A 61,523-nucleotide genomic window follows, 5' to 3' on the forward strand; every position below is an offset into this window, starting at 1 on the left:
AACATGTGTCAGTGTTCCCTCAGAACCCACTCCTGTCAGATCATTCTTTGATCACTTTTACATTCTTCTATGTTTAGAACACAGTCTACACTACAGTAGATGACTTTCAGATAATGCTGTAGCTAAGTTCAAGGAAGTGATCCCTGTGCTAATCCCAGGACCACCGTGTGTTTCTCCAGGGATCAATCATTATAATCTTAGCCCTGCCGAGGTCGACTCTGTTGCTGAAGGTGCAGCAGCCTCACTGAGAATCACGCTTGATTCTTGATTCTGTTCCCTGAAAGAGAAAATAGTAAATCAGAGGAGGTGTGCCCCCTGGTATAATTCACACATTAGGACCCTCTTGTAAAATAGATAGCTACCATTTAGCCTGGAAAGATTGTCTGGTGGTTTACAAAAAGGCCCTTCGCAAGGCTGTAACAATTCATTTGTCTTCTTTAATTGAGGAAAATAACCCCAGATTTATTTTCAACACTGTGGCCAAATTAACCAAGAATCACAGTGTTTTAGATCCACTTATCCCTTCTTCCCTTAGTGGTGAAGACTTCATGAGCTTCTTCACTGATAAAGTTCTAGATATCAGAGAAAAAGCTAACCAGGCCATCCCAACAACTGAACCATAACCAGATGTGCTGACTCTGGGAACATACAGGTTCTCCAACGAGCCCTTAAACTCCTTCAGTCCTATATATTTTTCTGAGGCGTCTTCGCTAATTCAGAAATCCAAGACCACCACGTGTCTTTTAGACCACCCCAACACACCTGTTGAAGGCTGTTTTACCATTGATAGGCAGTCCTATCCTGGACCAGATCAATGGTTCTTTAGTGACAGGTTATGTACCCCGGTCCTACAAGGTGGCAGTGATTAAGCCGTTGCTTAAAAAACATCACGAGATCCTGATGTATTAGCAAATTATAGGCCAATATCCAACCTTCCTTTTATCTCTAAAGTTCTTGAGAAGGTGGTGGTGACTCAGTTACTGGAGCACCTGCAGAGGAACAGCCTGTTTGAGATGTTTCAGTCAGGCTTTAGAGCTCATCACAGCACAGAAACAGCACTTCTTAAAGTTACTAATGATCTTCTCATAGCTTCAGATCATGGACTGGTCTCTATGCTGGTTCTGCTGGATCTCAGTGCTGCTTCTGATACACTTGATCACAGCATCCTGTTACATAGACTGGAACATGTAATTGGGATTAAAGGGACAGCACTAGACTGGTTTAGATCATATTTATCTGATAGATACCAGTTTACTCATGTCCAAGTTAGTGAAGCTCCAGACCTGTCTTAAAGACATAAAGTCCTGGATGTCTTCAAATTTCTTTCTCCTTAACTCAGGGAAAACTGAGGTCATGGTGTTTGGTCCTGAACCTCTCAGGGATAGATTAGATCAGATTCAGATCCTTTAATGTCCCACACGGGGAAATTTACAGTGCAACAACAGCAAGAGCACGCATAGAAAATAAGATAAAATCAAATCAAATAGAACAGGATTTGGGATATACAAAGAGGATGTATATTTACAATAATCCAGATAAATGGATACTCGGCCTCTGTATACCTGTACATAGTACAGAGGGTGAATACAATATACATATCAGAATATATAATATTCAGATTGTGCTAGCGGTTGTTATGTTTATTGTGCAGTCTGACAGCAGCCGGCAGGAAAGATCTGCGATACCTCTCCTTCACACAGCGAGGGTGGAGCAGCCGCTCACTGAATGAGCTGCCCAGTGCTGCCAGGGTGTCCTGTAGGGGGTGGGTCACATGATCACATGAGTGATCACATGATCACTCTAGATCAGGGGTGGCAAATCCAGTCCTCGAGGGCCGTATCCAAGCCAGACTTTCTGTCCTACAGGTAAATGCTTTCACCAAGGTAAATGAAACCCCAGGTGAAAGTGTTTACCTGTAGGACAGAAAGTCTGGCTTGGATAAGGCCCTCGATGCCCATCCCTGATCTAGTCTCTGTGAGGAATCTTGGAGTAACTTTTGACCAAAATCGGTCCTTCAACTCACACATTAAAATATTCTCTAGAAGTGCCTTTTTTACCTGAGAAACATCACAAAGATCAGGAAACTACTGACGCGACATGATGCTGAAAAGTTAGTCCATGCATTTGTTACTTCCAGGCTGGACTATTGAAATTCTTTATTATCAGGGTGTCCAAACAACTCTTTAAGAAGCCTCCAGCTGATCCAAAATGCTGCAGCCAGAGTTCTGACAGGTACTGACAAAAGAGATTTCATAACTCCTGTACTGGCGTCTCTTCATTGGCTGCCCATTAAATTTAGAATAATTTTTAAAACCCTTCTTTTGACCTACAAGGTCCTCAGAGGCCTACCTCCATCCTACCTGGAGGAGCTTGTGATACCTTATCAGCCCAATAGACTGCTCAAAATACTGGTCTACTTGTGGTTCCCAGAGTTTCTAGGAGTAGAATGGGGGGCCGAGCATTTAGTTACCAGGCCCCCCTGCTATGGAAACAGCTCCCTGTCCAGGTACGGGAGGCTGACTCCATCGCTACTTTTAAGATTAGGCTTAAAACCTACCTCTTTGAAAAAGCTTATTGTTACTAATTCTGTAGTTCCAGTTACTATTATAGACAGACAAATTATCATACTTACGGGGTCGTCTAATCATTAGGTTAACATCTTAGCTATGCTGTTATAGGCCAAGGCTGCCAGGGTCCAGAAACATGATCACCTGACAGGCCTCTTTCCTCCTCCTCATCAAGCAGACTAGTTATGCTGATTCTTGTGTAGTTTTTCTGCTTCCCCCCCCCCTTCTGTATTCATCTACAGGTATCGCTGCCTTCGGAGCTGCATGATGACCTCCAGCCCCGCTGACCCGCTGTATAAATAGTGTATTTTTGTGTCAGGCACCAGATGAGAACCCAAATGCGACACACGAGATTGGCTGAAACACCGCTTTATTGTCGGAAACAGACAACAGACAGGATTCACCGGGGAGCAAGCAGAACAGAATAGTCAGGGACAGGCAAGGTCGATATCGGGCAGAAGGCAGACAGAGTTTACCGGGGAGCAGGCTAAACAGAATGGTCAGGAACAGGCAAGGTCGGAACCGGGCAGGTAGGCAAACAGGAATACGCTGGAAAGTCATCGGGAACGAATAACGATCTGGCAGAGAGCAGGTGTGCCTCCGGAGTTTAAGATGAGCGTTCATTAGAGTCCTGATGCACAACAGGTGTGCAGGGAGAAGCGGCTCACGGGCATGATTGGCCGCAGCTGTGACATTTTTGTCTGTGTTTCTGTGCTCTGTGCCCGTCCTCTCCCCTCCTCTCCTCTCCTCTCCTCTCCTCTCCTCTCCTCTCCCCTCCTCTCCTCTCCTCCCTCTCCTCTCCTCTCCTCTCCTTCTCTCTCTCCCTCTCCTCTCCTCTCCTCTCCTCTCCTCTCCTCTCCTCTCCTCTCCTCTCCTCTCCTCTCCTCTCCTCTCTCTCTACCCAGCCGGCCATCAGCAGGATGGTCCCCCTACATGAGCCTGGTCCTGCTCAAGGTTTCTTCCTGGTAAAGGGGAGTTTTTCCTTGCCACTGTTGCTTGTCTGGGGTTAGGCCCTGGGATTCTGGAAAGCGCCTTGAAACAATTTGGATTGTAAAAGATGCTATATAAATAAATAAAGATTGATTGATTAATTGATTGATTGATTGATTGATTGATTGATTGATTGATTGATTGATTGATCCCAATAGACCGCTCCTCTCTCAGAATGCTCGTTTACTTGTGGTCCCCAGATTCTCTAGGGGTAGAATGGGGGGCCGAGCATTTAGCTACCAGGCCCCCCTGCTGTGCAACCAGCTCCCTGTCCAGGTACGGGAGGCTGACTTCATTTCTACTTTTAAGATTAGACTGAAAACCTTCCTCAGGCCTCTGTCACCCCACTGGGTCATGGCTGCCTCTCCTCTCCTCTCCTCTCCTCGTGTGAGACGTGTGTGAGCGGAGGAGCAAAAACTGTGCAAAAGCGCTTTTTTCTATCCTTTCTTGTGTGTGAGTGAATGCTGAACAATATACTTTAATTTATTGTGGTGTTTTTTGGGTTTTTATTTAGTTTAACGAGTGCTTGTGCGAGTGTGTGGGGCGGCCAACCGCGTGCTGCCGTCATGGCAGCCAACGGCAGTTTGACCGGGTTGAGCAGGAAGCACTGAGTCAAAGTGGGAGCTGGCTCCATGCTTAGTGTGGAGGAGGTGGCGCTGGCTGTGGGCCAAAAAATTGGCCACAGCTCGGTTAAATCCGCCGCCCGAATGAACAGGGTGGTCGTATTGTTCCTGGAGAAGGTGGAACAAGTTAACAAGTTGGTGGAGACGGGGATCACGGTGGGCGGACAGTTTGTCCAAGTGACTCCGCTGACACAACCGGCGGCACGGATTACTCTGTCCAATGTGCCGCTGTTTATTAGCGATGAGTTTCTTGTGAAGGAGCTGTCCCGGCATGGGAAAGTGGTTTCTCCTATTAGAAAGATGCTGTTGGGCTGTAAGTCTCCGCTGCTGAGACTCGTAGTGTCTCACCGGAGACAGGTTCATATGATCCTCAATAACAGGGCGGAGGAGTTTAATTATCGATTCATCATCCCGGTAGATGATTTCGATTACATCCTTTTTGCCACCTCCTCCACCCTAAAGTGTTTCAGCTGCGGTCCCGGATGCGGCGGAGCCCACCGCTCCCACGCCTGTAGCGCCTCCGGCCCCGCGGCCCGTTCTGGCGGCGAGGCATCAGTGGTCCGGTGCGAAGGGAGGCCCCGCTGTCCTGGACGGAGTGGTGGTGGAGTCGCACGCAGAGGAGAAACAGAGCAAGTGCATGAGTGAGACTGAGGTGAGTGGAGGGAGTGAGATGGTGGTGGAAATGAATGGCGAGAGTGGAGAAGCCGGGGGAAAGGTGGATTTAACAGGTGGTGTGTGATTTGAGTGGTGTGATGATTGATGTAGTGTGTGATTCGAATGAACTGGGGAAAAATGGTGAGGTAATGGGCGAAACAGTTAAACTGGGTGAGGCAGGAGAGACTGGGGACATGATCCAAACAGGTGAGCTGGGTAGAGTGAGTCAGGCGATAGGTAAATTTGGGGTGCCAGGGTTAGCGTCTGGCGAGCTGGGTGTGGGAGTGAGTGAGCACAGGGGAGCGAGGTGAGGGGGCAGTGAGCACAGGGGAGCAAGGTGAGGGGGCAGTGGGCACACGTGAGGGAGCAGTGAGGGCAGGTGAGGGCACTAGTGGGGCGTCCGAGTGGTGGCTTGTTCCTGCAAAGCAGCGGAACAAGCGGAAAAGCGCTATGAAGGACAAGGGAGACAGTAAAACTGGAAGGCTGGAGGATGCAGCCGCAGGCACAGACGCCAGCGACTGTGAGTCCATGTCGGACTGCAGCGAACTGTTCGCCACAATGCCAGACGGGCAGGAAATTGACTTGTACCCTCCAAACTTGTTTAAAAAGTTCCTTACGCAGACCAAGGCCATGAAAGGCCTTGATCTGGGAATATTTTTCCCTGACAGGCTCCGTTTCATCCGGTCAGCAAGCTTTTTAATTAGGAATAAGGCAACGTCAGACCTCACCGATCCTGAAATATATAGGTTGAAGAAGCACATGGGCAAGGCGAGGAAACAGCTGAATTGAAAAAACGTTTACCATGTTTCCTTGTATTTATTTTTTAACTGTCTCTGATTTTTTTTTCTCGCCATGAAAACATTAAAAATTGGAACGTTGAATGTCAACGGAGCCAGAGATGCAAAAAAATGGGCACTTGTGTTCAACACAGCAAGAAGAAAACGCGTTGATGTCATGTTCCTCTAGGAGACCCACAGCGACAGAGGCATCGAAGCGGACTGGGAGAAGGAGTGGGAAGGGCAGGCATTGCTGAGCCACAACACCACCCTCAGTGGTGGAGTGGGCCTCCTTTTTTCAAGGGGCTTCACTCCATCATTCCTGGAGGTGGAGTATGTGCTGAGGGGACGGTGTTTGCTGCTGAAGGCGCACCTCCAGAACCACTCCTTGGTTTTTATTAATATTTATGCTCCCACCATTGGTACAGAGAGGAAGAGCTTTTTAGAAAAAGTCAGCACTGCTTTAAATGGTTGTGGAGATGAAGAGTTTTTATTCCTGGGTGGGGATTTTAATTGCACAGAGTCTGTTTTAGACCACGACCATGCAGAGCCTCATCCAGCCTCGCAACATTGTCTGAGACAGCTGGCCTATTCTCATGGCCTGGTGGATGTGTAGAGGAGGATGCACGCAGACTGCAGGCAATACACTTGGTCCCATCTAGGTGATGGTAGGTTCTCCTCGGCCAGACTTGACCGTTTTTATTGTTTTAGGCATCACTTCAGTGTTTTTAGGCAGTGTAACATCATGCCAGTTGGTTTTACCAATCACTCGCTGGTTTTAGGGGAAGTCACTATAAAGAACATTATGCCCAGGAGTGCATACTGGCATTTTATCTCCAGCCTAGCCCAGGACAATAGTTTTAGAGAGGTTTTATGTCATTTCTGGTCAGGTTTTAGAAAGAAAAAATTCGATTTTACATGCTTAGGACAGTGGCGGGACCGTGGTAAATTAGAGATACAGCTCCTGTGCCAGCAGTATACTCTCAATGCCACGCAGGACACACGCTGGTCGATAAAAGACCTAGTGACCGAGACAGTGGAGCTAGAGGCAATTGGCAGCTCCACAGCAGATCGAGGTTGTATTCAAATCCTCCAATCCAAAAAAATGGCCTTTGCCAGCCTGCTGGACATTTAGGTACAGGGTGCACTGGTCAGGTCCCAGATTCAGGACCTCACTGAGATGGATGCTCCCTCTGGCTTCTTTTTTGGGCTGGAGAAAAAGCACAGACAGAACCTAATAATCCATTCACTGTTTTTGAGCAAAGGGCAGGAACTCGTGGCCGGGCCAGATAAGGAAACAGGCAGTGGAGTTCTTTTCCTCCTTATACAAGAGTGAGTACTGCAGGGATGACGGCCTGTTCAATGAGTTCTGCGGGGACCTTCCTCGGGTCAAGACAAACTCGTGGCTGGACAGGCCATTGCAACTCGACAAGCTCCACGCCGCCCTCCTCAGCATGAAAGGAAGGAAAGCTCCAGGTGTCAATGGGCTCACGGTAGAGTTCTTCAAAGCCTTCTGGGATATTGTGGCCCATGACATACTGTTTAATTGTTGGCAAAAATGGCAATTTATATCTCTAGGAAAAACAAAATTTCAAAAACTGGAGAGAGTGAGGCCGCCTCTGTGTGGTGCTGCAATGTCCAGTGTAGGCTGAGGTTGGAGTTTGGTTTTTATAAAATGTTAAACGACCTCGGCCAATTCCGCGATATATGGTGTCACGGAGTCACTGGCGTCACTGTTACGGAGGATCATTTGCACTTTGCACACCCCCTAGTGGGATAAATTGTACTGTTGTTTTCTTAATATTTATTTATTTATCTATTTATTATTGTGGTTGTTCCGTTCCGTTTTCTCCCGCTTATCCGGATCCGGGTCGTGGGGGCAGCAGCTTCAGGAGGGATGCCCAGACAGCCCTCTCCCCGGCCACTTCCATCAGCTCCTCCGGGGGACCCCCAGCCGCTCCCAAACCAGACGAGAGATGTAATCTCTCCATCTAGTCCTGGGCCGGCCGCCTCCCGGTGGGACATGTCCGGAACACCTCTAAAGGGAGGCGTCCGGAAGGCATCCTAGCTAGATGCCCGAGCCTCCCCAACTGACTCCTCTCGATGTGGAGAAGCAGCGGTTCTACTCCGAGCTCCTCCCAGATGTCCGAGCTTCTCACCCTATCTCTAAGGCTGAGCCCGGCCACCCTGCGGAGGAAACTCATTTCAGCCGCTTGTATCCGCGATCTCGTTCTTTCGGTCATCACCCAACGTTGATGGCCATAGGTGAGGACTGGGACATACATCGACTGGTAGATCGAGAGCTTTGCCTTCCGGCTCAGCTCCTTCTTCACCACGACGGATCGGTTGAGCGCCCGCATTACTGCTTACGCCGCTCCGATCCGCCTGTCGATCTCACGTTCCATCCTATTGTGGTTGTTATTATTACTATTATAATAATTATTAATAATATTATTTATTATTACTACTACTATTTTTTTGTTGTTGTTGTTCTGTGTTTTTTTAAACAGGGCGTTTTGTGTCCCTGTGTAAATTTGTGATTAAAGTATTTTTGTAAAAATAAAAAAAAATCTCTCCGAGTAGATCATTGATGATGTTGTTTCATGTATAGTTTTCTGCTTCTCTATGCGATTGGATGCAATGTTACATATTAAAATGCATTTGCTTATTTACTTTGTCCATGCATAAAATGTGACAGACGTGTTCTTTCATCTCCCTCTTTGCCACATTCAAGCAACTGTAGTTGCTTAACTGCAACCATATATCATAAAACAGCTCCAAACAGTTTCATCACCTTTTCTGTGTTTTTGTGCACATTTAGTCAATATTATGACCAAAACGTTCTTCTCTTCACGTCTGCATTTTGTGCATTATTCTGAATGGAAAGTTACGATCGTGAACAGATAATCTATGTTGGTCTAGTACTTTTTAATTTCTACGGAAGCCTGATGCTGCCAACCCAGACACAAGTTAGAAACATCTTGCTGTACCGTATAGTCATTATATTTATTGTGCGGGGTGGTACTAATATAATGGTACACCTTATCATTACCTAGGAGGGGTAAGTTTAGTGTAGAGCTCCAGGTTCATCTCAACTCGACGGTTCCTGAGGCAAAGGTGACAGAACTGGTCGCTACCCGCTCCTGTGCTCGATTTGGACGCTAAAGCCTGAAGGTAAAAGTGAGCTACTTGTGATTAATGTTAGTGTATCTGAAATAAGTCGATTTGGTAGGCACGAACAAACAAGCTTGTTTGGACTTTAAACTTTGCCATGCTCGGGTGGAGGGAAACGCATGGAAAGCTAGCATAGTTAGCAAACATTAGCAACCCTGAAGTTTCAATAAGGAAATCACCTCAGTGCTTTTGGTTTCTGTTAAGGACGTTCCCTTGTCACGTTTTTGAGTAATAACGCATTTAATCTTCCACAATGTTCAATTCGTCAATAATACGAGCTAACCAGCGTGGTCGCGATTAATGTCACGTGACATCCATATACATTGACGCCAGTATTTAGCATATACCGTCATGAACCGGTTCCATCTTGTAAAAGTATGGCAGGTTGTACAGATGCTCAGAGAAGAGGAGCAGCCTGTTTTAAACCCTTGTCAGACCTGCAGCCAGCCTTTAAAATTCACCTAGGCCATCTGGAGTCAAGTAATAATCCAGGTTATGTTCCTTTACAGGTAATAATCCAGGTTATGAACATTTAAAGGTACTAATCCAGGTTCTGTTCATTTACGGTTACTAATCCAGGTTATCTTCATTTATAGGTAATATTCCTGGTTTTGTTCATGTGCAGGTAAAAATTCAGGTTGTCTTCATTTACAAGTAATAATCCAGGTTATCTTCATTTACAGGTAATAATCCAGGTTATGTTCACTTACAGGTAATAATCCAGGTTATGTTTATTTACAGGTAATAACCCAGGTTATGTTCATTTACAGGTAGTAACCCAGGTTATGTTCATTTACAGGTACTAATCCAGGTTATATTCATTTACAGGTAATATTCCTGGTTTTGTTCATGTACAGGTAATAATCCAGGTTATGTTCATTTACAGGTAATAATCCAGGTTATGTTCACTTACAGGTAATAATCCAGGTTATGTTCATTTACACGTAATAATCCAGGTTATGTTCACTTACAGGTAATAATCCAGGTTATGTTCATTTACAGGTAATTATCCAGGTTTTTTCAGTTTACAGGTACTAATCCAGGTTATGTTCACTTAAAGGTCCTAATCTAGGTTATGTTCATTTACAGGTACTAATCAAGGTTATATTCTCCCACAGGTAATTATCCAGGTTATGCTCATAACCCTAACCTTAATGCAGAGGCGATCTTTAAATCCACAAGTGTCAACTGGACAATGTCTGAACTCTCAGGCTCCTGACTACTGTTCGTTACTCCTTCAAGCCTCTATTAATCTACATAGGCTATGTTCAACCCATAATAAGCCTCCAACAAACCATTGTTCAAGAATGGGACAGTTGCAGTGGAGACTATTAGGGACTATTATTCCCCTATTAGGGGAAGTTAAATTTGCAAAAAAAAGCCACATTTCATTATAAAAGCTACCTAAAATGACATCCAGAAGGTATGTTTGTGTAATAGGGATGCACTAAATCCTCCTGGCTGTGCTCAGTCATGCTGGGTACAAAATGGGAACTATTTTTGATTTGTCACATTACTGTTCAGCCCTCAAAATGCTCACCAGTTCCACCTCTTTATTTACAGGGTTTAATCTGGTTACTCGTTTTGGTGCCACCGCAGGGAATGTCCAGGTGGACATCCTGATCCAGAGGATTTACCCCCAGACACCAGCAACGTAAACACAGGAGAAGACTCTCTGACACAGATGGCCACACCTGAACATTCTTACAACCTGCTGGTTGATGAGGCAAATAATCAGGTACGGTAATTCAAGTATGGCTCATCTGAGTGTTTTTTAGCTCTGACTGCTTCTATGCTGAGTGACATTGAAAAGTGTTTTTAATGCACGAAGAGGCACCCTAAGCACTTTGACATTTAAAAACAAGTCAGGATTTAAGTAAATGATTGTAACTAGTATTAATATTGATAATAATCAGACATGATAAGTTTCTCCACTCTGGTGCCTGCTGTAATTGAAGCAGCAGAATTGTTAAGGCCCTCTTCTGTCCCCTGCAGACTATATTAGTTTTTAATTGTGTTGCTTTATTGTGTGTTGGCTTCATTTATGCTGGTGGTTGGAATCCCACTTCAGCTAAAAGGGCAAACTAAAGCAGTAATGCCAGAAAATGCACTTATGAAACATGAAGACAGGAAGGATTTTGCTCAGGTCCAGGACTCGGATGAGTTACCAGACCGCCCCCCTCCCTGTGGGATGTCATCCACCAAATGCATCCTGTCTGATGAAGTGACCCCAAAGACTGAAGGTTTACTCATTTATTGAGTCCTGATGAGTTTGGAAGGGTTGTTGAGACCTGACAGCCCTGTTTTTATTCTTGCTTTTACTCCAGGTTGGGCAATGGAGTGGCACAAACATCAAATGGCCGCGATCAGCAGTGAGACATTTGACAGCCTCCTGAAGACAAGTCCTGAATACTCTGGTTGTAGAAGCAACATGGCCACCTTTGTCATAACAAGAAGTGAGCCATCAGAAAACTATTCTTTTTTTCTCTCTGACTGACTGAAGATATTTCTATGAAGTTAACAAAATCTCTCCAGGTGATTTAATTTTCTATTTATAGAAGTTTTGGATGCAAAGGGCCGTCCCTGTGAGCGCTACCAGCTGGTGGCGCTCGGAACGGGAAATTCAAGCAGTGGCGAATGGCTTCGCTTCAACGGGAGGATGGTACATGACTGCCACGCCATTGTCATCGCCAGACGAGCTCTTCTTAGGTAAATAATGTCTTTTTGGTTAGTTATAGGCTAACCAAAAACATTATTGTGGTCTGATCTGCTCAGATCTTTACTTCAGAGCGTTCTGGACATTGTTTTCAGATGAGCTGTGGTGAAGTCCTGTCTGCGGTATCTGTAGAATCAGGATCTGTTTGTGACTCATTAGAGTCGCTGCAATTGGTCTGTTTGATGGTGCTTCTGCTGCTCTAAAAGTGCTGATGTGGTTCAGGCCAAAGGTTGCGTTGTCTGGCTTGTGTTCAGGTTTCTGTACAAACAGCTTTTGCTGTTCTTTGATGCTGACCCAAAGGCCAAGGAGATGTGTATTTTTGAGAGCAGTGCAGACAGCCACCAGCTCCAGCTCAAATCCAACATCCGCCTGCATCTCTACGCTAACAGGTATCCTGAAGGAGCAGCCAAATATCTCTCTTAAGTACCCCAGTCTGGGATTTCTTTTGCATTTGAGAGATTTTATATCTGTATTTTTACTGTGGGCATTATTTATAGTTTTGTGTTGAGGAACATTTTGGAGCCTTGAGGACATCATGTCAACTTCTACTTGCTAAACTCCAGATATTTGCGGGCCACTGTCAGAATGATATCTAAAGAATGAATGTTTGTGCAGCCCGCCTGCGATGAACACGTGGACTCCCATGAAGCTACATTGTCATGCCAAGAGTCTGCTGCTCCCAGTGGCCTATCTGGATCCCAGTATCTGGGCTGCCAGAGTCTGTTGCATGTCTGCAAGTGACAAGTTGTGCCTCTGGACTGTGGCTGGGGTTCAGGGTGCATTACTGAGCCATTTCCTCCAGCCTCTCTACATCACTAGCATGGTAATAGGTAAGAACTCTTAAAACAGTGAAATAAGTGAGTAACAGCAGCAGAGTTGCTCACTTGTGTTGGCTTTAATTTAGGCAACCAGACAAACAGTGACGGGGAGGTCTGTGATATCAGCAAGAAGCAACTGGATGATTCCTTGCTTGAGCTTCTGCCCCCACCATTCAAGAAACAGGATATCTTATTTCTGCACTGCAACTATGTGGATCTGACCGACGAGGCCCTCCGACACAGCCATCTCAGCATCAACTGGTGCCTCGGAGACAAAGATATTGAAGTACTGGATGGTACCACGGGCTTCATTGTTGAGGGGTAAGATCCAGGTGCATTTTGTATCTGTCTCTTCCTCTGAAGTGATTTTAAAGACATAACAAATTGTTGCAGAAATGTGAGACAAGCATGTTGTTCCAACAGTCTGAATTCAGAGCAGTTTGACACTCAGATCGGATGTTTGGTCACTCAGACATGACACCGTTTACGTCGTTTATGCTCCAAAACAAAAATTACGGTACTGCTTTAGTCTAATTGTAACTGGACAACGGATGTGTACGTGATCGCGTTGGTCCAACTGATATCAGTGCTGTGTATCCGACTAAGACACCCAGATAATGTGATGGTTTCACTTTCTCCAGCATGTTTACACCTTAATCAGAGCTAAACCAGACAACATCTGCACAACCTCCACGCTGGCCCCTGAACCTGGACCAAAAACCTCCAAGAATACAGCACTCTTGTCCTCCTAACATCACCATGAGGGACAGCAAGCATCTTATCTGCACAATCAGTAGCGTGTACGTTACGTGTCAGAGGAAAAAACTTTTACGATTCTCCCTCTTCCTGTTGTTAGAAATATCGGTCTGTTGTTTATAATGTGATGTAAAAGAGGAACCAGAAAGAGGCAATATTAACCTGCTATGAAAACACACCTCGCCACCTGGTGTTGAAGAGGAGGAGGACATCTTCCTGTCAGCTTTCCAAACGAACGAATTTCGACCAGTCAAATTTTGAGCCTAGCTGGAATAATCTGGAGTGTGTTGGAGCAGAGATTATATCCCATAATAGATTTGAGTTGCTGCTTGGTACCTCCGAGAATTCAACCATTGTACCATGTTTTGATCCTAACATGGTCCGATAGTTGTTGGTAGTAAAGATGGAACAACCTGCTGGTGAAACAGCAACTATACATCCGACGTGTGATAATGACAATGTACGTACCACGTAGTCCTACCTGAGTTATTGTGTTAGTCTTAAACAGCCTTAACGTGCAAATAAGAAAGCATCAGTTCACCTGTGTGCAACATTTACTAGAAATTGAGCACCATTGCACATTCATGTGCCCTAGTTCTCCGTCTCTGAGTGGCCCCGGATCCTCCAGCAGACTTTGTAAAAGGGCCCTCTACAGTTATTTCTTCCAGGTTGCACAGCAGAAGTATCTGCTGAAGCTGCCCACCTACTACAGTGTAAAGGTGGGCGCTACACTGATTACAAGTGCCAAATCATGGTTCCTCTCTTTAATGATGTCTTTGCTCACAGGTAGTAGCCTCCGTCTACCAGACAGTCAAAGATCTGGTGAAGCAACAGTTTCTGAACAACCATGAAGGACCCTGGAACTCAAAGAACCTGGTGGATTGCTTCAGTACTGGATGAGCTTGCAAAAGTTTTCCTGGATACTGTGTGAGGGAGTGTGTGATGGAGACACCCGTCTCTAGCCTGTGGGGGTTCTGAGTTCAGATCAGCTCCATCATTGGCGTCAGTGGAGTCGTGTGTTTGTTTGAACCTTCTGGCTGAACTTTTGTTCTTGTCCTCAACTTCAGATCAAATCAAGGTGTTCTTTCCCTGCAGAGGGTCTTCTGCAACAGCAGCAAATATGTTGTTTTGGGACTTTTTGTCGGTGGTTGTTGAGTTTATTTTAAATAAAGACCCTGTTCCCGCATGTAGGATATTTCCCCACGTTTCCTTATTGTACTGCTGAATTTCAAAAGTCTTTATTGGAACAGCAATGATGAAGTTAGATTAGCATCAGACCATCAAAGTCAAGCTCAGATGAGGGTAAAGAAGAAACACACTGACACTCAAGTCATTTTTAAATGAGATTGTTTTCCCATACAATGTGTGCTATCATGGTTCATTGTCACCATGGCTCCATTCAGCAGTTGCTTGGCAACCAAGTCCTCCTTGGAGCCGATGCAACTACTCACATCCTCATAATTGCAGGCTCTCTTTCAATATTTAGCAGAAACAAAGGAATTGCATGGCAAGATAATGTAATGAAACCCACCCAATAAAATAACCTTTATTTTGCCAACATGAGGAGTCTATCTCGGGCATATATTTCTATATGGAGCATCCTTACATTCCTAAAGCTTTTAATGGGTGATTTTCACATCATCCTGTGTTATTTTGTGGTTTATCTTTGTTCTTTCTGACCAAGCAAGTGGTTCCTTCAGCCCAGTGTGGGGTTAATCTGCCCCCTGAGGAGGCAGAGCTCCCCTATCCGAGGATCTACTTTGAGAAGGAGGAAAATCCAAAAATTGCAGCAGAGACTGCAAGATAATTCAACATCTGTCTACATCTTGAGGTGTGAAATCTGCTTTTTTGGGGGTCAAATGTAAATTGAGCTGTCGGACTGTGAAGGAAACCTTTAAAAAATATTAATTATGGCCTTTTAGTTGTCTTTAAACTAGCTTAATTACAACTGCTTTGGTGTGATTATTTAATGCACCTGTGCATGTTAACGTATGCAGTGACCTTTACTGTGATTCTGGAAGGTGGAGGTTTTTAATGTCTGACTAAATCTGTGATCGTTTCATATTAACGACTGTCAGCCAGTGGATTCCAACCTTTCATGTGCTACAATAGTTGAAGGATTTAATAATGATTAAGAGACTAAAGGCTGCTTAAATGATTTAATTTGAATATAAACTGTTAGAAATGTACCTTTCACCACTTCCTGTGGCTACAGACATCGCGTAATATGGTTTTATATTAATTATTATTATTTCAAAAGGTTCTGCCAGGTTTGAGATTTCTCCCCCAGAATGGGTCTCTTATACGCCACGTCTTTCTGGGTGGAGTCAGAGGACGTGGACGTGGTGTCTGTGGAGCTGGACTGGACCGAGGGCAAGGAAGCCCTGGGAGGATTGGACCTGGGTTTGGCCAAACCCCCCACTGATGCTGAGTTGCTCCACTCTAAACATGAAACACAGCAGATTGAAAACACTGATTACCAAGGTAAATAAAATGATGGATCGTACCGGAATACTCATCCAGGCGGAACCGTCCACAGCAGAGGTTGATTCTCCACTGTTTCCTCACACTCTCCTTCATCAGGCAGTGGAAGATAAAGATGAAAAATCCTGGAATATGAAGACATGGATCAACCTTGGACCATCACCTCTACTTTTCTTTTGGCTAATGAAGTGATACAAGCCTTCCCCCATTAAATAAGCACTGTAACACACTCCCTGGATACACACAAGTTACCGAGAGACAGAAATACAGCAAGTAAAGCTTGAACGTTAATGCACATTCTAACAAGTCAAGTCTAAATACAACAGTTGCAGCAGCAAACTGAGAGATGCACAAAGAGGCTTTAATTCAAAACGATCTTATTTCACACATAAATGGAGCCGTCCAACATCATTATCTGACCTTGAAGACTGTTGAGCCCAGAGAAAAGGTACAGCATAAATATTCTGGCTGGTCCCCAGGTGAAGAAGCCCACACTCCAGGTTAGTCCCAGTAACAAGGTGAGGCTGGCGACACCCTTCAGGTTGTGTATCAGCCCCTGGCGGCTCCCAGCTGGACTGTTGACTTTCATGTGACGGATTTGGATTAGAACCACCACAAATATCTGAAAAGCCCAGGAGGTGATGACAGTTAGTACACTCGCATGCCGCCCCTGTCATGTGGCAACTTTTTAGGATAATGGTCAAACGCATTACCGCAATGTTGAAGAGAAAGACCAGCACGGCATAGGCGACCACGGAGACGTAAAACATCACATTGTTGTGGATAAAACAGCTGAGAGGTGGAGGGAGGGAATGCGGGTGAAGATGATGGTGGACAGCTGCTGATGTACACCTCCTCCTCATACTTTCCTCCAGGAAGATGAAAATAATATTTTGAGGAGCACTCACAAGGTGTCGGAGTTGTCCAGCAGCTGTAGGTCAGACTGTTGATCGAAGTAGAAGTTTCTGCCGTAGGCGTTGTGGTTGATGAGGAACACCAGGCCACAGATGAGCAGAGGAACACCTGGAAGGTCAGCACACGGTACAGTCTGACTGTTATTTTGATGCAAAGGTCAGCCAGTAGAACGAGACTCACCCCAACCCAGAACACAGAATTTGAGGATGTACGAGGGCACGTAGACGTTAAAGACTTTTACAAGCGCGAAATACATGTGAATGGCTTCCAGTCCCATCCAGGTGAATGATGCCAGCTGGAAGTAGTGAAGCAGGGAGGCGGCAGCCACACAGAGACCATGTAACCCCCAGGAGGAGAGCCAGGAGTTGAGCAGAAACAGCAGGTTGAGGCCCAATAGTGCCAAGGACAGGTTGATGAGGATCTGAGAGGGGTAGTCTCGCCGGAGCTTTCTGAGATGGAGAAAAGGTCAAAACACAGAAGTCGCTCAAGACACAAGACTTTGGTGTAAAGCTCACATTTTAAATGTGGTTACATTGTCACCAACAGGTGCTTCTGCAGTTATTAATGAGGTCTCAGACTGAGACGTATAATGTGCCAGAAAAGGTAGAAATGAAAAACAACTCTGGTCTGTGTCTCACTCGAATGCTGTGTAAGTGAGAATTGTGATTCCCAAGAACAAAGAGGAGACTCCACAACCCAGATAGGTGATAATGGTCAGGATCTGCTCATTATCCCAGTCCACCGGAGTCCTAGAGACATCCTGGAGACACAAAGGCACACTTGTGAGTCTGTTCTTCCAACGGTTTTTGTTGCTAGACGGTTCTGAGTTCTTATCAAAACAAGAGAGTTGAGAGGGTTTTAAACCTGCTGTTAAACGTGTATATTTTAAATCTCCATCTTTCAGGGTGTATTTGACTTAAAAAGATACATTTTTCTGCGTGTTGTATGAAACAAACAGGGAACCACATGACTTGAGCTGTCATCAAGCTTAAGAACAGAACGACTTCTTTTGGTCATTGGTCTTTGAGCTCCCCCTGCTGGCATTCTGCCTGTCACTGATACCGGAAAAATATTAAGGGTGTACCAGGAGGACTCCGAAGTGCGTCAGATGGTTGCACAGACACGTTGTGTAGTCAGAGGTGCTGTTGTGCTTCCTGCAGCCGTAATCGTCCCAGCCGCCCTGTCCATCTATACCAAGACATCACAATTTATTCAAATTTAGAACCAAACTAAATTAAATAACTCGGTAAGTCGGTAAATCTGGACTCACTGTTTTTATTGTAGTTCCAGTAAACACACTCAACAGAGTTCTGAAGCTTTAGCAAAGAGGAAAAATGTTTTTGACCAAACTTATTCGGTATAATTATAGAAGTGTGAGCTAATTTTTAAGGAAATAGCAGCTCCTACTGTATTGGGTGTTAGATGATAGAGGGTGATTTTGACATCTTCTTTCAGGTTTTGGATGTGAGTGGTGGCATTGGTCACGCTGGCTGCAACCACAAAGGTGTTGAGGACTCGTCCCTCCTCACTGCCCTGCAAACAGGATGGTTGCTCAGGTGTTAATGCAGTAGATCGCTCAGTGCTGACAACAAAACTACCAAAGCTGCACCCTGAAGAGCAGGGGGATGCCAAAGAACTGGAACATGATCCTCGGTGGGGTCGGTGTGCTGCTGTTCTGTGGGAAGTTGTGCTGCAAGCCAGATGGAAGGGAGATGAAGGCCACGGTACCATTGAATGGTTCCTGATTTATGAAGATCTACAGAAGTGAAAGTGTGTAATTGAACATGAACATGAGATCAGAGCAGCCTGAGCTCATAATCTAAAATGTTACAGGATCCGACGTGTTATGAAATTTGGACTGCTAAATTCAACGCTACACCTGATCCTGCTGCCTGCACTAAGAAGCTTTGTCGTTGCTGTACCTTTGGCTTCGTGCCTGCCCGGTCAGACGAAACTCCAAACGTTAGACTGCTGAACTGGCCTGGATGGATGTCCACCACTGAGATTGCGATGGACGGTGCTGTCAGGTTGCTGAAGCTGTCGGTGCCCACCATCTTGCCTCCAATGGCCTCTGTGATGTTCAGGATCCTGCAGAGGAGGATGAGAAGTTGAGGGGGAGGAGCTTAAACGTTTGTCTCCTTGAATTTTCATGCTCACATGTTGGTGAAGGGCAGCAGGTCGCTGTCAGATTCCAGTATGTCTGAGATGATGTCAATCAGAGCCTGAGCCAGGGTGGTCGTCACCACGCTGATGTTCACAACATCCTTCAGCTTGTTAAGAACCGTCAGCAGATCGTTGTAGCTGAGCGTGGACTGGTTTCTAAGCAAACTCTCCATCATCTCCACCACTTCATGTGCGTTCTCTGAAAATGAGAGGATATCGATCCACGCTCAGCTATCAGACTTAAGGGCTGGTTGTGAGTTCTAAAAAAACACGACAGACCAGGAGTAACTTGGATGTGGTCCAGATCAGGGATGGTTTCCACCAGGATCGGACACTGATCCAGGTCTGGCTTCACCCAGTATGTAGTGATCGACAGTTTGCTGGTGGTGAACGGGGAGAAGGGTTAAAAATCTAGCTTTTCTGTAGCAGATTTTTGAGCCAAGAACCTTGACTTCCTGGAGTAGCACCCACCAGTGTCGAGTAGCATAGCAGTGAGGGTCTTTTGGGCAAGGCAGGATTGCATGTTTGCCTGCAGCTGTGAGGGGCCAGTTAAACAAGCCTTTCCTTGTATTCATTGATTCTGGAGAGCAGGTCACTAAAACTGCACCAGAGCAACGATCTTGAAGCCTTTTATGGAAATACAAGTCTGAAAATCGATGCCCATTCTGACTCACACATGCGTCGTATGTGAATGTCATCAGTTGCTATGGAAATGGATCCATTGTTGAAGGGCTCCAGCAGCAGCTCTTTTATCTGCTGCTCCGTTTCCCGGATGTCTGTTGCCGTTGTGACCAGGACCTGGAAGAGGCAGCTCACTCTGTGGACAGTTGGGTTTGAGGTGGTAGATTTCTCTAAAGGTTGGTTTGCATGATTGAAATTGGTTTGCATGATTAAAATTAGGAGACCCTACCGTGAAACTTCAGAATGCATCACCTGGAACAGAATAAATTGAAATAAGCACCAAATAAACCCTTTTGATGGCAGTACAAGAGATTTTTCTCTACAGCAAGCGTGGAGTCTTATTATAAATGTTGTCACACCTGCCCTGCATACAAATGAGCTTAGTTTAAATTGGTTTAGTGGGAGCAAGTGGAGGTGTTGACGAGGGGCCACCTGCTAGTGCTGAGGCTTCTGCTAATCGCGCTTTACATTGTTGATGAATTTGCTGATATTCCTCCATTTATTTGACAATGCGGTCCATAAAATAGCACTAAATGTTACAATGACTGACTCAAGTCTTTAAAGGGCCTTTGTTCAGTCCCTATCTTATTAACCAGCTTTTAACCAGATCTTCTGACTCTACAGTTTTAAGGACAAATGGGAATTTTATGGCATTAAAATGTTAGTTTTCTCACAGCATGAAGGGTTCGGAGGTCAGGCAGCAGGTCAGGATGGTTTCTAGAAGTGAGATCAGGTTAGAGTCAGATTAGTGGATCTCTGTTTCAGCGAGTCGCATTCACCTTTGGTGGACACCTTTGGCGAGGGTGGATGAGCTGCAGGCTCAGCAGTAGCATCGTGTCATTGGGGAGACTGGAGTTGACCTGCAGGGAGTCAGGGATCAGAGTGCGGGTATTTAAACGTGAGGAACTTCTGTCTTTCTCACCCAGGAGAAAAGGGTCTGTTCTGTGTCGCACTCTCCCGTCATGGAAACGTTCATCTGCACCTGAAAATACACATCTGCAGACCCGTTCAGCATATTTATCAGTAAACATCGGGTGGTGACGAGCAAGCGTTAGTATCAGGACTGACCAGACATATTTGCAGCGTTTGTTATGAAAGTAGTGGATGCTGTCACACCAGTGGTGACGGCGGTGGGCACGGATGTTAAGATGTTAGATGTGCTGGTCACTGGAGAAGCCTCTGTCACACCAACAGATGTGCTGGTGGCAGCAGGGAAACTTTCTACAGGCAGAAATTCACCTGATTAAGTCTTCGTCTCTGGTCTGATGGTGACGCCTGCAGACATCTTACCGACAGCTGTGGTGCGGATGCTGCTCTCATCAGGCAGCAACTGTTGCCGACCATCAGGAGGATTGTAGGGTCTCTGCAAGAGCTCCTGCAGCCGCTTCTGCATGTCTGCTACGTCCCAGTCGGGTTTGGCGATCAAATAAATCAGGCAGTCAAACCTAAAGGAGACGTTATTTCACCCATCACTCAGAAAGTGTCCACAGTTTGTCCACTGTCAGGAAGCTTCAGGTTTCCTTCACACCTGATTTGTTTGCAAATTTCTTCTTATGTATTCTAATGTAAATTCTCTGGTTTTCTGCTACAGTTGGATTATGTATCATGTAGAAAATTGGACTGGCAAAAAATGTACCTTTTTAAACCAGGAGTCCACCATAGCTGAAGAACAAATGGCAAAAATACATGAAAATCATTATGTCACAGCAGCAGCAGATGAAGGTGTGCAGCTTTAACTTGCCTGGACAGGTTGAACCAGGCTCCCTGCTGCTCCGGCTCTCCTGGGATCAGACAAGCTACAATTGTTTGCACATGCAAAATCACACTGGGATATGAAATTAGAGAACAGACAGAGCCTTATCAGTACTTATACCTCATCACTTCAGACACAGTCTCGCCATGCACATAGACACCGGCAGGAAGGATGTCGCCAAGCTGCAGGAACAACAAACAGCCGTTGGAGCCACTGACTGCTTATGAACTCATCGCCACGGAGCAGGTGCCCAAGCTGTTGCGGATTGTGGCGCACCATTGGATTTGTGTGCATTTGGTCTTTTACCCATTGTTTGAGCAGCTCTGTGGCACTGCTGAGGTCAGTGGTCTCCTCTTTGGAAGGAATGATGGCAAAGATGAGCTTGACTTCATAAAGGGACCATTCTGGCAATCAAAGACAACAGATGTTATAATAAACCCCTAATTCTGGATCTGCTATCTTACAGATCCATGAGCTTAATGAGCCGCATCATAACAAGATTGATCTCACAACGGCTTCTATATTTGCTTTACTGCCACGGGAGCCAGAAAAGAAGCAAACGGTCAACATTTGCTCTGAGGCAATAAAGGCCACATGTGTCCGGCCAAGCGAGTCACTCAACTCAAAGATAATGAAGATATTTAATCTTTGCTCACCGCAGCGCAGCCTTGGATCCCAGTTCGACGGGCAGGCCCCGACATCCCAGTTCCCCGTCCACCACATCACCAGGTCTCCCTCTGTACATTCCAGTGATGTCACTTCCTGCTTGCTCCTCTCCCGCTTCCAAAGTCGAAAGAGGGATAATTTTCCCAGCATGCCAGAAACTGGATCGATCTGTATGTTGCCATCAAGCAGCTGGTGTTTGGCGCCCAGAGTCAGCGTACCGTTGGGAGCTAGTTTGCAGCTCGTGGTTGAAGGAGGGGAAGAGACATTTACAGAGCGAGCTGGGAGAGATTCAGCGAATGTAGAATTAAAGGTTTGATTGAACTGATCACACTGGGTTGCATATTGTCTGGCCAACCTTCTCTGATGTCTTCTGGGATGCCGTCGATATATAAATTGGGCTTTTGTGTTGTGTGTGTCCAGGTCAGACATATCATGTACCATCTGGAACTATCCAGCACAATCGGCCGGGTGCTCCACTCTTTCCCAAACAGCCACACCAGTAACAAGCCATCTCTCCCTCCAAACCCCAGTTCAGTGTACTGGACCTCCGGGTGGCGGTACATGAAGACAGTCCACGGAACCACACCCTGGACCTGTACGCGTGTGAGGACGTCCATCAGTCAAAGGTAAAGCATCAATGATATAATTTTCATACCTCCAGGTTCAAGTAGAAGCAGATGGTGAACTCCTGCAGGGGGGGGACGCCCACCTGACGCTTTAGTTTCCAGTGGTTGCACCTTGAGTCAAAGGAAGCCGCCTGACCCCAGAGACTGAGCGAAGAATCTGAGAGAAGACAGACAGTTCGTACAGCTCGGTGGGTGAGATGTACAGACTGAATGGAATCAAGGCCGTTTTTATAATCAGTTAGTGGAGATAGAGGCTGAAACGCAGACACAATTAAGAGAACAGATGCTGCTGGAGCTGCTGGTGCTGGGTGGAAGTGCATCATCTCATCATGTTTACTGTGTTTGTTCTAGATAGTCCTGACTGATTTATGAGCAGCACCAAGGTTTCCCACACTGCTGTGGTCTCAGAGCTCAAAAGAAAATATACCAAAAGGGTAGAAAAGGCTTTTTCCACATCTATAATAATAATGGAGTTTATTCAGAATATCAAACATTTTCCTACCTGATGCAACACTGCTCAGCAAAGACAATGTGATAAAAACACACCCTTTCAGAAGAAAAATCATCTTCTATCTGAAAGAGAAACTGCCTTTTTAGTGTGTTTAGCAAGCAAATTACCTTAAAAAATGACAATATTCTGTAACATCAGCCTTTGCTCATATTTACTGAATGAAATGTTCAAAGAAACTTTGAAAAGGGTTTGTTTTAGTTCCTTACCTGTAAGAATAAAGAAATCCTCAGGACAGCTCAATCAGACCTCTACAGGTGAACCCTTTTACCAGACTCAGATGCACAGAAGAAATGGGTCTGTGAACAGAGGCGGCGCTGAACAGCATGACGCTGCTGTGATTGGATCACTTAATTAGGTAGGTGTGTGTGTGTGTGTGTGTGCGTGTTGGGGGAGTAAATATCACTTTACATACGAGTCATTTAAAAAGTAATTAAGGCAAACAGGCCTTCTGTAAACACACAGGAAGATGCATATAGAAGGAGAACTTCACTTCCTGTTTCCGCCAAACACTTCAACACTCAGTTTTGTAAAAAGTTTATTTCTTTTAGCAAAGCATCAATCAGCATTAATTTCTCAGTTTGATATTGTAGAAGGCGTGTGAGCAGAGCATCTTGCGTCTTTTCAGCCAGCATTAGCAGTGTGGGTCGCTTAATGTCACGACAATAGAATTCAGAACACTGAAGTGGAGCTTTGAGCAAAGATGGTGGCTGGATGTCGTCTCTACTTGTGGGCGCAGTTGGGACAGAGAATGTCTCTTCCTTTGGTTACGAACTGTTTGTTGGACAAGTTGAGGGAGCATCTTTTGCAGTTGAAGCAGTATTCATGCCAGGATCCTCCGTCGTAGCTCACCACATTCACGCCTTTACCAAAACCTGGAGCCAGAGAAAAGAATGTTGGGAACGTAGCTTTGCCTTCCTGACAACGTGAATCTTTCTCGACCTGTGATGGGGTTCTGGCAGCCGCCGCACTTCTTTGCCACAGAGTTCTTGTAACAGTCAACACAGAAGACCTGGTCCTGGTGTTTGGTGAAGCTTACCCCTACCAGAGTCTTTGAGCAGGAGCTGCACACAAAACAGTGGCTGTGCCATGGCTGATCCTGGTAGCTCACCCCCCCAGAGGTTATGGCCTGGACACAGGTGATCATGAGGAGCCCCACTCAGGGTCTTTCTATCTGACTTTTTTTAAAAGAAAAAATCCAACACCCACCTTATTGCAGCCAACGCAGTGTTTGGCAAACTTCCTATCGTAGCAGGGAGCGCAGTAAACGTCGCTGCCTTTGGAGAGGAAGCTCTGAGATCCTATTGGCCGTTTGCAGCCATAACAGGTGAAACAATCATCATGCCACGAGTTCCCTTTGTACTCAACAGTCTCTGTGCCTGGAAAAAAATACCAAATGTGCTGAATTGTAAGGTCAGAGAAAAGAACAACAGCATCACAGACTGCAAATCTGTTGTACATCTACACCAACTTCCTTCGCCGTGACAGACGCTGCCGGCTGAGGAGTGCTGCATGCCACCACCAGGCGGTGCTGTTTCGGTCACAGCCTTTAGCTACAGTTCAGAAGGAGTTCTGCGTTCATGGAGACATGTGACCATGTACCAGAGGTGCTACAGTCTATGGAGCATCTGGAGATTACTGATTAATCTAGATTTGAAATTCATTGCAGTTACTGTATTCATAAAAACACTACCAAAGAGTAATGGTGACATTTTTAGGGTAAAAATAAAACTCTCTTGCTCTTTCCTATAAAACAGTTGCTCATACCAGCCAACAGAGGCTTGTAGCAGCCATGGCACCGTGGAGCATCCTCTTTAGAGCAACACTTCCCGCACATGATGCGCTCATCTTTGGTATTGAAAGGCTCCTTGGCCAGATTCTTGTAGCACTTGGTGCAGCGGAAACACTCTTCATGCCAGTAGCGACCCTTATGGTGGAGCTCCTGATGGCCAGAGTTACAGGTGAGTGGTGCAACCAAGAAGGGGAAAAAACTGATGGACTTATACCTTTGACTCCACAGGAATGGGTCGATGGCACTCGGCACAGGAGTTGGCGCAGAACTTGGTGTAGCAGCGGACACACACTGGCTTGCCTTCATGGCGAACAAACCTCTTCCCTCCCAGGTCCTCCCGGCAGTAGAAACAGTGTGAGCTGTCTGACATCGTTGCCGTGGAGAAGATGGGTCCCTAAAACAACCACAAGGGGGCGCTGTTTGTTGAAGCAGCACAAAGAAACAGCCTTTATGACCAACTGTATTTTTCCACCAGGACACATTATCTGCTATCAAAGAGGGCAGGTGTGCATACCTGCGTGTGGGTGCACGTGTGTGTGTGAGATGGGGGACTCCTAAATGTCCTTTCAGGTCTCTCCACATTACTCATACCAGGAATTCCTTCACGGTTCTATTTAACACTTCTAACATGAACCACCAGCCTGAAGTGTGTTTTCCTGGTCTGGGCCACCAGCTTTAGCAGGAAGTTCTGGTTGAGATCAGAACTCACTCTGCAGGAAACCCAAATGGGGTATTTTGAGGTTGTGTGTTTTCACTGGCGATGGTTCCTGTCCTGATGCTTGTGGAAGATAACTCTGAACCACTGGGAGGGTTTGGCAGATCTTCAGCACTGCTAATGTCATCTCCTGCTACAAATTTAAAAATCCTTACTTGGTTTTTGTGTGTAGACTCTTGTCCTCTTTTACTGGTGCATTTTAGGTAGGTTAACTTGGTGGAGGCATTTTTGACTGTCGTCCTTGCCTTCTCTCCAAACTCATGTCTCAATCATTTTACAAGCATTTGTTCATCATCAAACAGGAGCCTTTACTGAGTTTGGATGAACATTTTTGCAGCAACTCTGCAAACGTCAGTAAAGCTACACTCAGACAGCGAAGCCTCTTGACATTCTTTAGTCACCAGATGAAGCTCATCCTTGCCAAGAGGACGAAAATATTATTGGAGTGCCATCATCGTCAAAATGTTAACTGATGGGAGGCAAACAATGGCTGACAGGAAGTGGGCCAGCATCCATGCAGGAAGCAAATAAATCAGGCATGCAGGCATCAGGTGACACTCGGGCGGTGTTGCTGCTTGTTCTGTCATAAACGTTCCTCTATGATGAGGTGGAACAGCACGTACTCGGGCTGGCTGTGGCCAAGTTGCCAATACAAAACCTCTTTGTTTAGGTCACCATGGTTAAATGTTAAATTGTCAAGCAGGCAGGGCTGGAGGCAGAAGCATTAGCGTTTGTGTGTGTGTGCAGCTGAGTATCACAGGATATCAAAACATTTTTATCAAATCTAGATCAGACCTGATTTGGGAAAAAAACTTTGAGCATTCTTAACTCAAAAGTCAAGTTTATGTCGAGAAGCCAAAGAAGCGATGACTTTAATTGTTTTGCTCCCTGCATTAGTCAGTGTATTTGAAAAATCATTTAGACCATCTGAACGTGCAGCGGTATCACACATGTGACTCTTGCTTTTGTGTCCAGCACTAAGACAGTGGCAGGTCTCTATGCAGTCTGCAGCCTCTGGAGAAGATTTAAGGTGAAGATGTGCAGCTTCATGTCGTCCGCCTTTAACCTTTAGCCTTTTTTGGGATCTTGGAGCTGCCAAAGAGAAGCGTGCAGATGCAGAGCCACGCAGGCAGCAGCAGGTCCCAGTACAGTTCTGCTGGTTTTGCTCTGAGTCAATTTCTTTCTTTCTCAAGGAAGGTTTGAGCCAAACAACTGTAACAGTTCTGAAAGCTCCAAACTTGCTGCTGTATAGATGAAATGGAGAGCTGACACTGTGCAGCAACCCGAGAGAGGTGAAACAAAATGGGAAAACGGGTGTGTTTTTTAGCTCATACCCAACATCTGGGCGTCTGCGTGCGTTGGCATGAGCTTATCGCTGAAGAATGTGCTGGAAAATGGAGAAACAGGAAGTCTGCATCAGGCTGACTGGCACAGTCCAGCCGCACGCAATTCTCCACTGAATTACCATTACTGGTTTGTGAGCCATGAACTCTGGCTGAACACATGTTACACGTCTTCCTTCACCTTCCTTTCCAGTGATTGACAGCAATGCTGTTACTTTGGCATTTTAGCTATTGAATGTCCTAATTTTAGTTCATTTGATCACTCAGGGTTCAGCTTTTTGCATGGTTTGCCAAGACCAAAGCACTGAATGATAATCAACGCAAGTAACAAACTAGTTTAAATTCTTAGTCTGCTTTATAAACTTTAAAAATCGTAAATTAAATAGCACCGCCTCAAAACCATATTAGAAAATTAATTTTTCTAAATAACTACTAGAGGTAAATGGCAGGTTTGCGCAACAAGCACCTATTTTATCTGATTGGTTGGTTGTTGTTTGCTAACCAAGTGATGACGATTGTGGAGGGTTCCATTTCCGTAGGATTATTAGCACTCGGGAAAGTATTTCTCGACCTGTCTGAGGCACTTGAGTGTTTGCGTTACATTTTGTGGAGTTATTGTGAATTGTTGACATGACGTCACTAAAACGATGCGACATTCAGGTTGGTGACAGCGCCCCCTGGTGGTATACGCTACCACGTGCCTGTGGAGGAATCTCTCGCATTGGACCGTGCGCAAAGCAAGTTTATTTTTGCTGCTAGTTTCGTAATGTGATGGCTGTGTCGGTAAAAGATGATCAAACTGGCAGCATTCCTACCACTAATTCCAGTGATACACTCGGAAAATAAACTGAAAACGCGTTCGCATAAATATTTGGGGTCCTACAAAGTTAGACAATTAGATCCCGGTGGTGTGGAGCGACACTGAGGAAACTCGCAGCTGTGATGGGTCCAGCAGATTTCAGATGGCTCAAATATTCTCAAGAAACTACAAGACATCATCTCTTAAAGGCGAGTGATGCATTTTATTGGAGTGAGGTCATGTTCATTTGTGTGCGTGTGAGTATTGGGGCACTGTCTGGAAAGAGCTTCCATATGAATGTGAAATTCAGGTTATTTGCAGACATCAGGATGACAGTTTACCCATTATAAATCTCCAAAGACCCATTATACATTATGACGTCACAGTATGATCTAATTAATATTATGCAATTGAATATTTGCAGCCACCTTGTTGCTCGTACCGAAAGAGCAGCTGAGGAGTTTTAATGAGGAAAAAAATGCCACCGTAACTAAAAACTAAGATTTTAAGAGATTAACTCAGTTCTGCAGGTAAAAACGCAACTTTCTCACACACGCTGCCAATACACACTACACATACCACTTTAAGATTTGTTTCCTCTTTGTAAACGAATTAATGTTAGTAAAAACCCAACAATCTCACTAGCCTTTACACAGTTAATACAGCCGTGAATCGTTTTTGCCGTGTTCAGACCGCCGCGCCATTTAAGTTGCACTCTTCAGATCAGACTTGAGAAAAGCGCTGTAGTAACTGATGCAGTTTGTCAGGAAACAAGTTTTAAAGTTCAGTTGGTGTCGAAGACGCGACGTTACCTGTCAAAGTTCAGACGGAGGGGTTCTGCGGGATCAACGATGCGGTCTTGGCGGATCCCAACTAGGATTTGACGAGACTGCGCGCCCGAGTTTTTACATACACATCCGGCTGCACCTTCAAAATATAGGCGCTACCGGAAGTTTTAAAAAATATTTTAAAATATCCTACCATGTTAGTCACTTCGTTAGCTTTACGACACGTTTGAATAAATTTAAAAATTAAGTGGAGTAATTACTTTAGAGAACTACTTAAGGACAGTATGAATTTAAAAAAAATCTTAAAATATATGTCTTTTTTTAAATTTGGATTAAAATTTAAATAGCAATAAGAAATATTATGTGTAAAATCATGACAGATTTATTATATATAAAGTTCACCACCATTCAACTTTCAACAATACTTTTATTTTTTTTTTACAGCAGAAAGATATTTGACTACTAACAATAGGAGAATCGGGGAAAACTGATGTTGCGCAATATTTGACATTCGCTAAAGGTTCACATCTGAAATTTGTTGACATGCAGGTGCTTCATTAACAACCTTCACAAATAAAAGAAACCAAAAACAGGTTCACGGTAGTTTTGTTAGCAGTTCTATGGTTCTTTTTTTTTTCAAAATTCTCCTACAAATAAAAATCATTTTTGGATGGAATTCAGACAACAAAAAGGCAAAAACATGAATTGAACATGATTATGCACATATTCATATTAAAAGCTACCTAAAGTTTAAAGAGACAACTCATGTTAGACACAACACAAACATTTTCAATAACTGTGAATGTGATTTTTTTTTTTATGTATCCAAATGCTGCTGCAATTAAAGCTGAATATCCCGCTCTAGTTTAAGACTTGGGCTCCTCCTAAACTGCCTTACCTACAGTTTCAAGTAAAATCAAAACAAGTTGCCAGTTTGTGGCATATAAATCCTGTCCCAGATCTATTGCAGCCATTTTTAAATAACTTCTAATAGTTATGTTTGATGATGAATCAATAACTGTTATTAGCTACAAATTAATGTCATGAACACTGATGCCAGAAATTAACAGCAATATAAATCTAATTTACATTAAAAGTTCATTTAATTTGTCATGAACGAACCGTATAACAGATCGAGCAGGTACGCTTCAACATCTGAAGAGGCACTTAAAAACAACAGCCCTCAGGGTTCAGCAGCACTTCTCTGATCCGCCACAGCAGATGACTACAGAAGTCCCAGCACGCGCGCGCACACACACACACACACACACACACACACACACACACACACACACACACACACACACACACACACACACACACACACACACACACACACACACACACACACACAGGAACAGGAATAAATAGTTTCCCCCTCCCTCTCTTACATATTCAACAGTGGACCTTCTGGAGGAATTAGTGTGTTTTTTTTTTAAATTAAAAGGTGCTTTTTAATCATTATTTATGTCACAAAAGAACAATAAATAAGTTAAATCATTGCATAAATAATGGTGGTAGCTCAGTCAGGGGACTGGGTCTTCCCCTGAGGGTTGTCGGTTCGAGCCCCAGCGTGGACAAAACATGGAAGGTGTTCTGGTAGTAGGGATAGGTTCTAGAACATCTTCAGAGCACTGCCTAGGTACCCTTGAGCAAGGTAACAAACCCACAAATGCTCACACAGGGCCCTGGGAGGAGCTGGCGACTCATCCAGCAGTGGATCTGCCTTCACCAATATGTGGCCCCTTCCTGTGACCCTGGAAGGGATAAAGAGGTCAAGAAGACGAGACAAATCACTTTGTTAAATAAATAAATAAAGGGAAAAATCTTCAGAAAATTAGAGTGTTAAAGCAAGGCCCTGTTTATCCAAGAAAATATGTTAAAAATGTGAATCAACCTGGTGGGATGGATGAAAATCAGCCTCCATCATCGCCGTTGTAAAAAGAATGTGTTGGTCGATTGTCTCCGTGACAACCGGCACTGACTAGCTTAACCTTCCTCAGCACTCAACCTGCAGCTGTCAGCAGGTTTTACAGCTCTGCTCATGTCCTGATGGGACGCGTCCTCAATGATCAGCACGTGCACAGAGCTGTTAGCTGGTTTTGACCAACTGTTTGAGTGAGATGGCTACACTGTTTCCGTTTGACCTCGTTCCACATTTATGCCATTTTCCCCTTCTGCTTGCCTTGTGCAGCCCCAGCTGTTTTCTTTTACAGATGTGCTCGAGGCCTACTTAGCCTCCATCAGTAACCCCATCTAGGTGCCCCCCCCCCACTCAACTTCCTGCAGAGTAAATGCTCTTAAGATTGTGGTAGCGAGCTGTAGCACGAGCTGCTTCACCACACATGAACCTGGTTTAGGGAACCTTCTGAATCTACCAGACAGGGTTTGTTTAGAGGGAACAAACAACACATTTTAACATAAAGTGTTAAATGGTTGCTGAATCAAACTCTGATTATCTTTAGTTTTGTTTCAAATTGTTAGGCTTGTTCAGACAATCCTCCACAAACACTTCATTTACAGTTAAATGATCAGGCCATGATGAGTCCAGTTCATTTGTGGCTTCAAATAAACCCCAGATTCATAATTTCATCTCAAATCAGGAACGGTGGTTTGTGTTTTTAAAGGAGAAAAGAACCTTCTGGCAGCCCTTTTACAGTCTGTGTCTGCGAGGGTCGGAGTTTGGCGGAGACGGTGGCGGGGGCAGGGTGACTGTGGTCGGGGGGTCCACCGGGTCATCCATGGGCAGAACCAGGCGGGTGCCCCTGATCGCCACCTCGTGTTCCACTGAAGAGAGCTCCTGGTCCAATCCTTCGTCGAACAGACCGCCCCCGGTGCTGGTGGCGGAGGAACGGTTGCGGTTGACGGTGCAGGAGCCAGTGTCGTCGGTGCTGACGGTGACATCTGCGTACAAGGAGCTCACGCTGGTGTCATTCAGGATGAAGTCAGAATCATCATCATGGAGCTGACCTTCATTCTGAGGTGTGGAGACAGATGAATAATCCAAATCTCTTCATTAAGAGCAAAAAATGAACCGAGCTGTAGGTCCTTAGAGACAAGATGGCTACTGATACCCTTGTTAACAAGCTAATTTAGCTGAATCAATGCAAACCTCATAGGCCTGTGGGCTGGTGAGACATCGTGCCAGTGGTCCACAACAAGTGGGTAGTGTTGCGGTCAGGGGGGGTCCACTGTGAGTCAGGAGGGGCTTCAGGTAGCTGAGAGCAGCCTTCTGTCAAGGACTGATAACACTTTACACTAACAAATGCTAATCCAAGTGTGTTTCAACCTGGAGATACAAGTGACCAGAAGTGGAAACCTGCTGACACAGTAGAGATTTTTTTAGAGGAGAGGGCGCCCCCTGCTGCTAAAAGACAGGATTAATGGCATTCAGGCTTAGAAGGATACTTGTGATCAAAGTTGTACCACATCCTGAAGGGCCAGGCGCTCTCATGTTTGGTATTTCTCCGCAATGAACCTTCAAACACTGCTGAACTCTGATAAGGGGAACATTGTTACTTCCTGTTTTATCACGTTTAAAAAAACAGCAGTCTGTAGCTACTTACACAGGTGTCCTGATCAGTATCCACCCCAACCCTAAAGGACAGAAGTAGCATCAGTGGGCTGAAACATGTCAAAAGGTCAGATCAAATGTAGTTGCGCCTCACGGTATGCTCATGAAAGTCAGCATGGGCATGGTGCCGCCTCCGCACACCCAGACGGTGAAGAAGACAATGAGCAGAGTTGTGGAAAACATCATCTGACGAGCGTAAGTTGCGGTATCTCGAATGGAAAGAGCAAATGCCATGGCACCGCGCAGACCTGAAGGAGAAAATGGCATCATTCAAAAATATGATTAACTCAAAAATCATTACAGTTGCTCATGGGTTAATTAGTCTCTGAACTAGAAGAGCCACAAGGACGACGTCAGCGGGGTCTTGGCATCTGGACCATTTTAAGCCCTAGTTTAGAAGATGTGGTAATGGATGGAAACTCCACACCTGCAAACATCATGACGTGCTGGAAGCTCGATCCGATCTTGTTTCTGCGTCCCAGGTTGAGCAGGAAGGACAGAGGGTAGATGTTTGCAGCCCTTCCCAGAAACACTGCCAGCTACAACACGCACAAAAGTCAAGGGACACTGACCAGCAGCTTAGGTGAGCGTCGAAGGGCAAATGAACACCGGCAGCTGGAAAAATCTCATCAAGTCTGCCTTTAAACACTGGTTCTGTAATTCTGGGGCTGTTTGAAGGATACGAAGGCTCCAATGATGAACAAAGGGTTGAAGACATGCGACTGGAAGGAGAAGAGAGTCAGACCCATGTAGGAGAAGATGAAGTTCTCTGCCAGGAAGTTCAGCAGCTCAAACAGCTGATGAGTGGAGACAAAGAGGGAACCAAGCATGAAGATGTTCTCTCCGTAACGCTAAAGGATGTGGCTACAGATTCTGGGAACTGAAATGCACCATTAGAGATAAAACTGTTTAACCACATGTAGGCCTAACTGAGCAAAAACTACTGCTAATGACATCAGCTGGTCAGAAATTTCTGCAGAAGAATTATGACACCAATGAGCAAAAGGGAGAAACATGTTTCAGAATTTCCTGTGTTCAGTGGTTTCTCACTTTTTATCTGTGTTGGGCTTGATGAAATAGATTAAGGCCAAAACACAGAGGTTACAGCAATAACAGACTTAAAGATTATGAGTGGATTGATATAGTTGGAAACCACATGAGAGAAAAATGTTGAGCATCACCTGTTTGGTCCTATCCTGAGACGCAGGTGACAGATTGTTGAAGGTGTAGTGAGCTTGTGTGATTCCACAGAAGAGAACAGCAACCACACCTGAACACAGTAACACAACCAGTGGCTCTTTACGTCTAGTTTTCCTCAGAACAAACCCAACTGACTGCATTAAAAGTGCAAGTGTACCTGTGAAGCCACAGGCTTCAGCTAACAGAAAGGTGCTCCAGGACATGAGGAAAAAAAGAGCCGTCTCCAGCAGGGGTAAATCTCTCAGCTTAGTGAACTTGGTCACGTGAGGCCAAGTGAAAGTGAAGGTTCAAACCAACAGGAAGTGCTCTAATACTGCAGCATTACATTTCAGCTGCTGGACAGGTGAGAGGATATAAGTGCTGTCATGACCCCAGTGGCCACACCAAGAGCAAACGACCCACTGAAGACGCCCAGGAAGATACCGAAGGACTTCAACAGGGCCATGGCTTCAAAGCTGTGGCTGTTGTCTCCTGTGGGTTGGTACGCCACGATGGAGCTGAAGTAAGGACAGGAAAGCAAAGGCAACAATGATCTGAAAATGGGAAGTTAATATTCAGGAAGTGGAACTGGTAGACAAGCAAAGTGAACAACCAAGTCCAGTAACCACCTTCAACAGCAGCTTTGTGTTTGTCTGCTTTTGTATCAGTTTGGAGGATTTTATTTCCTGGTTACTGGAGTTGGGTTTTCCAGGTGAGCATTAGCAGGGTGCAGAAAACAGATCTGCACAGTTACTCAGCTGAACACCAAGAGGCTACATCTGCCTTCGACACCCTTCTCTCACTGGTCAGCTCCAGGTACATCATCCAGATTCCTGACTGTTAGGGCTAAATATAATTAGATGTTCAAATAGATCCATCCCCTCACAGCTGTACCTGGAGCTGTCCACTTGGGCATAACACGGGATGAATTTGATTAGTGGGAACAGCCATTCAACACTCAACAACAAACCCACCCACCCCTGGGTCAAGGTCTGATTTTCTCCCAGGCATTCCTCTGCCATCATATCCAGGAGAGGGCAGAGTCTAACCCCCCTCTGACCCTGATTCTCCAAGCAGAGAACACTGCACACGTACGTACGGATAAGTGACGTGGATGAGTGGAGGATGGCGAACAGGGAAATGACAGAGACTGATGTTAATGTGATTGTTGTCCAGTTAAAAACAACTTGAGTGTTATTGGTCACAATTACAATGTCAAAAACACACAAAGCTTCATTTGTCTGTAGGGAGAATGAAACTACACCCTTTTTAATAGTAACTAAAGCTCATTTCAAGGATGACAGTGATGGTGGGCACTTTACATTTCCATCACCAGATTAATTAAAGGATAAAATGTATCCCCAAATATTTGCCAAACAAAGCTTAACTTTTCAAATGATGTGATGATGATGGGCGAAGAGTTGCACTCGTGTTGTAACATGCAGATTTCCAAAAGTGTTATTAATGCTTACGAAGACAGGACGATGGCCACAGCGTCATTGAGGACACTCTCACCAAAGAGTAAAGCATACAGGTCGACATCAACTCTTAGCTCATGAAAGATAGCCAGCACCGTCACTGAGACACAGAGAAAGATAACACTGAATATAGAGCAGGAAAAGAACACAGAAGACTATTAAAAACACTACCTTGAAGGCTCCAGGCTACTTACTTACATAGACTGCTAAACGCCAGTGCATACCTGGGTCTGTTGCAGAGATGATGGCCCCAAAGAAGAGGCAGTCAGTGAAGTAAAAATCTCCAGCAAGTTGACCCACAGCTTTCATGAACCATACAAAGCCGTACATGATCAGTCTATGGAGATAAAGGATGTCCATAAGAGTAAAAAGTCTTGACTTTAAAGCAGTGTCAGAGTCTGTGTGTGAGGCCGGCACATGTATTTCAGAGAGCAAACCCACCCAATAATGAAGCAGGAGGTTAATGTTCCCATGAAGGCGTAGGCCAGGATGGAGCCAATGTTTCTGAAGAAATGTCTCTGACAGATAGAGAAAGGCATTATTAAAACTGGTGCTTTTTTACAAACAGCAGCTTGGTTATGAACAGTGATCAATAACAGCCTGACGGCACGACTAAGATTAGGTTCAACTTTCTTACCCTTTTCAGACTATAACCTGCATGAAAGATGATGGGAGGCAGCAAAATGTTGAAGAAGACTTCTGGATCAAAGGTCACCTATAGACAGAGATGATGCGAGGATAAAAATGAGCTGCATGGGTTTCATACGCCCAGTCACAGCAACACATCAAGATCAAATCAACTCGTTCAAATGCCACCTGTTCATTTTCTAACCTTTCTCAACATCTCATCGTCCTGAACTTGGTGACCTTTGGCTCGGCTGACTTCTCCCTTCAGTGTGTACTCGTAGAAACGTCCGCTGACGTTGACCAGGACAGTGGCCGGGCTGGCGTTAACGGCACAGCTGAGGATTACATCACTCATGCTGAGGGGGACGTGGACCCCGAACCGTAGGATCACACCCACCAGCAAACCTGAATGGATTGGGAAGCAAAGCCTGAGGAACCTGTTGTCTAGCGCTAACTTTGACTATTTACGACAAATTGCTCCTTTTGGATCACAAACCTTCAGCGTTGCAGAAAAAAATTAAAATGCGTTACCGTCTCTTATAGCACAGAAATAAAGCAATAGGTTGATCCATTAGTTAAAAGACTACATCTTTAGAACCCTGTTGTTTTTAATCAAAACTACTTTATCCTTGCTTTTTCTCTTCTGTGTGAGCTAAATAAAGTCCTATAAAGTAGCTGTGTAATTATAAAGGAGACATTATTAAGAGACTTCCTACTACGACATAGTAAATACACACTATTAATATTCCTAAATGCACACATTAGAAGCTAGCAGGGGATAATAATTCTTAAATTTGAGCAGCGTCATGGCGGGGAATGAACTGACATTACCGTTAGCTAACGGGGCTAGCATTACCGTAAATCATAGCGAGTCCTGTTTCGTGAAGAAAGCGAAAGCGCCGGTGTTTGAACAACCATATGGTTAAGATGGTGAGTGTCAGCAGCATAATGAATATGAGAAGATTAGCGCTGTCCTGTCGGTGGCTTTCCTCCGCCATCCTTTCTGTTGCAACGTTGTCCATCTCACTGCTCTCACCATGGATCCCAACCAGTACCAATGTTAAGAGAAAGGGCAAAAGCAGCGACGCTTTCTGCGGTTTAACCCCAGGAAACGCCTTCTGTAGAGGTCTCATTGTGACTTTCTGTCAAATGTTACATCTGTCGTTTAATTCGGATCGTAAACTGTTGATTTGAATTAGATAACAAGGGACGAGGGCAAACAAGCAGCTTCTTCCGTAGAGGTAATCAAAACACAGGAAGTTCCGGTTCTCCAAATTAAAAGCTCCGTCGTTGTGTGGAAAGTCGTTGACAGCTGTCTTTACAATAACAGAGAACCACTAGGCGACATTCAGAATAAGAAGGTTAGAGCTAGAAATTCGCTAAACGGAAAAACAGCCTTTAATTAAATGTCTGAAGCTGTGAAACTATCTGATTTGTATGCGTTACATAAAAATGACTGAAGCTGAATCTAATCTTACATTTGGCTGTAAATGTTCTTGCTGAAATACAGGGGAGTTCTGTACTTTCCACGAACTGCGTAAATGTGAGACTGATTTTATAACAGTTTCATTTTTATTTTTATTTTTACACACCTTTTTCTAGGTTATTTTCCAAAAGACCCTTGTTTTTACCAATAATGAATCAGTCACAATTTATATTAACACACTTCTCTTACATACAACATTCATCTTGGGCACAAGTTCTAGATATTTTTCACACCTTTGCAGACACTAAAAAGAAATCCAACATTTCCTTTGACAGGAAACAAAACCCCACAAACTATTGAGCCATTTGTACTAAAATGACATATATCTGATTTAATCTATCATCTGTAACTGCCACTTTTCTTAAAAAGGTAAGAAGATTAACACTCTCTGCAACAGGAGCAGTTCAAGGTCTCCACACAGCCTCATTTTGTGTATTTGCGGAGGAAATCCATGAAAACCCTAAATCTGAAAACATAAATGATATCTATTTAACTTTGTTAAAGGTTAAAATGTCATTGATGCAAAGACAGCAGTCAAAGTTTAATTAGTGCAGTGACCTTCTGGGCCAATGCACTAATGTGTCATTGGCTAATTTACATCAACAGTTTAAATAAGTTTCCAAATGCTGTACTAATTTAAATTGGTCTTAAAATCCAAATTATTCAGTCTTAAAATGTTTTAATAAAAAATGTTTTAATAAAACTCTGGGTAAGAGTTGAGAAAGTGTCAAAAGTGAAGTTTTTGATGGCTGCTGCTGCAGGCTAGATTATTTACAGCCTCCTCTCATTTCAGTTTCCGGTGGCAGGAAACAACCTGCTGCCGACACTCTATGGGTGAAATGACAACTGAAGGCATCTCGATTTTGTGCTCTGCAATGTCAATTAAACTACTTCTTCTTCTCTATCTGTCGGGTGGCGTGTTCACCAAAGAGCTGCCTGGTGAGTAATTATATATTTCATAAATCCACTGTTTGATTTGTCTGATAAATAAGCTTTTATTGAAGTTGTTCAGAATTCTTAAAGGCTCTGAGCTCAAGGAGTTTTATAAAGTTAAATATCTGACTTCTTAGCATTGGTGCTTAATAATCTGGATAGATAATGTAAATAATTGTGATTTTAATTCAATTTATTTTACACGTTTCTTGTTCGAAGTGTTTCCTGTAAATTCCCCTTTGACATCACTGCACAGCAATTTCCTCATTCGTGTCTGAGTGTGGGTGCCGCTTACAGATGCTGACTGCAGAGTGATGCAGCTGGAGACTGTCCAGTGTGTCTGGAACAAGCGGGGGATTCCAGAGGTCAATTACACCTTCCATGGATGGTGCGTTACTGGTGAAACTAAATCATCAAATCTTTCCTCTCAGTTCTTTTCGTCTCTTTTCCTCTTAAATGTGACAAATCCAACTGAGTTCTTTACTCAGGTTCCACTCTGAGCGTAACGACACAGAGTGCCCCACTTACATGTCAGAGAAAAACACCCGGGTCGGCTGCATCCAACCCTACAATACCAGGAACAACAGGTTCCGCTCATTTTACACAAACCTTCAACACGGCTCGATCAATTTCTTTACAGAGCATGAACTGAAAAACAAAGGTAGGTTATCCTGACAGCCATATTCAGAAAGGTGGCAGTGCCTGGCTAAAATGTTATCTCATTTTCCACAGTCAAGTTGAAGCCACCTTCCAACCTAACGGTGAAGATGGGATCAGACTCAAACCTGTGGTATTACTGGAACCAGTCTGATCCCTCATGTGAAGAAAATGAGGTTCGCTACAGAATCAATAACAGAGAGTGGGACGTAAGCCAGAAGAGAGACACCCTTCAGACTATCTCCACATCCTTTGCTTCACTGTGTCATCACCTGCATATCTCACCTACAGAATTCCTCCCCCCACTCCAGAAGCTTCTGCATCAACCTCCCCTCCAGCAGCTCACTGTATGAGCTGCAGGTGCGCGGCAAACTGAGCAGCAAATGCGGAGAGTCCATATTCTGGAGCGAATGGAGCGAGCCGGTGCTGTGGGGGTCCAACAACAGCACCGTTAAGACAGGTAAAAGAGCTGCTGCAGCTTATGAGGAGGATGAAAAAAAAGTGAGAATGAAGAAAATCCTCCCTTCCAGATCCTCATCAGGTCAGTGTCTCCATGTCGTGGTGGACCCCGCTGCTGTACTTATCAGGAGCTCTGGCCCTCATCCTGATGGTTGTAATGCTGCGGCACCGTGAAAGGTGGGTTAATCATGTTCTCTTAGTAAATCGGCCACAGTGCCGTCAGACCATCGCAAACATAGTAATATCACAGCCTGTGGTTGAAACTGTTGTACTTGGGCATCTGAGGGTAAAGTAGTGTGAATTCCTCCCACAGGGTCAGAATCATCCTCCTGCCGGTGGTTCCAAAACCATCCTTCTCCTCATATGACATACAGGTGGGTAAAATCTTCTGTATAAATCTTAATAGAGTGTATAGAGCTTAACTGTTGTTCTTTTTAAAATAAGCAAGGCTGCATTTAATATCAAAGGGATTGATGATTGCTGGTCTAAGTCTGTTGGATGGCATCCCAATTGACATGAATCACCTTTTTTTGTCACCTAAGGACTTGCTTGCACACTCCAAAGGCCTGAATGAAAGTTTCAAACCCAGCTACAATGAGCACGCCTGCCCAGTCCGTGAGTACTGTCCTGCCTCCCAATCAGACTGACTGGATTCATCCTAGTAGACCAGTGTGATCTCCCTACCCCTCCTTCTCCCCTCATCTGGTGACTGAGCTCAGTCTGATTTTTAACATCCCTCCCTGACAATTTCTGACAAGGACCACAAGACATGGGGACATCTGGCTTTTTAAAATTCAGTTGTTATTTTTCTTTATCTGCTGCTTTTCTGTTAATTTTGGTTGTTGTTTCATAAGGGCTGCAAATTTTAGAAAATAAATGTAATTGAAGTCAACAAATTGTTCATTGATAAATGTTTAACTGTGGTTGTTTAATGGTGAAATGTTACAAGACATATGTTTTGACTGTTTTAAATGAAAGCTTCCAGGAATCACTTATAAATCATCAACTGAGGTTTAATTATCAGTGTCATATTGGAAATCCTGATGAAAAGTGAAATGTCTTCAAATGTTAAGATAAAACCAGTTAATTATCAATTTTTGATGTATTTTCTGTTGATAGATAGGGCCGATTATTTTCTATTGGTTATTCTTTGTACATTTGAAGTTAAACTAAACCTCAACATTAACTGACCAAGATACAGATTAAATGTCCTTTATTTCATGGTTTCAAGTTGTATTTGCCTATTCCATCTGATAATGGAAACCTTGAGTAAATTGTAGTTACTTTATTTTTTCTTTGGTTTCTATTGAAATAAAAATCCCCACTGAATTCTTTTTCTGTTATTTATCTGCGTTTCCATGGAACCATCCTGTTATCTCGTTTGTCCACTAGATGACGCACACTGCGTCATAAAAACAGAGTGAGGGTAGGGCGCAGGGCGGCTGGCCTCCGCAACAACACGTCCAGGTCGGCTACTTCCTTAGCTGAACCGACCAGCTAGTGTAATCGGTTGATGTCTTCAGATGAGTTTCAAGGTTTAAACGTGCATTAGCTGGTTCAACGCAAAATTCTCTCTTGTAATTCCAAAGGAAATTCCAGCCCGACAAAATGTCAGAGGTGGCAGACACTCGCCGGTTGAATTCCAAGCCCCAGGACCTAGTGGATGCTTACGGCCCCCCGAGCAATTTCCTTGAAATTGACGTGAATGATCCCCAAATTGTTGGAGTTGGACGTAACCGCTACACAGTTTACAAAGTCCGAATGAAGGTAAGTGTTAAAACACACATTGTTGTTGCGTTAGCTTTTCATAGCTAAGCTAATTCGAGTGGCTGTGGATTTGCTAGACGGTTAGCATGTTTTGCTGCTAAAGCAGCGCGTGTTCATGCCTTGTCACGCGCCGTGAGCCCTTCAAGGTGGCGCTTCAGTAATAATCGAGGTCCAGGACTCGTCAGCGGCCTCGTCTGAGTTCCGACCGAGGTCAGTACATATAAGAGCAGTTATGCCTTTTCAAACAGAATTCCTGGCAAAATCGTCACTTGCCAGTGTCAAGATAAAGGGCGACGTACAGTTATGTTGCTAGCTTTAGAGACGCTAACACCAAAAAGTAATAATTATTTACGTTTGCAGACCGCGCAAGTAAATAAAACGCTAAAGGTTTTAACCCTCAGTCATTTTTAGATATTTTCAGGTAGACAATGTCAGGGAAAAGCCAATAATGGCAGCGGGACAACTTAACGTGGGTTTGCAAAATTATGGTTTTGTTATTATAGTTTTAAGAATATAGCCCTGTTTTGGAAGATTTTGCAGCCAAACTCTACCAAACATGAAATTTATAAAAGATTAAGTTTGTTGGATTTTGAGCAAGCCCTTGGTGATTATTGCATAATTACGTGTTTGCCAGATCGTTTCTTCCGTTTTGGGGCTTTGATTTGACGTGAAATCATCTCATTTTCCAACTAAGACTCCTGTCGTGTAGTGCCACCTGTTGGTGGCGGCCAAAGGTTGGTGATAAATTTTTATTATTGAATTATTTGAGTTAAACTGTATATGTAAGCAGTAAGAGGTACAAAGACACAGCCCAGCAAAAAGAAGTGGAAATGGCCACCAGTCATGAGGAAGTTGTGTAAATGGTAGGGGTGACTTCTCCACTGGGGTGTGTAACTATTGTTCATGTGTTGGCCCCCAAATCTAAACCATCACTTGCTCTTTATGCTTCAGGTTTAACAGGAACATAAATATCTTTTTTTTTATTTTTTTTCCAAAATGTGTGCAATAAGAGCAACAATACGCTCTGCCTTTGCAACCTGCTGCTAACTTCTGCCTTTCCCAGATGCTTCCAGGGCTGGGTCATGAATCAGGATCCCTTTCACATTTGTCTGGAAGCTGCAGAAATGTGAAAAAGATTGAATGAAGATTTAATCAAGACATCCTGTTTTGTCTGTTCTGCGCCAGACGAACCTTCCCATTTTCAAACTGAAGGATTCGTGTGTGAAACGAAGATACAGTGACTTTGAGTGGTTAAAGAGTGAGCTGGAGAGAGACAGCAAGGTGAGTGAGTAGCAGTGATGGTGCTGAGTTCTTCTGATTGACCTTGACTTTCGGCGGTATCCTGTTTAATCTTTACCACACTTGTGTCGACCACTCATGCTCTCAGATTGTAGTACCAGCTCTGCCGGGCAAAGCCCTGAAGAGACAGCTGCCATTCCGTCCAGACGAAGGGCTCTTTGAGGAGTCTTTCATCGAGGAGCGGCGATTGGGCCTGGAGCAGTTCATCAACAGGTTTGTGGATGTTGTCAGTCTGGAATATGCAGGTTTTGTTCATGTTCATTTAGTATTTGCACCCAATAAGGCGGCAGTCAAACATGTTTGCCTTCCTTCTGTGTGCACATCTCTGCAGAATTGCAGGTCACCCTCTGGCCCAGAATGAGCGCTGTCTTCACATGTTCCTGCAGGAGGAAACCATCGACCGCGACTACATTCCTGGAAAAGTACGACACTAGGGTTTTGGGGGGTGGGGGTTAAACTCTGGGGTGCAAGTTGGACTGTTGCCTTCCCCTAACCTCCCACCTTCTTCTTTTAACCTTTGTTTTCCTGTCTTACTGCTTTATCTGTGTCTCTCTTTTCTCTGTCAACAAGAAGTTTCCCTGTCTCACTCTCTTTTTGCTTATTTGTCCAGCTGAAATGTTTCAGATCATGCCACAAATTTTAATGTTGGACAAAAACAACAAGTGGGATCACTTTTTATGATCTCACTTCTTCCAAACATCTTTCTGATGGTCCCCAAACTTCCTGAAACAGAGAAACGTGTTGGTGGTGGGATGTTCTGGGGCTGTAGGAACCGCTATTGGGTTCTCCAGCCACATAATGAACCAAAACCCACCAAACAAGTCCACCTCTGAATGGCCCCATGTGTTTGATGATTTGAAACAAGCAGAATGGATACTTTTCACAGCATTTGATCTTATTCTAAAATCATATATTCACTATGTTGAGGTTGGAATTTGTTGCTAAGTTTTCAAACAGCTCTGAGACTTCCTGTGCTTTTATTTTGTAACTGTAAAAACAATCAGCGCTGCTGTCGTTGCAATTGTATTGTGAAGATCAGGAAATTAATCACAATTATCAGGAAAAAATGTGAGGCATTTAAAGCTTCCCAAACACATGATATGATTGTAAAATAATGTGAATAAAGTAGAATAATCTCACAACTGTGTGGTTGCACTAATGTCTACATTTACAGAGGTCTGATGTTCTGTTTTTTTTGTTTGTTTGTGTTTTTAGGTATGATTGAAGTAAGTTTGCTTAATTTTTTTTAATCAATTTTTGAGACAAATTTAAGGGTCTTTGTATGGGCGCCACATGGACCAAAGGCGATAGTTCACAGATGCTCATGAAAAACTGCCATATTTACCATCTTTAAAGTGAGAAAAATTTAAAACACGCAGGAGTTTGTAAACCTCCTGCAAGCTCACGATTGATGAAAAATATACTAGGAATGCTTCTCAAATGAGCTTGCAGAAGTTGCTCAGTCCAAACCCAACTGTGATGGGAGATTTGTGAACTATTGTTTTAAGTGTTTTACATTGGCAATGCTCGCACTAACGCTAACGCCATCAGTTGTCTGCACTAACGGTGGCTGCATGGCTCACCTGCACGCTTTCATCGCAGTATAAGGTTCAGTTTCACTCGCCTGTTTCTGCTTTTGATTCAACACATAATTGCTGATGTGTTCACGTTTGCCAGCCCATCAGCATTAGTATCTGCTGTTTACAGTTCAACTACAGTCAACAGCACATTTCAAGGGTGGATTTCCTTTGAGTGTTTTTCACTCCCCTGTAATTACTTTAATTTCTTGTTAAGCCAGTGTTTCTCACATTTTTCCCGAAAGCTGCGTTTCTCATGTTTGATTTGTCTCTTTCTCTCGTCGCAAAGGCGCCGCAGACTGGCCCATCTGTGTTTATTTCTACACCATCGTTTGAAAGGCTGGCAGTGGAGCTGAGTAAAAGCGGGGAAATTAAAATTCCTGGGTTACAGAAAACTAGAAGATCGACTTGCAAATTGTGTGACCTCTTTTTTCAGCCATGCTCCTGTGGACATAAATCTGTTTTCCTTCTCTGCAGTTTTGATGACTTTTTGGTGATTTTTTTTTTTTTTTTCCTAAAGCAACATGTAGCATGTTTTAAAACGACAGCAACATTCCACTCACATGTCCAAATTACGCAGTGTGCATGCGTATTTGACACCCTCATTTTCCATTTCTGCTCTTTGGTTACGGTAGATCATATCTAAGCACTGTGAGGGCAGATTCATTAAATAACCAATAGTCCATTGATTTGGGGATGATCACCTGCTTTTTCCAGCTAAATGTGTTACTTTGGCACTTGTTTTGGGCCGTTTAAGTCTTATTGGTGTATTAATGTGTTATAACTGCAGTTCCACTAAAGCTGACGACTGTCCAATGATTAAATTCTCCTGCTGCTTGTAGATTCATGTCCAAGTCTGTCATTTTGTCCCAAAAGAGAGACGAGGGGTGCGCACTTCCACAGGTTTGGACTCCTGTCCGGGTAAATCAACATGATTTACTTTGATTACAGCATAATCAGGAAGGATGCAGTCTAATTCACACTGTCTCTTGCACATTAATGGCAACACTGGCTGGTTTTGTTCCACCAAACCTGAACTTTTAACACTCCTAATGAGGTTTTCCTCACTGTACTTTATCCATAGGAAATGCAGGGATTAACGGGGGGGGGGGCAAAGGAATTCTGGTTACAGCTGGAGTAAACTTGGCCAAGAATAGAGATCTTGTGATAGGAAGCCATGTCAGAGTTGGTCTGGAACACAACGGGATGCCACCGAGCTGTCCTTTTGAATTAAAGAACTCACAAACAGCACTGGAGAGTTGCTGAAAAGTTGCACAAACGTTTTAAATATGTCAGGATTGATGCTTTAGGAACTTATGTTTCCACTGGAGACATGCACACACCCTGACCTTACGTGTCAGTGATGGCTGTGACCTACAAAATTTGGGCACTTTTGAAGTCCCAAGTAATGAAAGTGGGCAGGCGGGTCAGTTCCAGCAGGCCCAGGACGAGATTAGGTGCTGTTTTGTTAGCTGTTTCGAAGATGGGAGCCCAGTATGCAGCTGTGACAGTGTTGTGTTTGCAGAGATGTGCAGTTTGGAGAGGTTGATAAAGTGGAAGCAAATTGAAAGAGCAACTTGCTGTAGCGTGACTGGTCAAGTACAAAGAGGGGGGTCAGAGAAATGGTCTGGCAAGGGGTGAAAAAAACAAAATGTAATTTGTAGAACAATTTTAGCTAAAACTACAGCAGATCAATCAAGCTTTCTTTCAAGAGTTTTTTTTAAAATCTACAGTTAATCCAATTTGCATTTCTGATCATAACTAGTGAACAAAATAAATTTATATGGAATCAGTAGTGTGAAAATGCAACAGAAAGTTGGTGTATTGTTGCTTTAGGAACACAAAAGATGTGGGTAGCTGCCCTGCACTCCCTCGATACCCCGCACATTATCCATCGCCTTTAAAAGCTCAGAGATGCCATGAATTTAACACTGATACAAAGAAAAAAAAAATATGTAAAAATATGTTGGTTTTTATTTCAAAGAACCCAGCAGTTGGATTTTTAGGTCAAATAAAGGGACATTCAAGATAGAGCTTTTTTACATCGTCATTTTTTCTGTGTTTGACTGTAAATACAAGAATATGCATTTCCAGAAATATTTTGCATGAACACCCAGAAGAGCAAGTCACAGCTTACTAAACTAGGGGAAGTGACATCGGGAAGGTTATCCTGAAACCACACCACTATCTTCGTCACACGCACCCAAGTGTAAATATGGGGTTGTTTATTGTTACATTACATCACTTAAACATTAGTGGCTGATGTTTACGTCATAAGATAACGCTCTGGAAAATCACCTGCCTGGACTTACTCTCTGTTCCGGGATCAAACGGCAGCCTTGAAAATGTTTCTGTCTAAATGTTGACATCTTTTTACTGAGTCTGAAGTGAATATGCTATGGAATCTGAAATAAAAGTGAATAAATGGTGAATAAAAGTCACTGCTGGCCCCTTCACACGCGCAGGTCACCAGGGGCATAAGGCCACGAAAGAAGCTGGTTCCCCACCTTTTCTTTGAATATGCAGAACAAAGCAGCAGATATGTTGTACAAACAGGACTTGGTGTCCCTACATGGGGGAGGAAACACGCAACGCTTCAATGTAAGGAAATCCCTCACATTTCGCCCCCTGTGCATCTCCAGCTTTTCCGAGGCAAAGGTCATTTTTATTAATAATAATAAGGCAGCTACAGACTGCTACATTCTATATATACCAGGGCCACATCCATGCCTGTCTGATAGGCCACGCCCCCGTGTTGCATCAGTTTGTTTACAAGTATTGATTGTGTAAGACCTTCACGTTAAATCTCGTGACATTTGTTCCCCACACTTTTGTTGGAGGCATGGAAATAACACCAAACTCTCCTTAAACAGCCACATGACGCTGCCTCAAAATGCCCCAAATACATCATAAACACCTGATTTTGCAGTTGTACCGTGAACATATATGTAGGGGACCTCTCCTGAAGACCCTCATCAAACAAAAGGTCGAACAATCAAAGAACCTTTGACATTTGCCCTTTGAAAGGTTGAATGAGCTTTGACTCAAGTCAACATAGCTACTACTTGACCACTGTCAACTTTCGAAACACTAAATATGAGGTATTGGAAAACAAGATACCCTGAACATATTTTTTGGAGGATGAGACTGTGGAAGTATCACTTTTATTTAGTATTCTGAAGGATATTTGGTATTCTTAAGTTTGCATGCTGAAACAAGTCACAGTAATACTTGCAAAGTGCTTATTTTGGGTCATTTTGATGGTCTCCACCTTGGATAAAGAAAGAGGTTGTTTAAATCCAACATTCCAGCATTGGTCGAAACCGGACAAGATTGATTCATGTAGAGTTACATAAAGAATTTAAGTCAGAACGTTGGCATATTTCAATGGGAAAAAAAATACCCAAACGAAATAAAAAAAATTCACAGTTCAAACGGCATTTAAGGGTCTCCATCCCTGACGACATATTTCCTCTCGTCATTAAAATAATATGAAAATTAGATCTTGTGCACGTGAGTGCGACAGCCAATAGCGGCGCGCCTTACTCAGCGCCCCTCCCGAAGGACGAAACCTTCCGAGTCTGAGCGGGATCTCTCACTACCGACCAGGCGGGTTCTCTCTTGTCCTTCCACCAGCGTCTTTTGGTTTAATCGAGCCCTACGTTTCAGGTAATTATCACCTTCCCTGAACATAAGAAAGAATAAATATTTCGGTGTTAAATTTTTGTTCGTTTAGGTTATTTTTGGCGCTTCCGCCTGTGACGTGTGATGGAGTGATGCAATCGTCCTTAAGCGTTAACACTTGTACTGGCACATTATTGAGTCGTAAACGTAACGTTCCACGCGTTTGATGCTACTTTAGAGGAAAACACCAGCTCGCACCTGCGTTGATCCATTTATGGGGATGTGCGAGTTGCCACATTTGGAGTATGACGGTTGATTCACTGTAATTCTACTAAAAACAAAAGGTCCAAAAGAAATGTTTGTTGCTACAAAATCATACATTGACCCGTAATCGCCATTTTTCATTCATTGCTTTGTTCAGACTCGTAAAGACGCTTTTTTTATTGCTATTTGTTCTTTTACTACTCTAATTATCATAAAAAAGAAACATTTCCACACATATGTTAGGCTGTAAAGACGCGCGAGATGTTTTTTCTGTAAAGATTTATACAGAGGTACGACAGAGGCATTGGATTAATGTAATGATGTGTTCCAATATATTAAATTCACGTCAGAATTCACATTTAAACTATTGTGAATTAAGCGTGAATAGATGCTGTAAACGGTCATGGAACGATGATGACGTGCGAGTTCATTTATACGCGGCGTCTTTGGAAATTTCGCTGTGGAATCGATTGAAGGCAGCATTGGCGTCACGCGAGCCACGGACAGCCACGTCGCCTGCTGGAGCTTCGGTCCCAGGCAGAGAAGCTGTCGTTTAAACAGACATTTCCTATTTTGGTCACCGCAGTTTTTAAAAGGCTATTTTTAAGTAGTTGCCCAGTTAACGTTCCTGGTCGTTTAATCACCCGAACGCTAGATAGCGACGTCAGAGTGGGTACATTTCCGGGTTAGCAGGCATGGCACGCGCCCAGGGTGTAAAGCACTCCGAGGTTGCATCAGCCGATAAAAGTCTCGTTGATCCATTGTGACGGTGAGTACGGGTGTAGCGGAGACGTACTGCTCCTCGGCGGGGACGCCGGTTCCGTCCAGTGACGCTGCTTTAGGCAGTGTTTCCACCCCTGTTGTCTCGTCAGGACTAACACGCCAAATCAGCCCGTTAGCCTCGAACAGTATCTACTGATCGGTTACACCTGACGAGAGTCTACATGCAAACACAACTCGAGTTGTATTTTCTACTTCTCACATTTTGCATGTCTAAAATGTATGTTATTAAAATGAATTAACTTCACTATTAAAATGAATTGACTTCACTAAATTGGGAGAAATTTCTTGAAAAGATCGACTAAATGAAAAGACTATAACAAAATCCCCCCCCAAATTGTAATAAAATCCCCCAAAAATGTGAGAGACGAAATTATGTAGAAGTGAGACCCCCGGCTGCTGGTAAAGCTCAACTCGGATAAGTTTCTATCTGTACTTTCGCTCCATAAGTCGGGACCTTTGAGGTTGCATCAGTCGGCACTATTAATGTCCATGCCGAGTTTAATCCTGATGTGAAATTAAACAACTGTTTATTTCAAAATTGGACATTTATGTCGACATCAAACAGTTGGCAGATCCGTGCATGTGCGTGCAGAATCTGAGAGGCTGAATATTGGTTGGTTTGTCGAGTATGTAGGGTGTATGTGGTGTGTTTTCTGCTCATTTACACTCATCAGAGGGTGTGGAACTCGAAGGATTCTGAAATCATTTTCCTTGGTTCAGGCTGGAGAATTTAGGATTTAATATACACCTTTGCAGTCCACCAGTCTGTGCCAGCTTTATGTAATAAGACAGTATATATAGCGGGTGTGCCTGACTGTAATACAATGTGTAGTATTGTAGGAGCAACAACAAGCTATAATGAGGTTTGTTACTTCCTCCAGTAATCCTCTTAGAGTTGCAGCGCAATGACATTTAATTAAGCAACAGGTCCATTTCCACCGAAGCCTGTTGCCAGGATGCAATGTTGCAGTATCCGAAGGTAAACAATCATCTTTAATTTAAAAAGTGACCGTTAAAATCGATATTGGCCACACAGGTTTGTTGCCGTTGGTTCCTCCTGTGGACTTGCTATGCAAGTGAAGCCAAGAGGCTGCAGGTGGGTTTTTCCCTACAAACTGGACATCTTACGCAAACAGGCAGCCTCGTGAAAAGCACAAGGAAGAGATTATGGACGAGCTGGCATGAGAGGCTTTAAACAGGTCGGGCTTCAGCATTGTTATAATCAGGACCCCCCCCCCCCTTTTTTTTTTTCGTTTCAGGAGCAGCATAACTAAGATTTTCTGTCATCTAACGTGAGAATTAGGCTGTAGCCTGGTCAGAGGAAAGGAATCAGTTTAGTTTTTGGGAGTGTGTTTCCATAATGATTCATGAGTCCCAGGTCCTCAACTGTTTTTACAGCTTTAGAGGGTCAGTTTTGAGAGAAATATGTGCCGGTGGAGCCCCCCATTGAGATCACAGCTAGCTGGGCACAGAAGCAGAGTAATGAATGTTTGTTGAACAAATGTTGTCATCTCAGATCTTACTTCCTGGTGTGCTGGTGGAGGATGCTATTGGAACATCATGGTGTGCTTATCCAGAGTGTACCAGTTTCCCATGGCTCTTCAGAAGGCTGGATGTTTATTATTTAGTCCTGTCTGTCTTGTTTCATTGTTTGCCAGTGTTTTTTGTCCCAACACTTGGCTTTAGGCAGGATATCGTCTTTGTAATGGCACCAAGAGAAGCGCTTTGATAAGTAGACTGTCGCTTTTGTAGTATTAATAGAAAACTATGAAACATTGTGAGGGTTTATATCCTGTTCTGTGTGAGGAACAGACCGACTGAGACCATTACATCATCTAAAGCTCCTCTCTGAACATTGCATAAAGTCGCTCAACTGAAAACTGCTGCCTTCCTTTGTAGGTGAGTTTAGAAAACACAAAAAAGAGATCAGAGCTTCTTATTGTCAGAAGTGTGGTGACCCACGGTGCTGGTCATTTCTGCTCTGAGGTGACTGAAATGTCCACCCGTCCCACTAAGCACTGGCAGGGCAGATCAGGTGTCCATGCATTAATAGTTGCGGAACAGCCGGGCTGGGCAGAACTCCTGATCCTCATTCATGGTCTCCTGTTTGTGGCACAACAGCAAATTTACCTCTAATATTCTGCAGTATTTTACCCAATTGATGGGGGGAGGTCAGTCAGCGAGACTAGATGCAGCTGTTGTAAATGGGTGTTTGCTTTAACATTAATATATTAAGGAGAAATCTGAGTCACATCCTGCCTGGAGAGCCAACAGAGACCTGTTTGGGCAAGCTTTGGAATGAGGACACAGCAGAGGAACAACGTGGACCTCTGGGATCACAAATGGAGCTTTCTCCAGGTCTGTGGCTGAGGTCTCGCTGCGTTCAACTATTTTTCCGAAACGCGTCGGGTGGGGAATAAGTGAGGTGGTGACTTACGTCACAGCTGTGTCTGTTCCTGGCTGTCCTGGAGTTTGACTGCCTCATAAGACAAACGGCAGAGAACTGCTGTATCGATCTGGTCAGATGTGCACGTGGATGCGTCCTTGGCCTGTTCTCAACTGTGAGCACATAAGCTGGAGTCATTCTTATCACTCACACTTTGCCACCCCCCTGGGGGGGTTAGAAAACATTAATAATGAATTAACCAATAGACTGACAAAACTAAGAACTTTCCTCTGTTTTTTGTACAGATTCTGGGCTTAAATAGGGACTGAAATTAGAGACAATGATTCCACATTACATTTTTTTTCCTTCAGGATGTTGGAAAGGCTTTAGAATGGTCTGGTCGTCAGTTTCAGCCATTCCGCTGCAACAGGCTGCTGTTCACGCCACTCCTCTTATTAATGTCAAGTTGTGTGAACTAATATTGTGTGTTCCAAGCCTCCTTCGTTCCCAAAGTTCTTATTGGTTTAAATCTGCAGAACACATAACAGTATGGGAGTGGTGTGGAACGGCCCAGGTGCTCTTTGTTTTCACATGGGTGTATTCTACAGTTGGCAAGACTAAAGTAAGATAATATTTGAGCCTAGCTGGATAACCTTAAAGATTTTTTTTCATCTCCACAAGGTCTCTGTGCCCCACTGAATGACACAGTGTGCTTCCAGAGCTGGAGATAATAATTCCTTGAAGTTTCACGTAGGGAAACTTGTTTTTATGGTCTCATATCTCTCGTTTTGCCGAGATGATCCTCACATTTCTGGTGCTTGTAACTAACCCTGAGTTCAGCCCAGCAGTGTGTGCTGCAAAGCTGATATGACTGGAAAGCTGTGCGGGAGTGCTATAATCCCTCTGTGACAGCCGCAGCTGTGCCAAACAAAGATTTCTGCAATTAACAAATAGCTTCTTGTACTAAGTCCTTCTTTTCTTGCCTTTCAGCACAGGTTCAGTCAAACGTGGACCTTTTTTACTGTTACCCACTGTCGACACCAAAGAACTTGAGGACAAATACGTGGGTTATCCAGCCATCTGTATTCCACGTCCAGTCCTTTTTAAGCGACGTCAATCACACACCCGCGCTCGAAGGGTTTCAACACCGTGCCCGGTCCAGCGCCTACTCACCCCCAGCAAACATGGCCAGCCAGCTGTCCAAATTTGGCAAAGCTCTGCTGCGTCGCCGGCCGTTAAACTGTTCGGGAGAAGAAACACAGTTCGCTCGGTGCCTGTCCACCCTCGACCTCATCGCCTTGGGAGTGGGCTCCACGCTTGGCGCTGGAGTCTACGTCCTTGCCGGCGAAGTGGCCCGGGAAAAGGCGGGGCCCGCTATCGTCCTCTGCTTCCTGATCGCTGCTCTGTCCTCCATGCTGGCCGGACTGTGCTATGCTGAATTTGGCGCTCGGGTTCCCAAAACGGGCTCTGCATACCTTTACAGCTACGTGACAGTGGGAGAGATCTGGGCCTTCATCACGGGATGGAACCTTATTCTGTCGTATGTGATAGGTGAGCAGCTCTCTGCAGCTTTGCCTTTTAAATTCTAATCATCCTGTTGACCTCTCTTTTTCCTCTTTTCCACAGGAACGGCCAGCGTGGCTCGGGCTTGGAGCTCTACGTTTGACAACTTGGTCGAGCAAAAGATCTCTGGCTTCTTTAAAGCCTCTATGGCCATGAAAGTGCCTGGAAATGTTTTGGCAGAGTACCCTGACCTGTTTGCCCTCATTCTTATCCTGCTGCTCACCGGTGAGTCAGTAGTCACTAGCACATCGCCTCCATTAGCTGCACTAGAGGAATCGAGTACAAATGTCTTGTAAACCCGAAGCAAAACACACAGTTGCCATCAACCATGTGAATGTGTGGAATGTGCAAGGGTGGAGATGCTTCTGGCTCACTGCAGCTTCATAAATATGCTGTTATACAAGTGCTGTATTATAATAATTCACTTGCAACAACCCAAAGCGTTGTTACAATGTCCTAGCAGCTAGTGACGCTACAGATTGGTCCCTGACTGTTACTGAGTTACTGAAGCACAAACACCCACATATCAGGACACTGTGTTACTGCTGAAGTCTGAAATCTCGCCTCCGCTGCTCATCAGGGCTTCTGGCTTTTGGTGTGAACGAGTCAGCACTGGTGAACAAGATCTTCACCGGCATCAATCTGGTGGTTTTGAGCTTCGTTATCATCTCCGGCTTTGTCAAAGGGGACACGACCAACTGGAACCTGACGGAGGACGACTACACGAGCTTCATAATCCAGACCAATGGCAGCCGAACGCTACAGTCAGTATCTGACCGCTGCAGGCCAGAGAAGGTCTGATCAGGGGCTGATTGTTGAGCTTTAAATGCGTTTCTCACAGAACCGAAAAGGAGTTTGGCGTGGGAGGTTTTGCTCCATTTGGCCTGTCTGGTGTTCTGTCTGGTGCTGCCACCTGCTTCTACGCCTTTGTGGGCTTCGACTGCATCGCCACCACCAGTGAGTGATTTTTACTGATCCTGGTTGTTGTTTGACTGTCTCGTCATGATTTCTGTTCTACGGTGCATAAAATCCCACTACCGAAGGCTGATGGCCATATTTGTTGTACCTCCCCTGTTCTTAGGCGAGGAGGCCAAGAACCCCATGCGGTCCATACCCATCGGCATCGTGGCCTCATTGCTCATCTGTTTCTTTGCCTACTTCGGTGTGTCGGCCGCTCTGACCATGATGATGCCATACTACCAGCTGAACACAGACAGCCCGCTGCCCGAGGCTTTCACGTATGTGGGCTGGGCTCCCGCCAGATACATTGTGGCAGTGGGGTCACTCTGTGCTCTCTCCACCAGGTGAGGAAAGTTGTGGTGGTTCTCTCGCACACATGAGCATAAATGCTAACTGTCACCCTCCTTCCAGTCTACTCGGATCAATGTTTCCCATGCCTCGGGTCATTTATGCCATGGCAGAAGACGGACTTCTCTTCCGTCTCCTGTCCAAGATCAATACTCGCACTAAGACCCCTCTCCTGGCCACCATCGCTTCAGGCATCGTTGCAGGTTAGCTTCTGGCCCTTACCACCCGCCTTTAACTCTTGTGTATATAAGCAATGGCTGACAACAAATGTTTTTCCTTCCAGCTTTGATGGCCTTCTTCTTCGACCTGGCAGCTCTGGTCGACCTCATGTCCATTGGAACTTTGCTGGCCTACTCATTAGTAGCCATCTGTGTACTTATCCTCAGGTGAAGCGCCTTCTTCCATCTCTCCCAATAGAAAATAAACCTTTATGGCAACATGTGTCTTTAAACGTGCAAGACAGGTTTCCCAGGGGCTGTCAATAGCATTCACCCAGAAGGAAGCCTTTTTTTTTTTGTTATTTCTTGTGCCTCTTGCTCTTGTAACACCGGCTTCACTCATGCTCTTATTCTTCTCTCCTCCCTGCAGGTACCAGCCAGGCACACTAAGTTCATCCAGCCAGTCGGAAAAGCTGGTTGAGCTGGTGGAAGGCGAGAAGGTGGCCGTAAGCGGAGGGGACAGTGGCGATGAGTATGCGGTGGAGCTGGAGGATGGTCCCCTCCGTGAAACTTTCTCTGCCAAGCTCCTCTTCTGCCCAAGTGGAAATAATCCCACGGAGATGTCTGGGACCATCGTCTACGTGACCACTGCTGTCATCTGTAAGTGTGTTGGCGTTGAGTGAGGAAGCTAGTTGTCCTTTGACTCAACCTCTAATTTTTCTGTTCTTCCCTCAGCGGTTTTGATCACCGTGTTGTGTGTGGTCCTGGCGAACTGCCTCACAGCATTGCTAGCTGGAGACGCAGCCGTCGTGGTGCCCTGCGTCATCTTGTGCCTGTTTTGTGCCGTCTGCATCGTCATCATCTGGAGGCAGCCCGAGAGCAAAGAAGCGCTCACCTTCAAGGTAACTTATGTTCCTCAGTAACAAGGACACTGGGTCCATTGGTCTAAAAGTTACCGTGGTTGTTAGCAACCTCTGCTTTAAAACAAACTTTGGGTGACATTTGTTTCCCACATTTCTGTCTTCTGAAGGTCCCCCTGCTTCCCTGGTTGCCTTTGTTCAGTATTTTTGTTAACATATACCTCATGATGCAGCTGGATAAGAGTACGTGGATCAGATTCACCGTCTGGATGGCTATTGGTACGGCAACGACCCTCAACCTACCTTCAGTACAGCTCTCACTTTTTATAACTTCATCTTTATCCTCCAACAGGTTTCGCCATCTATTTCTTCTATGGTATCAGACACAGCAGTGAGGGCAGGTCCTCACGCCAGTATGAACCTGCTCTCCAGTCCAAGAGCCCCATTTACACAGGAGATGTCATCGACAGTGACGTGGAGGCCAACAGCCCCTGATAACCTCTGACGTCGCCCCATGTGCTTACATGTAGGTGTTTCTGCATCACGGCGCAGAAAGAAGAATTGAGACATTTCTGAAAAGGCCGCACACATCTTACCTCTGACTTTGGAGGCTGACTTGACTAGATACTGTGACCAAGGTGCCATCGGGCTCGCGTGTCTGATTCTATCGAACAACAAGACCAATTTTGTTTTACCTGAAGCCATTAACTGGAAGAATGTTACACCTTAATCAACTTCTGTAGCTGTGTTACCTCACGAGCAGGCTTTACTAACATGTTCTGACTTGAACCAGCAGGTTTATAGTCCTCTGGATCTGAGACAGACGTAGTCTGGACAGAAGTGTAGACTCTTGATTAGCCACGATACTGGCTGTTACTGAAGCCGATGGTGTCAGGAGAGTTAGGCCATTAGGTCACTGTTATCGCCTGCATCGTGCAATTGTGTTTTATTGTTTTCAAACACATCTTTGTGGCATGTCTGTCTCTGCCTTCGTCAGTGGCTCATTCCAGATTTTCCAGATGTTTCTGAACTGCCCACACCCAGATATGATTCTACAGATCCACGGTTGATAGATTAGAACTTTAAAAGGATAGCGTGACAGAAGTATTGGCACATTTCTTTTAAGAAAATCAAATGTATATCAATTATTACTGACATGTCTGTCTGTTTAGGAGCTGGGGGAAATGAATTTACTTTCTATAAAAATATCCTGATCATTTTTAAAATCAAAACGCTTGTGAAAAGTCCCATTTCTTTTCACAAAGATTCAGATTTAGTTTCATTTGAAACTTTTTGAAGCTTTGTTTATTTTACTCAACCTTTAGTAGCTAAACTTGTGTTTGGTGAGAGAGCTTTTATCTAAAGGAGTTTGTGTAGGGCTTATTGTATTGTACCTGTTGTTCTCAATCAACTAATATGCTTTATTAGATGTATATTAATACGTGTACAGTTTTCAGTGCAACACACTGCTGTTTTTCTTTTTGCTGCTCTCAGCTTGTAGATTTGTGCTCCTTCATGACCAAATGAACAGCATTTTTGGATTTTTTTTTCTTCCAAAAATGGTATCTGCATTGTGTAATTTAACAGAAGCCCCTGAAGTCAATATAATTTATTGATTTTATTGTTTTGATGTTCTTCACTGTAGAGTGTACAGTATTTTATTCATATAATTCTGTAGATTATACAAATCTGTATTTTTAATTGGTTGTTTTATAAATGACTTGATGCCATTTGACATCTGATGCTGCTGAAAGTCACTAATCTGAATCCGTTTTTTCTCCACGTGTAACATTTACCCAGAGGGACAGTTTGGATAAGCAGGGAAGATTCAGTCAAGGTCTAGATGCTTAGATTATCTGGTGCCTAACAAATATCAGTCTGCCTAATGAAAACATGGATCACACCTCGGGTCCATTTCAGACCAGTAACGGTTCTCCCAATCCAGCCTGGTGCCTTCCAAACCCAAACCATCGTGTCCCCTCTGTGCTGATCTCATTTGGTTTTATATCATGTACATATGGCTGTTGTGTAAAAAAACAAACTGTATTTTCAATGTTTTGTTCTCTCTTTTTTAAAAAGTAAAACTGATCCTAATGGCAGAAACAAACTATGGAGTGTTTGGCCTGATTTAAATATGTACCGGTATTTATTTTTACCGGTAATAACCTTGGTCACCAATGGAGTGCATGTGACTCTTTACAATCTTTTTAAAAATTAAAAATCATGTTGATTCAAAGCTGGTGCTGGGGGGCAAAATAACACCTCATTAACTTGGAAAACTAAGAGTGAAGTTTCTTTAGATGCTACAAATTAAAAAATATAACATCTGCATATTATATATGTTGTAATATTTAAAAAATAATAATTTTGCTCAATCTTGACAGTTAAAGCTGTAATGTAAAGGACTAAAGGCAGGAGCGGAACTTCTTTACACTAACATTAAGCGTTTCTATTTTAAAGTATTTTAAATGAATTCCTCAAATTTGCATTTCAGTACGTAAATGTTTTGACCATGCACTGCTGCCCTCCAGTGACCACATGTGATATATGCTCTAACAGCTGGTTGAATCATTTATTTACTTATAAATCATTTAGTTATTTACTCATCTGACCAAACATTATTTAGTCATAACACACATGAGTCACAGAAACAGTCAACTTTGTCATTGATTCCAAACTAATTAGTTAAAGGTAGTGAAACCTACTGAGTACTGGCCAGCTCAGATTTAGACTCAAATAATGAAAAAGCGGTTTTCTTTAGTTTTGTACATTTTTCTTCCTTTTTAAAATTAAATATTTACTAGGCATTATATTTTTACTTGACACATTTGATTATTTATTTCGATTTCAGAAAGTTTTACCTCAATCTCAACCAATCATTATTTATATAGCGTCTTATACAATCAAAATTGTTTCAAGGCGTTTTCCAGAATCCCAGGGCCTAACCCCCAACAAGCAGCAGTGGCAAGGAAAAACTCCCCTTTAACAGGAAGAAACCTTGAGCAGGACAAGGCTCATGTAGGGGGACCCTCCTGCTGATGGCCAGCTGGGTAGAGAGGGAGGAGAGGAGAGGAGAGGAGAGGCACAAACCACAGAACCACATACAAAAAAAAATTGTACCACAATAATACACTATTAGTTGTGTATAGTTAACGTTACATTTAACGTGATAAAATAAACCTGTAACGGCAAAATTGATGCTTTGAAATGATGTAGTAGAAGTTTGGTTGTTTTTTCCAGCACAAATATTGTTTTGTGATTCTGTATTTCACAAATAAATATTTAAAACATTTTAACAGGTGATGGTAATGGGTATTTAAAATAATGTAAAGATATTTATTCCACTTAAAATAGGCAGTATTAATCCTGAGTTTAACTTTATTCGGACGAAACACTTCAATCGCAAATTGACTCAGCCGGTTTGTAACTTTTAGAGGCTAGGTGCTAGCATTAGCACCAGGCCTTGCGTCTGTCCACTTCCTCGCGATTGCTGCCAGTTTTCCACATGATCATTCATGATTTCTGAAGGTATAAATATGTCTTCTTATGTCAGCCAATTTTTGTGTTTATAGTCTTCTAACCATTATATAAGATTAATTATTTTCTAAACACACTTGAATAGTTTTGTTCAGTTCTTCTTCGACTCTTTTTCTCTTGTGGTCACTGCTGTAGCAGCGCTGTGTCGCCACCTACTGATATAGTTTGGCTTTGCGACTGCAATCATCTTGATATGAAATAAATGAATACAGCAGACTGTGAACACGCGTTTTATGTGGAATTCAACGGGCCCAAACAGGACATTTAAAACTGTGGTGGTGGCTGTCGGAGAGCATTTTTTTCTTTCAGTTAAAAAAAATCCAAAACTTTTTTCACAGTGCAAACTTCTCCATGTTGCAGTCCTCCAAACAGCGTATGGAAAACATTGGTTCGTTTAGACCTTCATTCAGTATCCCTTGTTCTCAAAACCAGTTAAGTCACTTAGATATTAGTGCAGTACAATCAGTAAAAATCTCAGACTCAGTCATTTCAAAGAGTTGTGAAATATTACAACTATTTTCACATCTGCACGGAGTGAAGGAGGCTTAATAACTGCACAAGTAATCCTGAATGTTGACACAAAGAAAACATCAGAAAAGGCCAAAAGTGCAATAAAGCTGAAGGTTAGTTTTCAGATAAAAAGGATATTACAGTCTCACACATAGGCACACAGAACAGTTGAGGGTTACGATACTTCTTGTGCTTCCACAACTGTAAGGAAAATCAACAGAATATTTCACAACTGAAGAAAAACATCTTACATATAAAAATTGTGTAGAGTCCTAAGATATCAAAGATCTCTAGCTCTCATTACACAATCAGCACAAGCACTGGTGGTTTCCCTTGGAGACCTCCTCAGAAGAATGTATGATGTTGGGGACAAATCCACTCTTGACACCCTCCCAGCCATTCTGGATTTTGATGTCTCCGCTCTGGATTAGCAGGAAGATGTCCCTTGTCAGATCCACAAAGGCCTTAAGATAAAGAGGGAATCGCAAAATAATTCAAAAAGCAAAATCATTTGGTATTTTCAAACCACGGAGACCTTAATGTCATGAAGTATGAATTATTATTTTTATCTGACCTTCTCCACGTTGATAGCGTCCAACACTGAGGTCTCCACGTAGCGCATCCTGAAGGTCCCAACCAGTTTTTCGGCCTCCTGCCGGTGACCTGCCGCAGGGCCTCCAGGTCACACTTTTGGCCGACCAGCAGAAACACAATGGTGTGAGGCTAGACATGGCTTTGGGCCTCCTCCAACCAGTTGTGGACGTTTTGGACGTTTTTTGTTGAAGAGCAAGAGGCCACCAACTGAGTTACGATAGTACGTTCGAGTGATTGACCTGTCCAGATGCACAGAGAGACAGAGAGAGAGACGGACGGACGGACAGAGAGACCGACCTCACTTCCACTGTTTTATTCAGCGACGATGAATAGAGACATCACTACCTGAACCTCTCCTGACCCGCAGTGTCCCAGATCTGAAGTTTGATCCTTTTGCCCGGCTTGCTCTCCACCAGACGGGAGAAAAAGTCCACCCCCACAGTGGGATCGGACACCTGGGCGAATCGACCCTCGGTGAACCTGCGGATCAGACACAATTTGCCAACTATGGAGTCTCCGACAACAATCAGGCAGAACTGATACAGCCATATAGTCTCCATGACTCCCCGCAGGTCAAATCTTTGGAAAAAAAAAAAAAATAAATAAAAAAAACCCCATCATCAACTGTATAAAACAGAACAATGGCTAATTCATATCTTTGAGGATTAAACATCTAATTTTTGAGGATGTATGTTTTATGTTGTATCATGCTCAAATTCATTATTGATGGTAAACTAAACACATGTGTTTAAGCACAGATTAAAGGTTGGTTGCATCAATTATTCAGACCTTTCTGTGATTTACAGTTTGCTGATCTAATATCTCTAGAGGAAAGAGGGCAAGGCCACTCCCCTCCCACCCCTTAAACACTGATGGAGTTACGTTGACTGGAGATTGTTTGTTTTCACACAAAAATGCCTTGAATAAGCCAAGGGGGGTCTCGGCCAGAGGAAGGCCGTGTAAGGCTTGCACAATCCTTAAATCATAATAAAAGCACAAACTATTGCTTGGCCAAGGCCTACCTTAAAGCCTCAGGTTTTCAAAGCCCATATTGATGACAGTACTTTAAAGATGATCCTCCAGAGAAGCAGCTGTTGTTTCACTCCTGGCAGCCACAGGATGCATCACACTAACAAGGCCTCATGTTCAACCTGAACACCTGATAGCAGCGGGGATCCGACTGAGCTGTGGGTTAATGTGGGAAGACCAGTTTGCTTTTCCCATCCACGGAAGAAAATGCAGCGGGGAGCCGCAGCACCTCGCGTAAACACATCACCAGCATCAGCATCATTACCGTACTGCACGCAGCGAAGCGCAGCAACGGTCCTCCTGCTACGCCGACGCGTTCATGGCCTGGTTTATATATAAATAAAAGTGCATTGATTGCCGGTCTTTGAACGCAGCATCCCGTCGCATTTGCGTCAGAAGTTGATAGTCACGTTGAAACAGGCTGACTTCTGCCTGCTACCAGAGCAAGTGGATCCAAATGCTAAATTATACACTCAGTGTGTGTGTGTGTTTGCGTATGTGTCTGTGTCATGGTATACTAACATTATGCAATGTCCAGGCCAGCAGGGGTGTGGGAGCATGACCCGCATTTACTACCAGAAGGAGCTCTGACGGATGTCACCATAACTTCCAACGTCAAGGCGGTGCTGAAGTGATAGTTGTACAAGCTTACAGCCATCTCTGCTCAGGTGACTCGGGACCGAGATGCGTGTCTGCTTAAACTCAACACCTTCTGCTTTGTCAACTTGTTCAAAACCTCTGCAAAGGTGAGAAAAGGGGATTTCAATAGTGGACCATGAACTAATAATGAAAATAGGCCTTTGGTTGCATTTATGAGAACTCAAACACACAAATCCTGTCTGCCAACATTGTTAATGAGAAAAGAGCCAAAACCAGTAAGGAAATTATGTAGACACTTCATTTTCCAGAGACTGGTCTGAGGTCAGCACCAAGTTTGTCTCGTCTCTGGGAGACACTAGTGTGTAAACAGTAAAGCTCACACATTAGTTTCTCATTAGCTTAACACCAAAATCAGACAGGTGAGATCCTTTTGATGTATTTTTCGGTTTGACATTACATTAGGAGTAAAAGTAATTTAAGAAAACATAATCTGCCCCTAAATTATTTAGTAAAAAGAAAAATGCGGCAACATTTGGTCTGACTGGATCCGAGCTGTTAGCTGATGCTGCTACATCCGATCCGCGGTGCCCCATGTGGAGAGGGAAATGATCACCCTGCAGAACAACAGGGGACTTCAGTGTCTGCAGGAAGACTCCAACATCCAGGAGGCAGCAAACCACCTGGTGACCAACCAAAGTCCCCAGAGCGGGAGCCCAGCACTCTGGGGGCCCCAGAGCCACCAAGGGGCTCCTCCACTGCTCCTCGTGTGTGAAATGATGATGGGAAACAAACAGGACGTGAAGCTGAACAATATTCTGCTCACATGTGCAGTCGCCATGGACGACACCTGAACTGAGTCAAAGAGACGTTTTAAAGGTGGAATTAACATGTTAAAATAATCAAATGTTGCTGATTTTATTATAGTCTGGATTGGAATAGACAGTCTGATGAAGTGGGGCTCAAA

At 44.0% G+C, this 61,523-nt stretch overlaps 7 protein-coding genes and 1 pseudogene across 20 annotated transcripts; 4 read left to right on the forward strand and 4 right to left on the reverse strand.

Moving 5' to 3' along the window:
* Positions 1-8,731: 8,731 nt before the first annotated feature.
* On the forward strand, positions 8,732-14,260 carry adad2 (adenosine deaminase domain containing 2). The gene is made up of 12 exons (XM_057055460.1): positions 8,732-8,784; positions 9,468-9,496; positions 9,584-9,612; positions 10,384-10,522; positions 10,856-11,027; positions 11,112-11,240; positions 11,343-11,493; positions 11,755-11,889; positions 12,116-12,330; positions 12,405-12,639; positions 13,670-13,793; positions 13,861-14,260. Exons 4-12 carry the CDS (start codon positions 10,469-10,471, stop codon positions 13,972-13,974), a joined length of 1,329 nt encoding a protein of 442 aa, XP_056911440.1. The 5' UTR covers positions 8,732-8,784; positions 9,468-9,496; positions 9,584-9,612; positions 10,384-10,468; the 3' UTR covers positions 13,975-14,260.
* A 959-nt stretch (positions 14,261-15,219) lies between these two features.
* Positions 15,220-23,175, reverse strand: LOC130538119 (adhesion G-protein coupled receptor G4). Of its 2 annotated transcripts, none has more exons than XM_057055408.1 (31): positions 23,080-23,175; positions 22,865-22,935; positions 22,392-22,519; positions 22,092-22,329; positions 21,727-22,014; positions 21,377-21,474; positions 21,191-21,252; positions 21,059-21,098; positions 20,954-20,979; positions 20,608-20,762; positions 20,386-20,538; positions 20,240-20,313; positions 20,110-20,177; positions 19,992-20,034; positions 19,547-19,569; positions 19,311-19,453; positions 19,108-19,237; positions 18,916-19,016; positions 18,631-18,835; positions 18,396-18,561; positions 18,083-18,229; positions 17,881-18,006; positions 17,744-17,789; positions 17,558-17,661; positions 17,112-17,233; positions 16,654-16,922; positions 16,467-16,581; positions 16,272-16,350; positions 15,979-16,180; positions 15,582-15,683; positions 15,220-15,516 (listed from the first exon to the last, which is right to left on the reverse strand). In XM_057055408.1, the coding sequence occupies exons 2-31, from the start codon at positions 22,926-22,928 to the stop codon at positions 15,323-15,325; spliced, it is 3,711 nt and encodes a 1,236-aa protein (XP_056911388.1). In that variant the 5' UTR covers positions 22,929-22,935; positions 23,080-23,175; the 3' UTR covers positions 15,220-15,322. The 2 variants fall into 2 exon arrangements, with proteins under 2 accessions (XP_056911388.1, XP_056911387.1); XM_057055407.1 differs by having other exon boundaries at positions 21,059-21,113.
* A 216-nt stretch (positions 23,176-23,391) lies between these two features.
* Positions 23,392-28,439, reverse strand: LOC130538139 (four and a half LIM domains protein 1-like). Of its 2 annotated transcripts, none has more exons than XM_057055463.1 (6): positions 28,332-28,439; positions 24,877-25,056; positions 24,638-24,812; positions 24,080-24,249; positions 23,813-23,999; positions 23,392-23,745 (listed from the first exon to the last, which is right to left on the reverse strand). In XM_057055463.1, exons 2-6 carry the CDS (start codon positions 25,030-25,032, stop codon positions 23,594-23,596), a joined length of 840 nt encoding a protein of 279 aa, XP_056911443.1. In that variant the 5' UTR covers positions 25,033-25,056; positions 28,332-28,439; the 3' UTR covers positions 23,392-23,593. The 2 variants fall into 2 exon arrangements, with proteins under 2 accessions (XP_056911443.1, XP_056911442.1); XM_057055462.1 differs by having other exon boundaries at positions 24,877-25,078; positions 28,332-28,426.
* A 275-nt stretch (positions 28,440-28,714) lies between these two features.
* LOC130538126 (sodium/hydrogen exchanger 6-like) lies at positions 28,715-36,425 on the reverse strand. Of its 5 annotated transcripts, XM_057055426.1 has the most exons (17): positions 36,022-36,424; positions 35,371-35,570; positions 35,176-35,253; positions 34,980-35,056; positions 34,763-34,875; positions 34,533-34,638; positions 33,437-33,614; positions 33,239-33,344; positions 33,063-33,151; positions 32,565-32,678; positions 32,309-32,420; positions 31,976-32,129; positions 31,874-31,904; positions 31,716-31,804; positions 31,420-31,525; positions 30,946-31,284; positions 28,715-30,064 (listed from the first exon to the last, which is right to left on the reverse strand). In XM_057055426.1, exons 1-16 carry the CDS (start codon positions 36,296-36,298, stop codon positions 30,961-30,963), a joined length of 2,154 nt encoding a protein of 717 aa, XP_056911406.1. In that variant the 5' UTR covers positions 36,299-36,424; the 3' UTR covers positions 28,715-30,064; positions 30,946-30,960. The 5 variants fall into 5 exon arrangements, 4 of the variants coding, with proteins under 4 accessions (XP_056911406.1, XP_056911408.1, XP_056911405.1 ...); XM_057055428.1 differs by having other exon boundaries at positions 28,715-31,284; positions 33,437-33,578; XM_057055425.1 differs by having other exon boundaries at positions 28,715-31,284.
* A 1,019-nt stretch (positions 36,426-37,444) lies between these two features.
* Positions 37,445-40,029, forward strand: LOC130538136 (cytokine receptor common subunit gamma-like). Of its 4 annotated transcripts, none has more exons than XM_057055456.1 (8): positions 37,445-37,590; positions 37,882-37,972; positions 38,073-38,245; positions 38,317-38,450; positions 38,533-38,701; positions 38,772-38,877; positions 39,014-39,074; positions 39,243-40,029. In XM_057055456.1, exons 1-8 carry the CDS (start codon positions 37,482-37,484, stop codon positions 39,345-39,347), a joined length of 948 nt encoding a protein of 315 aa, XP_056911436.1. In that variant the 5' UTR covers positions 37,445-37,481; the 3' UTR covers positions 39,348-40,029. The 4 variants fall into 4 exon arrangements, with proteins under 4 accessions (XP_056911436.1, XP_056911437.1, XP_056911439.1 ...); XM_057055457.1 differs by having other exon boundaries at positions 38,317-38,417; XM_057055459.1 differs by having other exon boundaries at positions 37,459-37,590; positions 37,804-37,972.
* Positions 40,030-40,121: 92 nt separating this feature from the next.
* On the forward strand, positions 40,122-44,184 carry snx12 (sorting nexin 12). Of its 3 annotated transcripts, XM_057055466.1 has the most exons (6): positions 40,122-40,467; positions 41,653-41,748; positions 41,855-41,979; positions 42,098-42,188; positions 42,982-42,992; positions 43,633-43,819. In XM_057055466.1, the coding sequence occupies exons 1-5, from the start codon at positions 40,309-40,311 to the stop codon at positions 42,985-42,987; spliced, it is 477 nt and encodes a 158-aa protein (XP_056911446.1). In that variant the 5' UTR covers positions 40,122-40,308; the 3' UTR covers positions 42,988-42,992; positions 43,633-43,819. The 3 variants fall into 3 exon arrangements, with proteins under 3 accessions (XP_056911446.1, XP_056911444.1, XP_056911445.1); XM_057055464.1 differs by lacking the exon at positions 42,982-42,992 and having other exon boundaries at positions 43,633-44,184; XM_057055465.1 differs by lacking the exons at positions 42,982-42,992; positions 43,633-43,819 and having other exon boundaries at positions 42,098-42,908.
* A 2,692-nt stretch (positions 44,185-46,876) lies between these two features.
* On the forward strand, positions 46,877-56,396 carry slc7a3a (solute carrier family 7 member 3a). Of its 3 annotated transcripts, none has more exons than XM_057055430.1 (12): positions 46,877-47,012; positions 51,396-51,951; positions 52,027-52,188; positions 52,544-52,727; positions 52,805-52,920; positions 53,045-53,267; positions 53,335-53,474; positions 53,555-53,657; positions 53,860-54,089; positions 54,165-54,331; positions 54,460-54,568; positions 54,642-56,396. In XM_057055430.1, exons 2-12 carry the CDS (start codon positions 51,585-51,587, stop codon positions 54,782-54,784), a joined length of 1,944 nt encoding a protein of 647 aa, XP_056911410.1. In that variant the 5' UTR covers positions 46,877-47,012; positions 51,396-51,584; the 3' UTR covers positions 54,785-56,396. The 3 variants fall into 3 exon arrangements, with proteins under 3 accessions (XP_056911410.1, XP_056911409.1, XP_056911411.1); XM_057055429.1 differs by having other exon boundaries at positions 46,879-47,012; positions 51,391-51,951; XM_057055431.1 differs by lacking the exon at positions 46,877-47,012 and adding an exon at positions 47,729-48,000 and having other exon boundaries at positions 51,391-51,951.
* Positions 56,397-58,040: 1,644 nt separating this feature from the next.
* Positions 58,041-59,944, reverse strand: LOC130538144 (ras-related protein Rab-39B-like; annotated as a pseudogene).
* Between the last annotated feature and the right edge of the window lie 1,579 nt (positions 59,945-61,523).

This window comes from Takifugu flavidus, chromosome 14 (genome assembly GCF_003711565.1).
Source record: "Takifugu flavidus isolate HTHZ2018 chromosome 14, ASM371156v2, whole genome shotgun sequence".
In the NCBI taxonomy this organism is placed as follows: domain Eukaryota; kingdom Metazoa; phylum Chordata; class Actinopteri; order Tetraodontiformes; family Tetraodontidae; genus Takifugu; species Takifugu flavidus.

What these genes read in the sequence shown, in the direction of transcription:
- LOC130538136 (XM_057055456.1), top strand. Translation starts at nt 37,482, where the DNA reads ATGGGTGAAATGACAACTGAAGGCATCTCGATTTTGTGCTCTGCAATG. An exon ending in ATGCTGCGGCACCGTGAAAG is followed by an intron (nt 38,878 to 39,013) that starts GTGGGTTAATCA and finishes TTCCTCCCACAG; the next exon opens with GGTCAGAATCATCCTCCTGC. An exon ending in TCTCCTCATATGACATACAG is followed by an intron (nt 39,075 to 39,242) that starts GTGGGTAAAATC and finishes TTGTCACCTAAG; the next exon opens with GACTTGCTTGCACACTCCAA.
- LOC130538119 (XM_057055407.1), bottom strand. Translation starts at nt 22,928, where the DNA reads ATGATTTTTCTTCTGAAAGGGTGTGTTTTTATCACATTGTCTTTGCTG. An exon ending in TGCTATGCTACTCGACACTG is followed by an intron (nt 19,017 to 19,107) that starts GTGGGTGCTACT and finishes GTTCACCACCAG; the next exon opens with CAAACTGTCGATCACTACAT. An exon ending in CTCACTTACACAGCATTCGA is followed by an intron (nt 16,923 to 17,111) that starts GTGAGACACAGA and finishes TCTCCATCTCAG; the next exon opens with AAAGCTCCGGCGAGACTACC.
- slc7a3a (XM_057055430.1), top strand. Translation starts at nt 51,585, where the DNA reads ATGGCCAGCCAGCTGTCCAAATTTGGCAAAGCTCTGCTGCGTCGCCGG. An exon ending in TCTTATCCTGCTGCTCACCG is followed by an intron (nt 52,189 to 52,543) that starts GTGAGTCAGTAG and finishes GCTGCTCATCAG; the next exon opens with GGCTTCTGGCTTTTGGTGTG. An exon ending in AAGAAGCGCTCACCTTCAAG is followed by an intron (nt 54,332 to 54,459) that starts GTAACTTATGTT and finishes TGTCTTCTGAAG; the next exon opens with GTCCCCCTGCTTCCCTGGTT.
- LOC130538139 (XM_057055463.1), bottom strand. Translation starts at nt 25,032, where the DNA reads ATGTCAGACAGCTCACACTGTTTCTACTGCCGGGAGGACCTGGGAGGG. An exon ending in CCATTCCTGTGGAGTCAAAG is followed by an intron (nt 24,813 to 24,876) that starts GTATAAGTCCAT and finishes TCTGGCCATCAG; the next exon opens with GAGCTCCACCATAAGGGTCG. An exon ending in CTACAAGCCTCTGTTGGCTG is followed by an intron (nt 24,250 to 24,637) that starts GTATGAGCAACT and finishes ATTTTTTTCCAG; the next exon opens with GCACAGAGACTGTTGAGTAC.
- LOC130538126 (XM_057055426.1), bottom strand. Translation starts at nt 36,298, where the DNA reads ATGAGACCTCTACAGAAGGCGTTTCCTGGGGTTAAACCGCAGAAAGCG. An exon ending in CATCTCTGCAACAGACCCAG is followed by an intron (nt 34,639 to 34,762) that starts GTATGCACTGGC and finishes TCTGTGTCTCAG; the next exon opens with TGACGGTGCTGGCTATCTTT. An exon ending in ATACTGATCAGGACACCTGT is followed by an intron (nt 31,805 to 31,873) that starts GTAAGTAGCTAC and finishes TCCCCTTATCAG; the next exon opens with AGTTCAGCAGTGTTTGAAGG.
- adad2 (XM_057055460.1), top strand. Translation starts at nt 10,469, where the DNA reads ATGGCCACACCTGAACATTCTTACAACCTGCTGGTTGATGAGGCAAAT. An exon ending in AGTGACCCCAAAGACTGAAG is followed by an intron (nt 11,028 to 11,111) that starts GTTTACTCATTT and finishes CTTTTACTCCAG; the next exon opens with GTTGGGCAATGGAGTGGCAC. An exon ending in CACCTTTGTCATAACAAGAA is followed by an intron (nt 11,241 to 11,342) that starts GTGAGCCATCAG and finishes TTCTATTTATAG; the next exon opens with AAGTTTTGGATGCAAAGGGC.
- snx12 (XM_057055464.1), top strand. Translation starts at nt 40,309, where the DNA reads ATGTCAGAGGTGGCAGACACTCGCCGGTTGAATTCCAAGCCCCAGGAC. An exon ending in TTTACAAAGTCCGAATGAAG is followed by an intron (nt 40,468 to 41,652) that starts GTAAGTGTTAAA and finishes GTTCTGCGCCAG; the next exon opens with ACGAACCTTCCCATTTTCAA. An exon ending in GCGACTACATTCCTGGAAAA is followed by an intron (nt 42,189 to 43,632) that starts GTACGACACTAG and finishes CTCGTCGCAAAG; the next exon opens with GCGCCGCAGACTGGCCCATC.